The sequence below is a fragment of the Equus caballus genome, chromosome 16, assembly GCF_041296265.1.
Source record: "Equus caballus isolate H_3958 breed thoroughbred chromosome 16, TB-T2T, whole genome shotgun sequence".
In the NCBI taxonomy this organism is placed as follows: Eukaryota; Metazoa; Chordata; class Mammalia; order Perissodactyla; family Equidae; genus Equus; species Equus caballus.
The window spans coordinates 47,138,627-47,210,715 of record NC_091699.1 but is presented as its reverse complement, the minus strand read 5'-3'; the positions used below and the strand labels follow the sequence as shown (position 1 = coordinate 47,210,715).

The 72,089-nt window shown below is 40.0% G+C and overlaps 3 protein-coding genes and 1 pseudogene across 4 annotated transcripts in view; all 4 read left to right on the top strand.

Moving 5' to 3' along the window:
- LOC100060924 (IQ domain-containing protein F5) overlaps positions 1–790 on the top strand; it is a 2,254-nt gene extending 1,464 nt beyond the window's left edge. Inside the window, exon 3 of the mRNA XM_005600604.4 lies at positions 324–790. Coding sequence (XP_005600661.2) covers positions 324–776 — 453 coding nt within the window. The 3' untranslated portion in view covers positions 777–790. The remainder of the gene's footprint in view (positions 1–323) is intronic.
- A 12,225-nt stretch (positions 791–13,015) lies between these two features.
- LOC138917955 (IQ domain-containing protein F2 pseudogene) lies at positions 13,016–13,569 on the top strand (annotated as a pseudogene).
- A 17,308-nt stretch (positions 13,570–30,877) lies between these two features.
- Positions 30,878–39,035, top strand: IQCF3 (IQ motif containing F3). Of its 2 annotated transcripts, none has more exons than XM_005613689.4 (3): positions 30,878–31,806; positions 31,973–32,017; positions 32,762–33,214. In XM_005613689.4, exons 1-3 carry the CDS (start codon positions 31,789–31,791, stop codon positions 33,158–33,160), a joined length of 462 nt encoding a protein of 153 aa, XP_005613746.1. In that variant the 5' UTR covers positions 30,878–31,788; the 3' UTR covers positions 33,161–33,214. The 2 variants fall into 2 exon arrangements, with proteins under 2 accessions (XP_005613746.1, XP_023476128.2); XM_023620360.2 differs by lacking the exon at positions 32,762–33,214 and adding an exon at positions 38,569–39,035 and having other exon boundaries at positions 31,689–31,806.
- A 22,039-nt stretch (positions 39,036–61,074) lies between these two features.
- On the top strand, positions 61,075–64,424 carry IQCF2 (IQ motif containing F2). The gene is made up of 3 exons (XM_001494857.6): positions 61,075–61,357; positions 61,533–61,616; positions 62,389–64,424. Exons 1-3 carry the CDS (start codon positions 61,340–61,342, stop codon positions 62,767–62,769), a joined length of 483 nt encoding a protein of 160 aa, XP_001494907.2. The 5' UTR covers positions 61,075–61,339; the 3' UTR covers positions 62,770–64,424.
- Positions 64,425–72,089: the final 7,665 nt, after the last annotated feature.

The window sequence follows — 72,089 nt, the reverse complement described above, 5'->3', positions numbered from 1 at the left end:
GCAAGCCATGCTGTGGCAGGCGTCCCACATATAAAATAGAGGAAGATGAGCACGAATGTTAGCTCAGGGCCAGTCTTCCTCAGCAAAAAGAGGAGGATTGGCAGCAGTTAGCTCAGGGCTAATCTTCTTCTTCTTCAAAAAAGGGAGAGAGTGGGAGATTCAGGATTCTTACCTGTTCTTCTGACTCCAGCCGGTGCCCTACCCTGTGCTCCTGATGGCTGAAGAAGGGGCCATTGTTGATAATAGATCAGGATGCCTACTTGACACACCCTGGGGCTGAGGTGGGTGGGGAACGTTTCCTGAGCGTCCCTTCTTTTTCCTAGAAACCCCGCCCCCCAGAGATAAAGAAGCCTCCTGACAATGAGCCAATAGCCATAAAGATCCAGGCCTGGTGGCGGGGCACCCTGGTGCGCCGGACCCTGCTGCACGCGGTGCTCAGAGCTTTGATCATTCAGCGGTGGTGGAGGCAGACGATAGCGAAATTGCTGGAAAAGAGGCGGCGGGCGGCCCTACTGTGCCATGCGCTGCAAGCACAGGCAGCAGTCAAGTTGCAGTCCTGGGTCCGCATGTGGCGCATCCACCTTCGTTACTGCCGTTTGCTTCACGCTGCCCGCATCATCCAGATTTACTGGCGTTGCCATAGTTGCCATACTCGTGGCTTTTTCCATGGTAGCTATGAACTCACTGCAAGCCAGCTGGAACTCGAGCTTGAGATCCTTCTAGGGTCACAGATTTGTCGCATTACAGACTGCATCCCTTTCCCAATAAAGAACTGATCAGGTCTGCTCCAGCCCTGTGTCAGCATGATCTCAGACAAGTTCCATGAGGTCCTTGTCTCAGCGAAGGGTCGGGGAAAATGACAGATACTGAGCATCTCACAGGTCAGGTCTGAGGAAGCAGCAGGGGTAGTCTGGGGTCCGGTGTGGAGAAGCATTCTGAGATCCCCGTGTTGAATGAGCAGGGCCTGTGATTGATTAGCCATGTCTGCCCTGGGTAAGAGAGTTGGGGATGCCAACTCTCTCAGCTCTTGGGGTTGCAAGGCCGCCAAGTCAGCCAACTTCAGGGAGAAGCCTTCAAGCATGGTCAATGTAAATGGTGCCCCCTGTAGTTGGGCAACATGGAGGCCTGTGTCATAGATGCTCTTAATGCTTCAGTGACTTCCCATTTAATTAGAAGATTTGAAAAGCCCTCCCCAGGTCTACATAAGTCTGGGTGGTCTGGCCCTGGGCATCGCATCCTCCCAGTCCTCCTGACTGCTCTGCTGTTATCAGACATCCCCAGCACGCTCCCATCTCAGCACTTTGCACCTGCTGCCTCCTCGCCTTGGATTGTCTTCTTCCAGATGGAGCTCTCACTCCATTCAGGTTTGTCTCTGCTCCAGGCTCCCTTCTCAGGGAGGCCTTCTTTGACCGTCTCATTGAAATAGCTTTCCCTCCCCACTACTGCATGCTCTGGCTCCTGACTCTGCTGTTTTCAAAGTCTTCATCCCTGCCCGGTTATCTGCCCTCAATTTCTATTTTCTGCTCCCCTTACTGGAGGGTGAGCTCCAGGAGAGCAGGGACTCTGGGTTCAGTGCTGTGTTCCCAGGACCCAGAACAGTAGATTCTCTCTTTCTCTTTTTCAACACGTTATTGTGTACAGTTTTTATTTTCTGTGTATTATGATGTTTTGACATCTTAAAAACAAAATCCCTTTCTGGCTTGGGAGAGGCTGTCCTTTCCCATAAAGACTAAGCCAATTCTTAGTCTTAGTCCTGAATCAAAGGACGCAGCCTGGTGCATGCCGTGGATTTGAAGACTAACCGATCTGGAGCCACACCCCCTCTCTCGGGCCTGTACACCTCAGGAGGCAATACTCGGCTGCCCTAATCGTTCCAGGACCAGGTGCCTGGCATCTGGGGACCACCCCTCTAGCTTAGAGCTCACCGAAATTACTCAAACTAGCCAATCCTAAACTGTTCACCCTGCCCTGCCTTGCCTTTCCCACTCCAGTAACGGCCATGGCAAAAGCTCTTTTCTCACTCCTGTCTTCTGCCAACTGACCAAAACCTGATGCTTCCCCTGTGACCCTGCGTGACACGCGGTGACCTCCTCTCTAGGACCTATGAGTGTAATAAACTTTGTTTTCTTGTGTCTCTCCTATTCTCTTGTGGCCACACCTGACTGACCATCACATAAAAGAACACGAGACATATATATGGTAAGTGAAATTCACATAACCGTGTTTAGATTTACCACATACTGGTAAGCATTAACATAAGGGTATCAATTCAGTAGCATTTAGTACATTCACGGTGTTAAGCAACCACTATCATTTATATCAAGTTCTAAAACATTTTTATCATCCTAAAAGACAACTCCATTCCCATTACCCAATCACTCTCAGTAACCACTCCTCCAGCCATTGGCTACCACCAATCTGCATTCTGTCTCCATGAATTTGCCTAGTGTGGACTTTTCTTATCAATGGAATCATACAGTATTTTGTGTCTGGTTTCTTTCACTTCTCATGATGGTTTCAAGGGTCATTCACATCGCAGCATGCATCAGTACTTCGTTGCTTTTTATACCTGAATAATATATCCTTGTACGGAAATGCCACTTTTTGTTTATCAATTCATATGTTGATAGACATTTGGATTGTTGGTACCTTTTTGGCTATTGTGAATAATGCTGTTTTGAATATTCAGCTGTTACACCATTTTACATTCCCATCAGCAATGTACAAGGGTTCCAAGTTTTCTACATCCTTGCCAACACTTGTTATGTTTCATTTTTTAAAAATTCTAGCCTTCCTTGTGGATGTTAAGTGGTATCTCACTGTGGTTTGATCTGCATTTCCCTCAAGACAGATGATGTTGGGTATCTTTTATGTACTTGTTAGTCATTTGTACATCTGCTTTGGACAAAAGTCTATTCAAAATTTTTTGAGTTGTGGTTGTCTTCTTGTTGTTTCAATGGATATTTATGTAATGAATAAATACACGATTCCATCCCACCCTTGGATTTGTGGCTTCACTATGCTTCAAATCTTACTCCCTAGAATGACTGTCCCACTATCCCTGAATGAATCTCCCAGACAACCGACCCAGATCACTTATATCCAATAGACATGTTGTTCTCGGCCTCTTTGAATCATTATTTTTCCCTGACAATGCCTCTGTGCATGTGTGCCAGTGCGCATGTCTGTATGTTTGTGTGTATGTGTGTATCCTGGGCAGTAAAAGGAGGATCCATTTTTGTCTCTCCATTTCACCTGTGCAGACTGCTCCCTCTCTTTTTCGGTCTTTATCTCTGACTCTCTTTCTCTAATTTCTCATAATTTTGCCTTTCACTATATCTATAATTATCTCTTTATGCTCCTCAGTGTCTTTCTCCCTCAGACTCTGCTTCCCTCTATCTACACAACTTACAATGTCATGTCTCCCTGTATCTATTTCTCTGACTCACTGGGTTTTCTGGATCTGTAAATTGCTGGTAGAGATCATTAATATTTAGCCTGCCAATCCTCAGACATAGCTCTGCTCTTCTAAGCCCTGATTACCCCTTATCCCTAATAGCTCTATGATGATGAGATGGAGAAGCCCCATGGAAGGCACCAACGTCGTTGCTCTTGAGTAATGAAGACACTTACTTAACCCAGGCTCAACCTAGGATGTACAAGTACTTAGAGGAATATCAGAATCTTTATACATATGGACAAAGTAATTGGTTCAGGGGTGAGCACATGACACAAGCTAGGTGAATGAGACCCAGTTCCGGTGCTGTGTGGAAACTACTGGGAAGGCTAACTATAAGGATTATGAAACCAGATTTTCTGGGAAACACCAAATGGAAATACATTGCTGAGAATAGAGCCAAAACAATAAAGTAGAGCCAAAAGATGGAAAGAGAGAGACTAAGTTTTAAGAATTCCTTTGGGCCTCTGGATCCAGCCATGCCTTAAGCTACCACCAGATATACTATGGGAATTCATAGTTTTGAGAGCCAACACACCCCTGTTTTCACTAAGTCAGTTTGCTAAGATAGATAGCAAAAGAGTAGGAGACTTCAATAAATTAATGAGCACTTAAAAAAGATTGAATTTAATGTGATTTCCTGGGGGTATTCCCCATCGTTGTTAGTAGCTGGCAAAGCCAGATATTGTGAGTCCAAAAGCTGCTTATAACAGTTAAGCCTTCCCCATTCAGATTCCCCACTCCTTCAGGCAAAGCTTTGTACCTTAGGATTGCTCCTGGCCAGTTGTGAATTGTCATGGCTCACCAAAGTGGGTTTTTTTTCTCTCCAGAATGGAATTTCTGCCTCTTCCACCTCAGTCAGCACTGTCCCTTGTTGTGGGGATTCTTTTTATCCAGTTTTCAGTGTTCTCTCTCTCTCTTTTTATCCAGTTTTCTAGTTGTTCCAAGAGTAGTTGTAAATTTGTTGTGTCCAAGGGAGGAGATGAGTTCAGAGTCTGCCTGCACCACCATCTTGACACTGTCCCCCACGTTGTGTCATTTTAAATGCCCAGTTTTCAACAACAAAAAATCACATGATGTGCAAAGAAATAAGAAAGTACAGTCCATATTTAGGAATGAAAAAGCAAACAATAGAAATCATTCTTTCAGACGCCCAGATGGTGGACTTCCTAAACAAAAACTTTAAGTCAGATATTTTAATCATGTTCAAAGCAAAGGAAACCACATCTAAGGAAAAATTAAACTATGAGAACCAAATTCTCACCAAACAGAGAGTATCAATAAAGAGGTAGAAATTACTAAAAAGGAACAAATATAGGTTCTGGAGTTGAAAAATACAATAAGTACAATGAAATACTGCAATGAAAAAAAGAGACAAAAATATTTGAAGAAATAAAGACATAAAACTCCTCAAATTCTCTGAAAAAGATCTACACAAGAAGTTCAACAAACTCCAAGTAGAATAAACTCAAAGATATTCAAACATAGACATGTAATAAAACAGGCTAAAGACAAAGAGAGTTTCTTAAAAGCAGCAAGAGAGAAGCAACTTATTACATAAAAGAGATTCACAAAAAGATTATGAGCTCATTTCTTATGAGACACTATGAAGGCCAGATGGCAGTGGCATGACTCATTCAAAGTACTGAAAGAAAAACCTATCTGAGAGAGATGTCATCAAAATGGAAGAATAGGAATTTTCTATCATCTTTCCCCCAAAGAACACTGATTTTGACAATCATCTCTGGACAAGAGAGGTGGAAGCCCAGAAGTCAGCAGAGAAGTTCCCGCACACCACTGGAGCAAAAATAATCAGACTTGGTGCATTGAAGGGGATAAGAGGAATGGTTTAGCTTTCCCTGCATCACTCCCACCCCAAGGCAGCACAGCTCAGTGCTAACAGAGGCTTTCTCAACCCATGATTTCTCCTGTAGGAGAAAGTGAGAGCATATGAATGAGCATCTGGCTTTCCCAGCTGTGCAGGATGCTGCCAGAGAGGCCCATTTCATACTCACCCCATCCAGTGTACTGAGACATGAACTGCATGACTGGGGAGCCATGAGCAGCTGGGAAGATAGCAGCCAGGGCTTGGAATGGAGCATATCAAAGGGACATGGATCCTACTAACCACATCGTGAACTCCAATGGGAGGCCTGCACACAAGTCACTGGGGCCACCTCAGGTGTGGGTCCCCTGAACTGGCCAACAGGCACCCTCAGCATTCTGCATACCCATGCACACCCTAACCCCATGGTCGGTTCCTTATGTGTGCTCCTGATAGCAGTGAGAGTGAGCTTTTGAAGAAAGCTACTGGACCACATGGATAAAGCCAGCCTGAATATTCAGGCTGGAGAGAAATCACAAATTTGAGCATTCAGCTTCACCCCAGGGAAAAGGAAAGGGAAGCTGCCATCACCTGGCCTGGTTTTGCAGAATCAAGAGAAGGCATACAAGCTTAAGAATTCTTCCACAAGAGGAAGCCAGAATTTTGGGGCAGGTGTAACCATAGAAAAGGTTTGAAAGCCTCAGAATGCCTAGCAGGGATAAAAGAAGTTTCTACCCCAAAACCAGAGAATAAAGACTGGAGGAGGTGACTCCTTCTTCAAATGTGAAAATACAAATGCAAGACTTCAAGGAACATGAAAAATTAAAGAAATATGACACCACTAAAGAAACACAAAAATTTTCCATTAACTGACCCCAAATAAAGGGAGATCTGAGATTTACCCAATAAAGAATTCAAAATAGCTATTTTAGAGACATTCAGAGAGCTAAGAAGTACAATGAACAATTGTACATCAACAAGCTGGATAACCTAGATGAAATGTATAAAGTGCTAGAACCACAAAAGCCATCAAGACTAAATCATGAAAAAATAGAAATCTGAATAAATCTATAACTAGAGATGAGACTGAATCAGTAATCAAATTTCCCTCAAAAGAAAAGCCATGACCACATGGCTCTCCCGGTGAATTCTACCAAATGTTCAAAGAAAGTTAATACAAATCCTTTTCAAACTTCTCAAAAAACTTAAGGAAGATGGAACTCTTCCTAACTCATTCTATAAGGCCAGCATTACATTGATCTAAAGCCAGATAAGGACACTACAAGAAATCTACAGATCAATATCCCTTATGAACATTGATGCAAAAACCCTCAACAGAATACTAGCAAACAAATTCTACAGCACATTAAAAGGATCACACACCATGACCAAGTGGGATTTATGCCTGGAATGCAAGGATGGTTCAGCATACTCAAATCAATCAATGTAATACATCACACTGACAAAATGTATTAAAATCATATGATCATCTTAATAAATGCACAAAAAGCATTTGACAATACTCAACATCCTTTCATGATAAAAACTCCCAAGAAATAGGGTATGGAAAAAACGTATCTCAAGATAACAAAGGTCAGGTATGACAAGCTCACAGCTGACATCCTACTCAGTGGTGGAAAGTTGAAGCTTTTCCTCAAAAATCAGGAATAAGTCTCGGGTGCCTACTCTTACTACTTCTATTCAACATACTACTGGAGCAATGAGTACTGGAGCTATTCAACACAGCCAGAGCATGAGACACTTATACTTGCACACGCAAAAATCAAAGGCATCCAAATCAGAAAGGAAGAAATAAAATTCTCTCTGTAGGCATGACTTGATCTTATATATAGAAAACCCTCAAGACTCCACCAATAAACTATTAGAACTAATAAACAAATTCAGTAAAGTTGCAGGATACAAAATCAACATACAAAAGTCAGTTGCATTTCTATACGCTAACTACAACCTACCTGAAAAGGAAATTAAGAAAACAATCCCATTTACAATAGCATCAAAAGCAATAAAACACTTAGGAATAAATTTAACCAAGGAGGTAAAAGATCTATATACTGAAAACTACAAGGCTTGGATGAAAGAAATTGGAGAAGACAAATAAATGGAAAGATATTTTGTGTTTTTAGATCAGAAGAGTTAATATTATTAAAATGTTCATACTAACCAAAGTCATCTACAGACACAACGCAATCTCTGTCATAATTTTAATGGCATTTTTCACAGAAATAGAAAAAACAATCCAAAAATTCATCTCAAACCACAAAAGTTCCCAAATAGCTAAAGCAATCTTGACCAAGTAGAGAAAGCTGGAGGCATCACACTTTCTGTTTCACATTATATTACAAAGCTATAATAATCAAAATAGTATAACACTGGCATAAAAATAGACACATAGACTATGGAACAGAACAGAAAACCCAAAAATAAACCTTCACATATATGGTCAACTAATCTATGACAAGGGAATCAAGAATACACAATGGAGAAGGATAATCTCTTCAGTAAGTGGTGTTGGGAAAAGTGGATATCCACATTCAAAAGAATGAAACTGAATCTTTATCTTACACAATACACAGAAGTCAACTTAAAATGGATTATATACTTAAATGATGTAATACCTGAAACTGTAAAACTCCTAGGAGAAAACATATTTGCTCGACAGTGGTCTTGGCAATGATTTTTTGGATATGAACCAAAACTTGGTGACAAAAGCAAAAAATAAACAAGTGGGACTATAACAAGGTACGGATCCTCTGCACAGAAAAGGAAAAAGCTCAACAAAATTCAAAGGCAACCTATAGAATTGGAGAAAATAATTGTAAACCATACATCTGATAATGGATTAATATAGAAAATACATAAGGAAATCATACAACTCAACAGCAAAAAAAAGAGAAACACACACATACAAAAATAATCCAATTTAAGAATGGTCAGTGACAGACATTTTTCCAAAGAAGACATACAAATGGCCAGTAGGTAGATGAAAATGTACTCAACATCACTAATCCTCAGGGAAATGCAAATAAAGCCGCAATGAGTTATCATTTCATACATGTTAGAATGGCTATGATCAAAAAGACAAGAGATAAATGTTGGCAAGGTTGTGGAGAAAAGGGAAGACTTGTGTACTGCTAATTTCAATGTAAATTGGCACAGACTCTACGGAAAACAGTATGAAGGTTCCTCAACATATTCAGAATAGAACTACCATGTGATTCAGTGATCCAGCAATCTCACTTCTGGGTATATACCCAAAGGAAATAAAATCAATATCTTGAAATATCTGCATCCCCATGTTCATTGTAGCATTATTCACAATAGCCAAGATGTGAAAACAACTTAAGTGTCCACCATCAGATGAAGGTATAAATAAAATGTGAGATTACACATATATATCACACTTCCCAATTTCAAAACTTACTTCAAAGCTACAGTAATCAAAACAACGTGGTAGTGGCATAAAGACAGAAATATAGATCAATGAAACAGAGTTGAGAGTGCAGAAATAAATCCATGTGTCTATAGTCAATTGATTTTTGACAAGGGTGCCAAACTCATTCAATGGGGAGAAGATAAACTTTTCAACAAATAGTGCTGGAACAACTGGATATCTACATGCAAACAATTAATTTGAACCCTAACTCACAACATATAAAAAACTTCAAATACATCAAAGACCTAAATGTAAGAGCTAAGACTATTCAACTCTTAGAAGTGTAAATCTTCATGTCCTTAAATTAGGTAACAGTTTCTTACCTATGACACTTAAAACGCAAGCAACCAAAAGGGAAAAACAGATAAATCAGAATTCATCAAAATTAAAAATTTATGTTCTTTAAAGAACACTTCAAGGAAGTGAAAAGACAACCCACAGAATAGGTGAAAATATTTGCAAATCTTATATCTGATAAGGCACTTGCATCTAGAATACAAGAACTCTAGGTTATAAAGGACTGTTAACAACTCAGTAATAAAAGTACAAATGACCCAATTACAAGTAGGAAAAGGATCTGGAGACATTTTCCAAAAATGTACAAATGACCAATAGTCAGAAGAAAATATGCTCAACATCATTATTCATCAGAGAAATGAAAATAAAAACCACAGTGAGATATTTCTCCACACTCAGTAAGGTAACTGCAATTTTAAAAAGTTGGATAATAACAGATGTTGGCAAAGATGAGGAGAAATCAGAACCTACATACACAGCAGGTAGAAATGTAACATGGTGTACTCACTTTGGAAAACAGTGCATCTGTTCCTCAAATGGTGAAATAGAAAGTTGCCATATGGCAAAGCAATTCCACTCCTAGATATGTACCCAAGGAAAATGAAAACATATGTCCACCCAAAAACTTGTACACCAACATTTATGGCAGCATTATTCATAATAGTGAAAAAGTGGAAACAACCCAAATGTCCATCACTGGTTGGATGAATAAACAGAATGTGATATGTCCATACATTTATATTATTTGGCCATAAAAGGTATGAAGTACTGATTAAAATTACAACATGGTTGATCCTTGAAAGCCTTATGCCAAGTGAAGCAAGCCAGTCATAAAAGACTGCATTTATGTGAAAAGTCCAAATAGGCAAGTCTGCAGAGGCAGAAGAAGATTAGTGCTTCGGGCTGAGGGATAGAGGCAGGTAGGTGGTGAAAGCTAAAGGGTACATGATTTCTTTCTGAGGTGATAAAAATGTTCTAAAATTGTTCTAAAAGTGGTGATGGTTACACATATCTGTGAATATACTAAAATTCATTGAATTTTACACTTTAAATAGGTGAATTGTAAGTTAAGTGAATTATATCTCAATTTTTAAAAAGTAAAAGAACAACTCATAGAATGAAAGAAAATATTTGCAAGTCATATACCTGATGATAGTACAGTATCCAAAATATAAAAAGAACTCTCACAACTCAACAGTCAGAAAAACAACCTAGTTAATAAATGGGTAAAGAATTTGAATAAACATTTCTCCAAAGAAGATATACACATGGCCAATAAGCCCACAAAAAGTTGCTCAACATCATTAGTCATTACGGTAATGCAAATGGGAACGACGATGAGATACCACTTCCCATCCACTTTGATGGCTATAATTTTTTCAAAAAAGGAAAATAACAAGCGTTGGTAAGTATGTGGAAAAACGGCCCAGCTGCCATGGAAGGCTGTTTGGCAGTTCCTCAAAAAGTTAAAATTAGATTTACCATATGACCTAGCAATTCCACTCCCAGGTATATACCCAAGAGAATTGAAAACATATGCCATACAAAAACTTGTACATAATATTCATAGTAGTATTATTCATGAGTCAAAAGTGGAACTAACTCAAATGTCTATTAACTAATGAGTCGATTAAAAGGTGTAGTACATACATGCAGTGGAATATTATTCAGTCATAGAAAAGTATGAAGCATTGACACATGCTACAGGCGTGAAGGTATCTTGAAAACACTCTGCTGAGCAAAAGAAGCCAGACACGAAAAGTTACTTTTTGTGTTATTTCAATCATATGAAATATCCAAAATAGGCAAATCTATAAGATTTAAAGCCAATCAGTGGTGGCCAGAGATTAGGGAAGGGGAGGAGAATGGAGGTTGACTGCTAATGGGTATGGGGTTTATTTTGGGGGTGATGAAAATGTTCTAGAATCAGGTAGTGGTGAGAGTTGCACAACTTTGTGAATAATCTAAAAAAACCTACGGAATTGCACAGCTTTAAATGGTGAGTTTTATAGAATGTGAATTAATCTCAAAAAAAGAGGGCTTTACAAACAAAATTTTAAAAACTTTATAGAAAGACATAAAAGAATTCCTAAGCAAATGGAGGGATAGTCCATGTTCTTAGAATGGACTCAGTATCACAAAAGCTTTTCTCCCCAAGATTACAGCACTTTCAGTCAAAATCTCAGCAGGACTTTTCAGGAAACTCACACGGACACCATGAAATGCTTGATAGAAATTTCTGTCTTTAATAACAGCTTTGAAGAGCTTGTCACATTGTGAATATCTGAATTTGTAATTTTTAAATATTTGAGTATGAATCTACCAGGTCTTGGTGTCTTATTTATGGTGGATCTTTAATAGCTGTCTCAATTTATCAGTTTTACATATTTCCTTCAGTTAATTCTAGTAATTTACATATTATTAGGAGATCATTTCCTCTTAGTTTTCAAATTTGCTAACATACTATTCTCTTATATTTATTTAAATCTCCCTGTGATTATTTCCCCTTTCTCATTCCATTTTTGTTCTGTTTCCTGATCACTCAAATTCATGGGGTGTTCATCTGTAATAATGGTTTTTCAAAATACCACCCTTTAAGTTTATTTTCCACCACCCATTTTTGTTTCCATTAAAGTGTTTATCTTTATTCTACTGCTTTCAAGATTCATCTGGTCTTTCTTTTTCTGATTTCCTACAGTGTGCTGAGGGACTGAAACGTGAGTCAAGGGGAGACAGGAAACGCTAAGTCTGAGAAGACACCAGAGAGCTGTGTGGAGATATGCTGCCATGGTATCTCCTGCTCTCCTGTGTGACTCATCATGAGAAGGGGAGTGGACAGGCCTCACTGGAGGAGAGCCCTGGCATGGAATGGACTCAAGTGCCCTGTCTCTCCACTCTGAGCTCTGAGAGGTCTCTGACAGGAGGGACGTAGGCAGGCAGAACAAGGCCCCATGGAGCTTGTTTCTGAGGAAGACTCAACTGTGCGGCAGAGATCTTAATGCCTATGTCATAATGGAATTGTGAACTCACAGCTCTCCTCCTCATATTACTCATGCCAGACACCGGGAAACAGAGAAATCAGGGCTGGTGAACCATCTAGTGACACGCCATGGGGGTTCGATTTTGTGTAAGAGATATAGCCAGATCTACTGGGCAGGCTAGGGGTGGGTGGGAATCACTCTGGACTTCACAGGCCTTGGGAAAAGAGCAGATGCTGAGGCAGTGGGTATATTTCTGCAGAGCCATAGAGAGAAACAGCAGTCTAACTCATCCATTCATTTTCAATTTCATTCTGTTGACAAAAAGATGGCCACTTCATTGTAATTATAGTTAAAGATGTTAAAGAAACAACTGAATGGAAGATAAAGAAGCGGCAGAAAAGCCAACTAAGTAAAACCTCCGTGTAGTTAAGTGATGTCCAGAAAATTTATGTCTGTGTCATGAGGTGTGGAATTGTGCCTCTTATGGATCCAGAATATAAAATAATCAAGAGTCAGCTCATTATTGGCTCATTTTCCCTCCACTTACTTCTCAGCATGGGCTCTCTCGGCCTAGGTCTAACAGTGACCTAAAGACTAAGTGGAGAGAATGAAAGCCATCAAAAAATGCATGGGACTGGAAGGTGAGTATGTGAGGACTCTGAATTACAGTCAAATATTCAAAATATAGGAAGGCTAGGAATAGAATATGTGATGAGGGTGCTGAAAACCCACCACAGTATTGAAATACTACATAGTTGTGGCAGAGAAAAATCAGCCAATGGTGGTTTGGGACTAGGATTAGCAGAGAATGCCAAGCAAAAGCCTTATGAGGCCAAACTTCCCAGACCCAATAAGCACTGAAGAGGTAGAATGTCACTAACAAAGTCCCTCTCATCCTTATCCACCCTTCTAGTTACTAATGGTTTTCCCTTGATCTGTGCACCCGTGAGGTAGTCAAGAGGACAATCCTGTGACTCTGAGGGCAAGGTGATGTGTCCATAATGGCAGAGGAGGGCTCGCAGTCAGGTGTCCTGGCTCTTAGTCAGCATCCTGCTAACTCCCCTGAACTCTCTAAAGAAGAGCTGATTGTTAAGTGAATCCAGACCTCTTCCAGGAAGACCCTGGAAGTTAGTGGCAGGAAGTTCTCTGAGTGGTCTCTCTTATCTCTGCCTAGAAAGATTCAAAAAAAGAGCAGCAGCCACGAAGATCCAGGCCTGGTGGCGTGGCACTCTGGCACGCCGGACCTTGCTGCACGCCGCCCTCAGGAACTGGATCATTCAAATGCTGGTGGGGGCACACAGTGGTGAGGCTGCTGCAGAGGAAGCGGAGGGCTGCCCTGATTACCTACGCAGACAGAGAGAGGGCAGTGGTCAAGCTCCAGTCTTTGGTCCGTATGTGGCGCATCCACTGGCGATACTGCCAGGTGCTCAATGCCATCTACATCATCCAGTGCCACTGGAAATGCCAAAACTGCCAGACCTGTGCTCTCCTCCGGGGCCACTGCATAGTCACAGCTGATCACCTGCAGTTCCACATTGAGATCATCAACCCCTAAGAGATGGCAAGAAGGGGCACTGTGTCTCTTGTACCCAGTAAAGGTCTAACCTGGTCTGTCTCATGGTCTCCCCCAGCTAATGGAAATTTTGAGACTTAGGCCATGCTGCCTCCTCTTCTCCCTGGGAAAGAACTTCAGTGAGGTTTCCCTCATGCCTATGGACCGTGTTCTGGACTGACAATGACCATCTGCTACTTTGTTGTCAAAACAGAAATTGAGGTCCTAGTCTCTCTTGGTACAGGACAAAGCTAGAAGTCCCGGTTCCCGCCCCAGCCCCATTCCTTTCTTCTCATCCGAGGATCTGAGAGACAGCTGGGCTGCATCTTCCTGATGACTCTAGGCACATCTGCACATGAAAATGGACTCTGAGGCTCTTCTCTGTCAGCCTGGAGTCAGAGATTGGCTGGGTCTGGGATACCTCAGACAAGGTATCCTTGACAAGCACCTAGAGACAACGCCAGCATTTGGCTGACTCTTCTGAGAGCAGCGCAATGCAGCCCCAAGTGAAGGATAGGAGATTGGCTTTGTGATAGGTGGGACTGGGGATGCTGATAAGCAGGTTATGACTCCAGGGACTAGTAGAATGCAGGAGTTCCCGGCACTTCAACTCGTGTCTACACAATTCCCTCGCCAGAACTTCTCTCCCCGAAGGCTGTGCAACAAACAGACTTCCCTCTGATATTACCCCCATCCCTACCCTTGTCTCCATTCTTGGTGATTTTATCATTGGCTGAGATGATCCTCTCAATCTCCTTAATTCTTACCCTAATAAATCTTTTTTTGTTCTCCTCCTCAGCCATTCACTCCCATGGTCATACTAAAGCAGTGCTATTCAACAGAAGTTTCTGTGATGATGGAAATGTTCTGTATCTGTACTGTCCAATGTGGTAGCCACTAGCCACACATGGTTGTGGAGTGCTTGTAATGTGCCTAATGCAACTAAAGAATTGAATTTTATTTTTATTTAACTTAAGTTTAAACAGCCTCATGTGGCTGGTGGCTATTCCATTGGACAGTGTGGCTCTAGACCTCACACCTCACCATTACCAATAATTGTTTGTTGTTGTTAGTGCCATCAAGTTCTGACTCCTAGCAACCCTGTGTAAAGCAGAGCGAAAACCTGCCCTGTCTTTTTTGGGCCATCTTCTCATCTTCCGGTGCTATATCAGACAATGCTCTGCTGCTATTCATAAGGTTTTCATGGCCAGTTTTTCCAGAAGCGGGTGGCCAGGACCACCTTCCTACTCTGTCTTAGTCTGGAAGCTCCACTGACACCTGTCCACCATGGGTGACCCTGCTGGTGTTTGAAATATCAGTGGCATAGCTTTCAGCATCACAGCAACACGCAGCCACCACAGTACGACAACCAATAGATGGGTGTTATTGTTCCCTGACCTGGAAATGAATCCGGGCCGGGGCATTGAGAGCACTGCATCTTAACCACCAGACGACAAAATACATAAAGCAGAATTCTCCTGTGCCCCTTTGCAGTCAACCACTACCCCATCACCAGACCCTAGTAAACACTGATCTGTACTCTGTGCCTATTGTTTCACCTTTCCCAGAATGTCATATAAAAGGAATGATAGTTTGTAGCCTTTTGAGTCTGACTTCTTTCACTTAGCATAACGTGTTTGAAATTTCTCTGTGGTGTCATCAGTACCCACTTGTTTTTATTGCTGAGAACTATTTCATCTTAAGGATGTTACCAGAGGCTTTCACCAGTTGAAGGATCTTGGAGTTGTTTCCAATTTTTGATGATTACAGATGAATCTGCAGTGTATATTTGCGTAGTTTTTGTGTGAACCTAAGTTTTGCACTTTATTTGGTTAAGAACCTAGGAACAGGAGCTTCCAATTCCGGTACAAGATCATGTTGATTCACTTTTCCCTTCTCCTCCTCTTTAAAAACTAAATACGCTAAAACCAATTCAACAGACAATCACAAAAGGACTGTGAAATGTAGAAAGAAGAACGTGGATCAGCTAGGAACCTCAAGATCTTAACAGATACACCATGATGAATTCCCTGGGTTTTCTTTTTATCTATCGTATATCTCAGAATGAACACCAGACATGTCTGCAGCCCAGAACCACCAACATGCATAGGGAAAACATAAAAAAAACAAAGAAAATCCTACACTCTCTGGCCAAAGGAAGGGGAAGCCCAGCAGTGACTAAGCAGGGAGACCCATACCTAGTGGCAATGATAGACTGAACTGCTTGTAGCAGCAGCACCAGTACCCAGATGAACCAACCCATCCCACACCTGACACCTGCTGGTAGCAGCAGCCATTAACTGCCCACAGCAACTGTAACAGTGGAAGCCAGGCTTATCCACCCACTCTGCACTGCACATCTGCTGGCAGCAGTGGCCCACTTTGTCCTCAGCAGCAGTAACAGCAGCATCTAGGTGGGTCAACCCACTGCATTTTTCATCTACTGGCAGCGCAAGGCCAGATCCACCTACAACAGCAAGAGCAGAACTTGGGCAGATCAAATCATCTCTCACACCAAACTAGATGGGAGGAGGGAGAAAAGGGACCATCCCCCGCTTCTGTACCTCAGCTCTAGCAGGCCTAGTGTCTTTTGGCCTTCCAACCTACCACAGAGGGCAATCCAGATGCAGCAGCTCCTGGTTGTCCATCCAACCACAAAAGGAGATCCAGGAAATGAGTCTCCTGGCCCTCTAGCCAACAGCAAAATGCAGTCCAAGTAGGCCCTTTCCTCCTCTGATGGCACCAGCAGAGACAGAATGGGAAACCCACTGGCACCAGGTGGCCAGAGAATAGGTAAGGGTTCTTCTCTCCATTCCATAGGTCCAACATGCCTAACCCTCCATCTAATTATGACAGGAGACCCAGAGAAACACCTTGCAAATACGATCTTGCACGTGGCACCAGAAGAAATCCAGTGGAAGCCCAAGAGGAACCAAAAGAATGAAGCACACCATGATTGCACTGAAGGAACTCGGAAAAGTAAATTCTCATTAGAAATAGAGCCCACAAAAATAGGACAGAATCTACATGCTAAACCTCGACAGGATGCTTCCCTCTAAAATAGAACATTTAAATAGCATCGAGAGTTTCCTAACATAATATCCAAAAGGTCTAGCACACAACAGAAAATCACTCATCATACCAAGAATCAATAAAATCATAACTTGAATGAGAACAGACAATCAACTGATGCCGAAATGAACTAGATGTTGGAGGTATCTGACAAAAATTTTAATCCAACCTCCACAAAATTACTTCAACAGGTATTTACAAGTTCCCTCAAAGCAAACAAAAAAAGAGAAAACCTCACTAAAGAAATACAAGTTACAAAAAAGAACAAAATGGAAATTATAGGAGTGAAAAGCACAATGACTGAAATTTAAAAAAAGACTTGTTAGATGGGCTCTATTAGTAAAGTGGAAAGAACATAAGATAATATCAAAAAACTCAAGGGCAGATCAATAGAAATTGATATAATTTATATAGTGTTATCAACTAATGTTATAATAATAAAAAAATCAACTATAAAAAAGGGATATTACGTAATGATAAAAGGATCAATGTGCCAGGAAGATGTAGCAATCCTAATTGTGTATGCCCCAGACAACCGAGCTCCCAAATATATAAAATCCAAATTGATAGAGCTGAAAGGAAAATAGATAAATTCACAATTACAGCTGGGACTTCAACACCAGACCCTCAGCAACTGATGGAACAATTAGACAGAAAATTAGAGAATATGTAAAAGAATGAACAATAGCATCAAGCAAAAGGAGTTAATTGACATTAGGAACATCCCATCCAGGAGCAGAATACACATTCTTTTCAAGCATGGAAGGAACCACCATCAAGATAGACTTATCCTGCTTCATAAAACAAACGTCAACAAACTTAAAAGAATTGAAACAATACATAGTATGTTCTCTAACATAATGAAATAAAACTAAGATTCACTAATAGGAACATCTTCAGACACTTAGATATTAAACAACACACTTCTTTAAGAAAAAACATAGATCAAAGAAGTATCCAAAGAAAGTTTCAAATACATAGAACTGAATTAAAAATGAAAACATGACATATCAAAGTTTGTGGAATGCGTGTGAGAGGGAAATTTATAGCATTAAATGATAATATCAGGGAAAAAATGTTCTCAAAAAGTAGTCTAAATTCCTACTTCAAGAACCTAGAAGAAGGGTAAAATAAATCCAAAGAAAGAAGCCCAAGATAGAAGAGAAATAATAAAAATAAGAGCAAAAATCAATGAAATACAAAACAGAAAACAATAGAGAGAAAATAAATGAAGCCAAAAGCTGACTCTGAAAAAATCAATAAAATTGATAAATCTCAAGCAATACAGACAAAAATTAAGAGAGAGAAGATACAGGTGGATATCACTACAGATCTGGCAGCCATTAAAAGCATAATAAAGGAATACTGTGAGCAACTTTACTCTCATAAATTCAACAACTCAGAAGAAATTCATCAATTGCTTGAAAATCACACAATACCAACTCAATCAGATGCAACATATGACCTAAATAGTCCTATAACCATTAAAGAAATTGAATTTGTAGCTTAAAAGCTCCCTAAAAAGAAATCTCCAGGCCCAGATGACTTCACTGGAGAACTTTTACCACATATGTAAAGAAGAATTTTTACACCAATTTTACAGAATTTCTTGCAGAAAATAGAAAAGTAGAGACCACCCCCAACTTTCATCAGGCCAGTATTACCTTGATACCAAAATCAGACAAAGGGAACAAAAAAAATTGTAGATCAATATTTCTCAGGAAATTAGATGTAAAAACCCACAGAAAATATTAGCATGTCAAACCTAACAACGTACAAAAGGAATTATACACCATGACCAAGTAGAAATTTATTCAAGGTACACAAGGCTACTTAAACATTCCAAAATTAATCAATCAACCATATCAACAGGCTAAAGAAGAAAAATCAAATGACATAAATATAGTCAGGAACAGAAAAATCATTTGACAAAATCTAACACCCGTCACGATAAAAAGGAATCTCTCAGCAAGTTAGGAATAGAGGGGAACTACCTCCACTCGATAAAGAGAATCTACAAAATGCCTACATTTAACATGATACTTAATAATGAAAGACTGAATATTTCCCCCCCTCATATCAGGAACAAGACAAGGATGTCCACTCTCACCAATTCTCTTCGATTGTATTGGGATCCTAGCCAAGGCAACTAGGCAGGAAAAAGAAATTTAAAAAGGCATACAGATAGGAAAAGAAGAAATAAAACTTGTCTCTATTTGCAGATGACATGATTATCTACATGGAAAATTCAAACGTATGTCAAAAAAAATCAATCCAAAGAAAATGAAATACTTAGATATACACTTAACAAAAAATGTATAGGATATGTATGCTAAATATTACAAAATGCTGATAAAAAAATTTAAAAAGACCCAAGTCAATGGAGACACATATCATGTTCTTGAACTGTAGGACTCAACAGAGTAAAAACAACAATTCTCCCCAAATTGATATACAGTTTTAATGCAATTACTATCAAGATCCTAGAAAGGTGTTTTGTAGACATAGACTAGCTTATTCTAAAATTTATATGGAAAGGCACAAGCCCTAAATTAGCTAAAACAATCTTGAAAGGGAAGAATCAAATGGGAGGAATCACTCTCCCAGTATTGAGGCTTAGTGTACAGCTACAGTAGTCAGGACAGTGTGGTATCGGTATAGGCTTTTGATTAATACTGGCCCTGATATCAGTTCCCCTACATTAAGCCCAGCATATACAGGGTTAAAACCAAAAGCATGCATCCCCTTTCCCTGCTTCTTTAGTTACCCTTCTGTGTAAATCTCTGTTTCTTTAGCCTTTGTCTCCCTGGGCTTCACAACCAAATAGAAGCTACAAATTGTCAAAGCCCGGATGACCTCATGCTGGGATCACACTAAAGTTTTGGCTAATCTTGGGTCCTTGAAGTTTATTACAGGGAAACTGATGTCCAGAGAATATCAAGAAACTGAAGCTTCCCAGGCCCCAGCTCCTTGGCTTCCTGGCACCAGAAACCACCATCCACTATAGAGTCAGACACCCAGGAATATCCACCTGCAGATTCCCTTATCTCACCATCCCCCTTCCTGAAAGCAGCCTCACAAGCCCAAACACAGGCTGGTGGGAAAGTGCCAACCAGCAAAGCCATATGCTCCCTCTCCTTACAAGCAACCACATTCCTTACAACCTTTAAAACCTCTTACCCACTTCTTAACAGGGAGCCAGCAGTTTATCAGGTGTGAGCCTCCTGCTACTCCCTTTGCTTGTCAAAGAAAATAAAACCTGATGTTGCTTTTCACCAAGAGCTCTGTTCTTGTTACTTGGGTTCGCACCGAGCTCAGAGTCCAAACTTTCAGTTAACAGTATTGGTGGAGGGGTAGACATGTAAATCAATGGAATTGAACAGAGAACCCAGAAATAGACCTACACAAACATGGTCAACTGATTTTTAACAAAGGAGCAAAACCAATTAAATGGAAGAAGGATGACCTTTTCAGCAAATGATACTGTAGCAACTGGACATCCACAGGCAAAAAAAAAAAAAAAAAAAAGCTTTGACTTAAGTCTCACATTTTATGCAAAAATTAACTCAAAATGGATCATCATTGGGCCAACCCCAGTGACCTAGTGGTTAAGTTTGGAGTGTTCTGCTTCCATGGGCTGGTTTCAGTTCCCAGGCATGAACATAGACCGCTCTGTTAGGAACCATGCTGTGCTGGTGGACTGCATCCTAAAAACTAGAAGATTGGTACAGATGTTAGCTCAGGGTGAATCTTTCTCAGCAAGAAAAAAAAAGTAAAAATATAAACCTTTGGGAAAAAATGAGAGAAAGTCAAGACAAAAAGCTCTTAGACTTGACAGCAAAAGTACAATTCATAAAAGGAAAATTGATACATTAGACAATCAAATTTTAAAACTTTTGTTCTATGAAAGACCCTTTTAAGAGGATGAAGACAAGTTACATGATGGGAAGAAATATTTGCAAACCACGTATCCAATGAAGGACTTGTATCTAGAATACATTTTTGTCTTTTTATTCAGCTTTATTGAGGTGTAATTAAAAATAAAAATTGCTTACTTTTAAGATGTACAACGTGATGGTGTGGTATACATAGACATTTTGAAATGATTACCACGATCGAGTTAGCATATCCATCACCTCACATAGTTAATTTTCTTTTGTATGAGAACACTTAAAGACTACTCTCTTAGCAAATTTCAAATATACAGTGTGTAATTATTAATTATATTCACCGTGCTGTACTTTAGATCCCCAAGCTTATTCATTATATAACTGAAATTTTGTGCACTTTGACCAACATTTCCCCACTTTCCCTACCTCCCAGCCCCTTGTACCCATGGTTCAACTTTATTAAACTCCACATATAAGCGAGATCATACTGTATTCATCTTTCTCTGGTTTATTTTGCTTAGTATAATGTCCTGCTTGTTCATCAATGTTGTCACGAATATAAGGATTTCCTTCTCTTTTTATGGCTCAATAATATTCCATTGTATATATATATCCATTCATCCTTTGATAGAAACTTAGAGTATTTCCATATCTTGGCTGTTACGAATAATGCTGCAGTGAACATGGGAATGCAGATAACGCTTTGATATAGTGATTTTATTTCCTTTGGATATATATCCAGAAGTAGGATTGCTAGATCATATAGTAGTTCTATTTTGAATATGCTGAGGAACTTCCATACTGTCCAATATAATACTTGTACCAATTTACATTCTTACTAGCAGTTTACGAGGATTCCCTTATCTCCACATCCTTGTCAATACTTGTAAGCTCGGCTTTTTGATAACAGCCTTTCCAACAGGCGTGAGGTTATATCTCACTGTGGTTTTGATTTGAATTCTTATGATGATTAATGATGTTGAGTACCTTTTCATCTACCTGTTATCCATGTATGTCTTTGAAAAAATGTCTATTCGTGTCCTTTGCCCATTTTTTAATTGGCTTATTTGGTTTTTTTGCTATTGAGTTGTATGAGTTCCTTTTATATTTTGGTTATTAACCCATTATCAGATACAAAATTTGCAAATATTTTCTCCCATTCCGTAGGTGCCTTTTAATTTTGCTGATTGTTTCCTTTGCTATGTGGAAGCTTTTTAGTTTGATACAGTCCCACTTGTTTATTTTCACTTTTTTCCCTGTGCTTTTGGTGTCAAATCCAAAAAATCATTGCAAGACCAATGTCAAGCTGTTTATCCTCTATGTTTTTTTCTAGGAGTTTTACAGTTTCAGGTCTTACATTTAAGTCTTCAATCCATTTTTGAGTTGGTTTTCATATATGATATAAGGGTCCAATTTCATTCTTTTGCACATGGATATCCAGTTTTCCCACCACTTATTGAAGAGACCATCCTTTGTCCATTGTGTATTCTTGGCTCTCTTGTCTAATATTACTTGACCATGCATCCATGGGTTTATTACTGGGCTTTCAGTTCTGTCCCATTGGTCTATGTGTCTTAAGCTTTGTAATATAATTTGAAATCAGGAAGTGTGATGCCTCCAGCTTTGTTCTTTTTTCTCAAGATAACTTTAACTGTTCAGGGTCTTCTGTGGTTAGATACATATTTTAGGATTGTTTTTTCTTATTTCCGTGAAAAATGGTGTTGGAATTATGACAGAGATCACATTCAATCCATGGATCAAAGCATGGACATTTTAACAATATTAAATTTTCTGAACCATGAACATGGGATATCTTTCCATTTATTTGTATCTCCTTCAGTTTCTTTCATCAATGTTTTATAGTTTTCAGTGTATAGAACTTTCACCTCCTTGGTTACATTTAATCCTAAGTATTCTATTATGTTTGGTACTATTGTAAATGGGATTGTTTTCTTAATTTTTTTTCAGATAGGTTATTGTTTATGTGTAGAAACACAACTGATTTTTGTATGTTGATTCTGTAACTTTACTGAATTTGTTTATTAGTTCTAACAGTTTGTTGGTGGAGTCTTTAGGGTTTTCTATGTATAAGATCATGTAATGCAAACAGAGAGAATTTTACTTCTTCCTTTCTGATTTGGATGTCTTTTATTTCTTTTTCTTGCCTAATTACTCTGACTATGAATTCCAGTACTATGTTGAATAGAAGTGGTGAGAGTGGGCACCCTTGGCTTGTTCCTGATCTTAGAGGAACAGCCTTCAACATTTCACCATTGAGTATGATGTTAGCTATGGGTTGTTATATATGGCCTTTATTAGATTGAAATGGGTTCCCTCTATATCCAATTTGTTGGGAGTTGTATCATGAAAAGATATTGAATATTGTCAAAATTTTTTTGCATTTATTAATGTGATCATATGATTTTGATCCTTAATTATGTTAATACGGTGTTTTACGTTATGGATTTGAGTATGTTGAACCATCCTTGCATCCTAGGGATAAATCTAACTTGATCATGGTACATAATTCTTTTAATATGTTGTTGAATTCAGTTTGCTGATATTTTGTTGAGGATTTTTGCATCTATGTTTATAAGAGATATTAGCCTGTAATTTCCTTTTCTCGTAGTGTTCTTTTCTGACCTTGGTATCAGGGTAATTATGGCCTTATAAGTCGGTTTGGGAATGTTTTCTCTCTTCTATTTTTCATTAAAGTTTTAAGAATTGGCTTTAAATGATTGCTGGAATTCACTGTCCAGCATGTGGTCTTAGTGTTTCTTTACTGGGAGGTTTTTTGCTTACTGCTTTAATCTTCTTACTCATTAGTCTGTTCAGATTTTCTATTTCTTCATGATTCAGTTGGTAGGTTGTATATTTCTAGGAATTTATTCATTTATTCTAGGTTATCCAATTTGTTGGCATATAGCTCTTTGTAGTAGTCTCTTATGACCCTCCATATTTCTGTGGTATCAGTTGTAATACCCATTCTTTCATTTATAATTTTAATTATTTGAGTCTTCTCTCTTTTTTTCTTGACTAGTCTAGCTGAAGGTGTTTCAAAATTGTTTATCTTTTCAAAACAACCAACTCAGTTTTTTTTCCCCGTTATCATACTGTTCTCTATTTAATTTATTTCTGCTCTAATCTTTATTATTTCCTTCCTTTTGCTCACTTGGGTCTAGTTTGTTCTTCTTTTTCTAATTCCTTAAGGTGTAAAGTTAGGTTGTTTATTTGAGATCTTTTTTTTTCTATTGTTGCAAGTGGGGTTATAAATCCCCTAGCATTATTGTATTGTTGCCTATTTCTCCCATCACTTCTGTTAAGATTTACTTTAAATATTTAGGTGTTACAATGTTGGGTGCATATATATTTATAATTGTATACAGCATTACACTTCTAGAAGAAAGTTGAGCAAAGACCTCAAAGTTCTGAGGAAAATTATTTTCAATGTAGAAATAGATTTGAGAGTATAATAAAGTCATCTTTAGACATGCAAGTCTCTACAAATGTATATCTATGGATCTCTCCTTAGGAAACTATCATAGGATGTGCTCTATCAAAATGAGGGACTAAATCCAAGAAAGAGGGAGACATGGTGTGCAGGATCATGTTCCTTTCTCTTGCTGAAGACCTCAATGTAAAACATAAACCAGAATCTAATAGAAAAAACATGTGAACTGGGATGGGAAGGTACTAGTTTAAAAAATTTCAAAAGCACAATTATAAAGTGGGAAATGAATGGAAAGATATCTGTGAAATGAAAGATATCATGAAAAAGTTAACAGGCAGATGACAGTCTGGGAAAGGATATTTGTAACATTTCTATCCCACAAAGAGTTATCCAAGGAAGTTGGACAAGAGAATGATGGGAATCCAATAGAAAAATAGGCCAAGGACAAGAACAGGCAATTACACAGAGATCCCAAATGGCAAAGATGCAACAATAAATAAGAGCTAAAAAACATGGAACAGTACTAGGACCAAATGCCCTTCCAAAGATTTCACCTGTATGAATCCTCACAACAGCTCGATGAAGGAGGAATGATGTTTCTATCTCCATTTTACCCAGCAAGTAACAGACACAATGAGGCTGAAAGACTTGCCCAAGTTCACACAGCCAGAAGGGGTCTGTGTCAAGATTGGAGCCCAGGTACTCACCCCTAAGAATCACACTCAGGGGGCTGGCTCAGTGACATAGTGATTAAGTTCATGCACTCTGCGTCAGCAGTGCAGGGTTTGTGATTCGTATCCTGGGCACAGACCTACACACTGCTCATCAAGTCATGCTGCGGCAGCATCCCATATACAAAACAGAGGAAAATTGGATGTTAGTTCAGGGACAATGTTCCTCACCAAAAAAAAAAAAAAAAGAAAAAGAAAAAGAATCACACTCAGCAACATGGTGGAGTGAGCTGTTCCCTTTATCTCTACCCCTGTGAATTACAACTGAATGGTCACTCATTGATCAATGGAGGATATCCACACAGCACAACAGAATGCCTGAGAGACCTATGCAGCTATACATCTGAAGGTGGGTGGACTGTCCCCAGGGAGGTGGTGGAGATAGGTGAGCACTCCCTTGGCTCCCAGCAGCCCTGTGCACGCATGCAAACACTCTCCCAGCTGGCATGAGCACCCATAGTACCAATGTGGCCCTGAGGGTGGGAGTGCACCTCTGTGAAACTGAGAGAACAGGCAGCAGCATGTCTAAGCCCCTGTGTGATTCCTTTCCTATCCAGTGGGAGAGCCCACACTGCCACTGTGGTCCCAAGGAATGGCCCAGGCTTGGACCCTGTGAGGAAACACCACCCACTGGGCACAGCAGCCGGTGTGAACATAAGAAGAGGCAGCAGCGGATCTATGTGCCCAGGAGAATGATTTCCTGGCTAGGCAAGCACCCATAGTACCCTACAACTTCCATCAGATGGGATGGGATCAAAAGCACAGATCCTGCTTCCCTCCAGGAGTAGCATGTGGAATCTGTGACCTGATAGTGCCACAAATGCCATGGCAAAAAAACATCAAACACTATGCAAAACTACAGCAACGATTCAGAGCAGGAAGGAGAATGACAATTCTCTACAAACCAACCCTGAAGTCACAGAAATTTACAATCTAAATGAGATATAATTGAAAACAGCTGTCATAAACAAACTCAATGAGCTACAAGAAAATTCATAAAGACAGTTCAATGAGCTCAGGAATAAAATTAATGAACAGAAGGAATACTTCACCACAGAGATTGAAACTATAAAAAAAAAAAAGCAGAAATTCTGGATATGAAGAACAACATTAATGAAATAAAAAAATAATCTAGAATGCTTAAAAAATAGAGCTGACATTATGGAGGAAAGAATTAGTGATTTAGAAGACAGAAATATAGAAATGTTTCAGGTGAAGGAGGAGAGAGCACTAAGACTTTTTTTTAAAGAAGGAATTCTTCGAGAAATAGCCAACTCAATTAGGAAAAGCAACATAAGGATTACAGGTATTCCAAAGGGCAAAGTGAGGGAGAAAGGAGCAGAGAGTTTGTTCAAACAAATAATAGCTGAGAATTTGCCACACCTGGGGAAGGAATCTGACTTATAAATACATGAAGCCAATAGAACTCCTAATTGCATCAATGCTAAAAGGCATATAATAGTAAAACTAGCAAAAGTCAATGACAAAGAAACAATATTAAGGGCAGCAAGGCAGAAGAAAATAATCTACAAAGGAGCCCCTATCAGGCTTTCAGTGGATTTCTAAGCGGAAACACAACAGGCTAGGAGATAATGGAATGATATGATCAAAATATTGAAAGACAAAAACTTTCAGCCAAGAATACTCTATCCAGCAAAACTATCCTTCAGATATGATGGAGAAATAAAAGCTTTTCCAGATCAACAAAAACTGAGGGAGTTCTTCGCCATTAGACCTCTCATACAAGAAACAAAAAGACAAAGGTCTACAAAGCTTTGAGCAAGGAGATAAATAGACAAAATCAGAAAATTGCAGCTCCCTTTCAGAACAGGTAAGAAAATACTTAATTATAACTTAAAGAAAGGAAATCATCAAAAGTAACTATAAACACTTCAACTTAGTCACAAACTCACAATACTAAACAGAGTAATTTGTAATAACAATAACTCAGAAGAGGAAGAGGAAAGAGATGGAACGTGCTTAGGCTAAAGGAGATAAGAGGCTATCAGAAAATGGACTATCTCATCCATGAGATCTTTTATACAAACTTCAAGGTAACCACTAAACAAAAAACCAGAGCAGAGCCAGAATTTATTAAAAAAAAAAAAAAGAGAGAGAGAAAACCTCCACAGAAAACCACAAAAATGAGATGGCAATCAGAAATATGAAGGAAGAGAAACAGTGGAAACATAAAACAACTGGAAAACAAGAGATAAAATGGCAGTATTAGGCCCTCATATATCAATACTCACTCAATGTAAATGGAATGAATTCTCCAATCAAAACACAGAGTAGCTGAATGGGTTAAAAACCAAGACCCAACAATATGCTGCCTCCAGGAAATACATCTCAGCTCTAAAGGCAAACATAGGCTCACAGTGAAGGGATAGAAATGATGCTCCAAGCAAATGGCAAACAAAAGAAAGCAGGTGTTGTTGTACTTATATCAGAAAAAGCAGACTTCAAGATAAAAAAGACAATGAGAGACAAATATGGGCAGTATACAGTGATAAAAAGGACTTCCTACCAAGACGATATAACACTTATATATGCACCTAACACAGGAGCACCAATGTTTATAAAACAACTATTAACAGACCTCAAGGGAGAGATTAACAGCCACACAGTAATAGTAGGAGACCTCAACACCCCACTTACATCATTGGGAAGATCAACCAGACAGAAAGTCAACAAGGAAATACTGGATTTAAATGAAACACTTGATCAGGTGGACTTAATGGAAATATAGAAAGCATCCCATCCAAAATCAGCAGAATACACATGCTTCTCAAGTGCATGTGGAATGTTCTAAAAGATAGACAACATGTTGGGAAACAAAGCAAGCCTCAATAAATGTAAGAAGATTGAAATCATATCAAACATCTTTTCCAACAATAAGCCTATGAAACTAGAACTCAACTACAAGAAAAAAGCTGTGAAAGTCACAAATACGTGAGTACTAAACAACATGCTACTGAAAAACCATTGGATCAGTGAATAAATAAAAGGAGAAATTAAAAAATATCTGGAGACAAATGAAAATGAAAATATAACATACCAACTGTTACGGGATGCAGCAAAAGCAGTATAAGAGGGAAATTGACACCAATACAGGCCCACCTCAAAAAACAAGAAAAATTTCAAATAAGTAATCTTAAGCCACACCTAACAGAATTAGACAAAGAAGAGCAAACAAAGCCAAAGTCAGCAGAAAGAGGGAAATAGTAAAAATTAGAACAGAAATAAATGAAATAAAGACTAAAAAAACAGTAGAAAGGATCAATGAAACTAAGAGCTGGTTCTTTGAGAAGATAAACAAAATTGAAAAACCCTTAGCCAGACTCACCAAGAAAAAAAAGAGAGAAGTGTCAATTAATAAAATTAGAAATGAAAGAGGAAAAATTACCATGGACACTGCAGAAATACAAAGGACTATGAGAGAATACTATGAAAAACTATATGCATGCAAATTGGATAACCTGGAAGAAATGGATAAATTCTTATACAACCTCCCAAAACTAAATCAAGAAGAAATAGAGAATCTGAATAGACCAATCACAAATAAAGATATCTAAACAGTAATCAAAAATCTCCCAAAAAACAAAAGTCCAGGACCAGATGGCTTCTCTGGAGAATTCTACCAAACATTCAAAGAAAGAAGATTTAATACCCATGGTTCTAAAACTATCCCAAAAAGTGGAAGAAGAAAGAATGTTTCCTAACTCATTCTATGAGGCCAATGTTACCCTGATACCAACACCAGACAAGGACAACAGAAAGAAGGAAAATTACAGGCCAATATTGCTGATGAACATAGATGCAAAAATCCTCACAAAATACTGGCAAACTGAATACAGCATTACATCAAAAGGATCATACACCATGATCAAGTGGGATTTATACCAGGGACATGAGGCATTCAACATCTGCAAATCAATCAATGTGATGCATCACATTAACAGAATGAGGAATAAAGATCACAAGATCATCTCAATAGATGCAGAGAAAGCATTTGACAAGATCCAATATTCATTTATGATAAAAACTTTTAATAAAATGGGTATAGAAAGAAAGTACCTCAACATAGTAAAGGCCATATATGACAAACCCACAGCCAACATCATACTTAACGGTGAAAAATGAAAAGTCATCCCTCTGAGAACAGGAATAAGACAAGGGTGCCAGTATCAACATAGCACTGGAGATTTTGGCCAGAACAATTGGACAAGAAAAAGAAATAAAAAGGATCCAAATTGGAAGGAAGAAATGAAACACTCACTGTTTGCAGACTATATGATCCTATATATAGAAGGCCTAAAGCATCCATCAGAAAACTATTTGAAATAGTCAACAACTACATAAAAGTTGCAGGGTAAAATCAACTTAAAAAATCAGTTGCATTTCTATACACTAACAATGAACTAGCAGAAATAGAAGTCAAGAATGTAATCCCATTTACAATCACAACAAAAAGAATAAAATATCTAGGAATAAATTTAACCAAGGAGGTGAAAGACCTATACACTCAAAACTATAAGACCTTACTGAAAAGAAATTGAAGAAGATATAAAGAAATAGAATGATATTCCATGCTCATGGATTGGAAGAATAAACATAGTTAAAATGTCTGTACTGCCTAAAGCAATCTACAGATTAAATGCAATCTCAATCAGAATCCCAATGACATTCTTCACAGAAATAGAACAAAGAATCCCAAAATTCACATGGAACAAAAATGACCCCAAATAGCCAAAGCAATCCTGAGAAAAAAGCGCTGTTTGAGGGCATATAACCACTCTGTACATCCCACTGCTCCGGTGCCCTTCCTTCCTTGGGGAAGGAAGACCCCAGGCTATGGCTCTCACACTTTGGCTCAGAATTAACCCAAATTTTCATTTATAGATTGGTTATGGATTATTGGAATCAAGGCACATATATATGGTGACGGGTAAAAATTAGACTATTGGTGATGAGTATGATGCAGTTTATACAGAAACTGATGAATAACAATGTGCACCTGAAACTTCACAATGTTATAAGCCATTATGACTTCAATTTAAAAAAATCACACTCGGCTCAAGTCTATAGTCAGAAATGCAAATTAAAACAGCAAAGTGACACCACTTTACATCTTTCAGTTCAGGAAAAATTAGGAAGTGATTGACAGAGGTTAGACTGGTGCTGCCACTGTGGAGAGCAATCTTTCAGGATTTAGGGGCATAGAGGAGCCACCTGTCCTATGATTCAGCTAGCCACCCAGCATGTATCCCCTGGAGAACGCCTCCCGTGGCTGCACAGAGACACACAGGAGGATGCTTCTCACAGTACTGTCTGCTGTAGAGAATCACTGGAGGTGACTTAGAAATCAATTCATCGGTGGAGAAGAGAGGAGAAAAACAGATTCTGTTGGGTCATGAGTACATATGGAGCCATTATCTATTATCAAGTTTTGTATACATTTAAACATTTTCATAATGAAAAGCTTTTATGAAGTTGTGTGGAAAAAGCAAGGAAATCCGAGTGTGCTCCATGGCACGGCTATCAGCAGCACTTGCACAGTCATGATAATGGAAAGCCTGAATTATTGTCAGACCTAAATTGCAAATAACCCCATGGGAAGATGAAGGGAGAAAAAGCAGGGTCGTTTGGGATGACGAATAAATGAAAAGCAATAAGATGTCTTGGAGTATATGAGGAAGCCATTTGTTTTAAAACTCACTTGGCCTGACCTTATTTTTCCAGAAAGGCCTAACATAGCCTGTTGAGTATGCATTGTACATCTGCTTTAAACCTTCACAATGTCCCAAAGTGGGGAATGATGCCCTTAAAGAAAGGGGTTTTGCCTCCCCACGTATCAGCATTTCTTTATAGATAAGCATTTCTTCCCAGAAACCAAGGATTAATTACTGGCCTGCTGTGTTTATCTTGTGACCACTGACCTGCTGTGATAGCAAAGCATGTTGTGACTGTAGTGAAAGGGATATTCCTGTCATATTTGATGTATGTTCCTTGTTCCAAGACAGTATATAACCACTCTGTACACCCCACTTCTTAGAGTGTTTCCTGGGGAAGGAAGCTCCTGGGCTATAGTCCTCATAACTGGCTCATATAATAAACTCACCCAAATTTTGATTTATAGATTGATTATGGATTATTTGTGTCAACAGGGTTGAGGCAGAAAGCTAAACATTCATATTCCTTGGTAGGAAATTGATAGATAATGCCTTGAAATGAAGAGCCCACATCAGCGTGTCATGGAGATCTGCAGGGAGCCATACACAGCATTCATTAAGAGAAGTGAAGGTGGCTGGGAAATGGAGGTGAGGACAGCCAGAAGCTGGCTGGTTTGGGAAGCAAGCCTGAATAACTAGCTGATTCCTTAAAATATGGACACTGTCGCCACCAGAGGAGTCTACCACGGCAAGGACACTATCTGCTACATAATGACTTACGTTTGGAAAATTCCTCCAGCCCTAAGTTTCAGACACAGGATGGAAGGGCTTGTTTTGTTTTAAGGAACATATATTGTCTTGCTAAGCACCACCAAAACAGCTACAGAAGGACAGGGAGTTACAGCAGCTGAGGGGAGAGAGTAGAAACTGCCTGATGTACCCCCACCCTGACCCTTCCTTGGCCCCTTCTGCTTAACCTTCATACTCCCACTGATCCGCATTAGAAGAAGGACTTTCCCACCCACTGAAGAAGAGGCAAGAGGGCCCAGGCAGCAGCCTGAGCCCATGCTACTTCCTCTGTACCGTATGAGCTGCTCTTCTCAGTGGCTGATCACAGGATAGTCCTGTGGGTGGGCCAAACTGGAGATCACCCATGAGACAGGACATACTCACAGGGACTGTGGTTCCACTGAGGACTCTGGTCCATCCCTGGCAGGAGGGAAATGAGCAGATGTTTCCTCCTTCTGCACTTACTTTGAGCACGGAGAAGGGAACCTGGTCCCTGGGTCATAGTTGCCCTTGTGACATCACGGCTATCTCTTCCTCCACTGCCCTTCCTGCCTCTGCTAGGCCAATGGAGCTAGGACCAGGAGGGGTGTGAACACCTAAACCACTGCCCTGAAACCATGGGCAGTAATTGCAGTGTAAGACTTAGACACCTCCTCCCCAGGGGTGGGGTGTTGCCCCATGGAAGAGGGAAGCACCAGACAACTTCAAAGGACCCAGGGAAAGAATGCGGGGCTGGGGCTGTGGGGACTTTACACAGAGGCTGGTCCTCACTCATGGTTTCTCTCTACATTCTGATTGCAGAAGTCTGATCCAGATTATGATGCACTAGAGAAAGAAAGGCAAAAGGTAGGTGGTGCCCAGGAGCATGAGAGAACCACAAAGCATTGACCCTCTGACCCCATTGTCCTTCGAAATGGGGGATCTATCTCTAGTCCCTCAGGAGTCAGCTCAGTGTTGCTTTCCTCTCCCCATAAATTCCCTCCCTATTCTGGGTGATCTGTGTTAAGTAAGGAGAGAATAATAGAGAGGTGAGGAGTCAGGATGCAAACAGGCCACATGGAAGTTGGAGCACAGCAGAGTGGGAATTGGAAAGCTGGAGAAGGGGCAGCTGGACCTAGAAGAATATAGGGGCGATTGAGAAATAGTAGTGAAAGTCAAACAAGTGAGGTGAGGGGAAAACCCCAAGGGGCTATGGCACAACGTGAGGCATCAGAAGGCAGCATCACAGGCTTTTGGGCTGAGATGCAAGCCATAAATGCAGAGGTTCGTCCTCATCCTTCTCACACACATGCCACGTCTTCTGGATCAGGAAGTGTTTCCACTGGTCCCATGAGCCTGTGAAGACCACAGGGCAAGCACATCCCCATTTTATAGACAAGGGCACTGTAATTCAGAGGGTAGGGAAATGTGTCCATGGCCACAGACAGGACAGAAGTGGAGGCAAAACCCAACCAGGTCTCCTGGGTTCTCAGAACCATCAGGGGAAAGGCTGATTGTTAAGAGAGAAGATCAGAGCTCTTTTGTGGCAGACACCAGAGCTGTGGTTGATGGTGACAAATTCACTGAGAGTTTTCTGCTTTGCTTGGTTAGCTGCTTCTTGCAAAACAACGCCAGAGAGCAAGAGCCAATGCAGCTGGGAAGATCCAGGCCTGGTGGCGTGGCACCCTGGTGCGTAGAACGCTACTGGTAGCTGCCCTCAGGGCCTGGATGATTCAGATCTGGTGGAGAACGCTCACGTGGAGGTGTGTGCGTAAGCATCATCAGGCCCTGTTGAAGACCTATATAATCCAGGAGCAGGCGGCGGTCAAGCTCCAGTCCTGGGTTCGCATGTGGCAGTGCCATCAACGTTACTGCCAAATGTCCAACGCTGTCTGCATACTCCAGGCTCCAAATTGCTGCTTCGACTTCCAGACCAATGATGTTTTACAACCACAATACAAAGGCACTTCCAACCAGTTGGAGTTCCACATTGAAATCCTATCAGTCTAAAAGCACTACGGGGTGGAGAACTGGCTCCACTGCCCCAATAAATGTCTGACCAGGTCTTATGTGTCTCAGTAACTCATGGGGACCCCAAGGATTCAGGCCCTGCCCCTCCTCTTCCACTTGGGGAGAAACTTCAATACAGGTGCCTCCCCTGCACCGCTCCGTGCTATGGCCCCTGTTCTGGACTGACAGTGGCCATATGTCGCTGACTCTATCCAAATCAGAAACTGCTGCCTGAGGCTGTCCTCATATATGCAAAGCCAGGTGTCCCATTCCCCAGCCCCAGCACCATTCTTGTCTCCTGAACTTGCAATTGGGAGGGGCTGGGCTTTATATTCCTGAAGACTGTGGGCACCTCCTCTTATGAGAGTTGCCTCTGAGGCCAAGCTCTGTCAGCTTGCCATCAGGGGCCAGCTGGGGCTTCCACCCATTTGCTTCCTATTTGGCAAGCCCCAAACAGAAGTCAGGCACTTGTCTGGCTCTCCTGGGAGCAGTGCAGCCCAGAGAACGCACAGGAGGCTGGCCTTAGTGATGACTGGACACAAAGTTCTGCGAGCTCCATGCTAACTAGGATGCTATTTTCTTTAGGAAATAGCAGATATTATGATTTTAAGGAACCTCAGCCCTGCCTCCTCAGGAGCAGCTTCTCCAAGGTGCTGAACACAAATAGGGCTCCCATTGATATCACCTCCTCCTTATGAATGACACAATTTTTAGTGACTTCAACATTGACTGGTTGATGCCCCCAAGTGCCTTGTCTCTCACTTCCAGAGGTTTTGACTTCCATCCTATCTTAGTAACCCTCTCCTATGGTAGAACTATAGACCATTGCTTCTTGAGCTGTCTGTGGGGAATGACTTTTTTTTCCAGGGACCAGTCTATTATAGAGCAATTCTTTTGTAAAACAATAAAAATAAGTTATGAGAAAAATAAATGGAAAAAGCATACAGAATTTAAAGTTTGTTTTTAATTATTAGATTGAGCATACATAAAATTACTATTTCATTTTTCTGTTTTGAGGAAGATTAGCCTTGAGCTAACATCTGCTGCCAATCTTCCTCTTTTTGCTGAGGAAGACTGGCCCTGAGCTAACATCCGTGCCCATCTTCCTCTACTTTATATGTGGGACGCCTACCACAGAATGGCTTGCCAAGCGGTGTCATGTCCACACCTGGGATCCGGACCAGCGAACCCCAGGCCACCAAAGTGGAACGTGCACACTTAGCTGCTGTGCCACCGGGCCGGCACTACTATTTCAACTTGCTATAAAAGTTTCTAATTGCTCACTCTCAACCTCTGTACTTATCTCAGAGGCCAATGCACTTTGGGTGGCATTGCCCTAGTCCTTGTCATCACTCATAACTGACCATAGCAACAATATTAATTTCAATCATCCTAGTCTCTGACTTTGCCTTCTATCCTTTAGGGCAGAGGTCAGAAAACTATGGCCTGCGGTTGAGTAGTCATGACAGAGACTGTAGGGATATCAAGCCTAAGATACTATGGCCATTTACAGAAAACTTTGTCAACCCTTGTGTTAGAGTCACTGATTCTTATGCATCAATCCAATGTTTTTTCAGTCCTAATTAGGACCTCCCGAGGACTGACCTTACCAATGGTTTAATGTCCTTCATGCCATCATGTTGTCATCCCTTGTCCTCAGCTAAGATTCATTGTCTGTTGAGCATTCTCTTACAGTTTTACCCCCACTGGACCTCTCTCTCTCCACCTTTGGATGAACCCAATCCTTCACCTACTTCATCCTGCACCAGAAAAGCTGAGCTTCCCTGAAGAAAAATATCTACTTTGCATGGCTTTGGTTTATATTGAGGATCTGCTGGAAAAAACTTCTCAAAACACTTTTCTGTAAGTTTGCTTTTTGACCTGAAGATTTCACATTATTTCCTCTCTTTTCAAATGGGCAATTCTCCCTCTTTTCCTCTTGACCTCAAATGATGATGTCACCACACACTTAACCAAGGAAATGGCAGCAGACTGGACCCCCGTCTTCCTACCATCTCATCCTCCATCTCAGCATCATTTGCACCACATTTGTTGCCTTACTCAAGTTAAAATAAATTGTCTTTGCCCTATTTGAGGCCACCCCTTCCACTTTGCTCATCTTGTACTCTTCTTTTTCTTTTGCCCGCTATCACCTCTTGCCTTTATAATGACATCATCCTGTAATTTCATTTGTTTCTCTAAATCAGTTTCTATCTTTTCACCAAATCATTCCCATTGGCATACAAAGTGTCCCCCATCATTAAAAAGTCCATCCTTGACTACCTCCTATTCCAGTTCTTTGAATCTCCTCATAGCAAAACATGTTGTCACTGTCTCGCTTCCACTCCTCCCATTCTCTCCTAAACTCACTCCAGTTGGGCCTCCCTTCCCCCCAATTCCACAGAAACTATACTGGTCAAGGGTATTGATTGAGAGAGACTGTTTGAAAAAATGACCAAAATTTCTTCCTTTTTTGTATCCATGCTACTTTGCAATGTGACTTTGTAGCTCCATTGATCAAGTGATGAAGGCTACTTAACCTCTTCCTGCATCTAGACTTCCTGTGACTTTCTTTGGCCAATAGTATACAGTGGAAGTGATATTGTGCCAGTTGCAAAGCTAGACTTCAAAAGATCTTGCACAGCCATCTACCATGTGAAGAAGGAGACTATTGCTGTAGAGTGAGAGACTACATGGAGCAGAGATGTGCCATCTCTGATGAGACCATCTTACACAACCAGCCCCCAGCTCACCTGCTAGCTAACCACGTATATTTGAGTGGGCCTAGCTAAGAACAGAAGAATCACCCAGATAAGCCTAGCCCAAATTGTCACTCCACAAAACTGTGAGCTCAATAAATGGTTGTTTTTTTAAGCCTGTATGTGTTGGGTGGTTTGTTAAACAACAAACGCTAATACCATATAAAATCACCAACTAACTTGCATAGTCCAATGGTCAATTCTCTGTCCTCTGCCCTATCATTTGTCATCTTCTCTGCATCAAACTACAGAGTTAACCACTCTCTCCTATTTGAACACTCTCCTTTTGGCTTCAGGAACACCACACTCTCCTGTTTTTCCTCTTTCTTCACTGGCTGCTCTTAATCTTATCAATGGCTTCTCCATTGATCAGCCTCTAATCTATGAGGTGCTCAATCCCAAAACTTCTTTTAGTCTCTTTCTATGTTTACTCTCAGATAGTATCATCCAGTCACATGGTTTTAAATACCTGCTGCATCTTGATGCCACTCAACTCTATATCTCCATCCCTGATGCCTCCTCTGAATTTCATACCTCAAAGTACAACTTCCCACTTGATATCTTACTTGGATGCCCAGTAGGTTTTTCAAACATCATGTGACAAAAACTGGACTTCTCATTCCCCAAGCCTCATGCTTCTGTCCAAAACTTGCTTTTCCTTGTGCCTTGACCATTCACCCAATCTGTTTGCTTCAAATTTTTCTCAGAATCCTCCCTTTTACTTAGCTCTACACATTCCCTCCCACATCAATCCAACAGCAAACAATGTTGGCTTCATCTCTGCAATACAGCAATATCTGCAATATAGCATATAGTGAGGATTGGAGAAACTGGATGTCTCACAGATTGCTGGTAGGAATGTAAAATGGAGTAGTTGCTATGGAAAACAGTTTGGTGATCTCTCAAAAAATTAAATATAGAATTACCACATGACTCAGCAATTCTAGTCCTAGGTATATACCCAAGAGAGTTGAAAGCATATGTTCAAACTAAAACTTGTACAAAGATTTCATAGTAGAATAATAGCCAAAAATGTGGAAATAACCCAGATAGGTGAATGGCTGAACAAATTGCGGTACATCCATACCATGGACTACTTCAGCAGTAAAAAGGAATGAATTAATGAGACATGCAACAATTTGTGTGGATCTCAAGGAAGAGTAAAGACTCAAAAGCAACGGACCTATCTAGATCCTAGCTATGGGAAATTTAGGGGGTTGAAGACCTGAGGGGATTCAAATCATCTATTTCCAAGTCATGGGCATTCAATGCTGTGTAAGAGAGAGCAAGTCCTCTCAAAGTTGCAGGCAAGGAAGATGAATTTCCATAGTTAATTCAGGATGTGAGTTCTACATCTAGGGTCTCTGGGCAAGCCAGGAGATTGAGTATGTGGTAGATTTGGCACAGAGTTGTACAGAGAACAACCTACCCATACCTTTCCCCTCTAAACTCTGATTACAGAAGCATGGCCAGTTGGATGAAATCAAAAAGAAAGATGTTGATGAAGCCAAATTGATGAAAAAGAAAGTGAAGGAGAAAAAAATAGAGAAAGAGGAGCCTCCACCTCCACCAAAGATAGGTTTATGGAGGCCCTCAAAGTTGAGAGAGATCCCAACCTGCAACGTCTGTGACCCAAGTCACGCAGGAGTGATGGGTCGTCTACTCTGTGGCCCATAGCATGGGATGATCATGGAATTTGTCATCCAAGACAGGATACATTTGTGAGTGAAAGACAGTGCAATGAATTATTACTTGGGAACAATAATCATAAACCGAGAATGTCCCAGGGCAATCAGAATGAATGGCTGCCCTATCCAGAACTGGAATGAATGGGGATTGACTCATCTCTGGCTCTCCTTTTCTCCTAGTTCCTTCTTCGTCTGAGAAAGGTGGGTGACTGAGACATGGAGACTTGGTTGTAGGGAGAAATCTGACTAGTAGGAGTCAGAATATGCAAAGTTGGGGAGAGGTGTGGTGAGGGTTGTGTTTGGTGAACGCATTGCCAAGTATATAGGGAAACCCAAGTCTAGAATTGTGTGGGAGTGTGTGTGCACAATGCATGCATGAATGTGTGCTAACTGAAGTTTAAGAGGAAAGAACCAAAAGAAGGGAAAGTGAGAAATAAATGAGAAAGATTCTGAACTGTGTGGAGCAGAGAAACTTCCAATACCAGAATCTACAGAGGGAGACAGTAGGTTGTGGATTGGAGCTGGAGTCAGGCATGAAAGGCAAGCAAAGGATGCCACTTCTCCAGCCTGTAGGAGGGGTTTGAAGGGAAAGGATATGCATCCCAGGTAGGTGGTCAGGCCCAGGTGGAACATGACAACCCTTTGACCCACAGATCATGGTGTTCTTGTTCTAGACTGGTCAACCAGGTCCATGTAACCTGGCGATAGCTAAGACAGGTGAGCCCCATGTTTCAGATGAGGACCCCGAGACTCAGAAAGCAACATGAACCAAGTCCATTAAGCAGAGAGTGGCAGAGACAGGATGCTTATCTGGTCTTCTGATCCACTCAATGCCCCTGCCCAGTGCTCCTGAACTTCTGAAAAGGGGCCATTGTTGATAATGGATCAGGACTCGTTGCTGACACACCCTGGGTCGGAGACGGGTGGGGAAAATTTCCTGTGTGTCCCTTCTTTTTCTTAGAAACCCCGTCCCCCAGAGATGAAGAAGCCTCCTGACAATGAGCCAATAGCCATAAAGATCCAGGCCTGGTGGCGGGGCGCCCTGGTGCGCCGGACCCTGCTGCACGCGGTGCTCAGAGCTTCGATCATTCAGCGGTGGTGGAGGCAGACGATAGCGAAATTGCTGGAAAAGAGGCGGCGGGCGGCCCTACTGTGCCATGCGCTGCAAGCACAGGCAGCAGTCAAGTTGCAGTCCTGGGTCCGCATGTGGCGCATCCACCTTCGTTACTGCCGTTTGCTTCACGCTGCCCGCATCATCCAGATTTACTGGCGTTGCCATAGTTGCCATACTCGTGGCTTTTTCCATGGTAGCTATGAACTCACTGCAAGCCAGCTGGAACTCGAGCTTGAGATCTTTCTAGGGTCACAGATTTGTCGCATTACAGACTGCATCCCCTTCCCAATAAAGAACTGATCAGGTCTGCTCCAGCCCTGTGTCAGCATGATCTCAGACAAGTTCCATGAGGTCCTTGTCTCAGCGAAGGGTCGGGGAAAATGACAGATACTGAGCATCTCACAGGTCAGGTCTGAGGAAGCAGCAGGGGTAGTCTGGGGTCCGGTGTGGAGAAGCATTCTGAGATCCCCGTGTTGAATGAGCAGGGCCTGTGATTGATTAGCCATGTCTGCCCTGGGTAAGAGAGTTGGGGATGCCAACTCTCTCAGCTCTTGGGGTTGCAAGGCCGCCAAGTCAGCCAACTTCAGGGAGAAGCCTTCAAGCATGGTCAATGTAAATGGTGCCCCCTGTAGTTGGGCAACATGGAGGCCTGTGTCATAGATGCTCTTAATGCTTCAGTGACTTCCCATTTAATTAGAAGATTTGAAAAGCCCTCCCCAGGTCTACATAAGTCTGGGTGGTCTGGCCCTGGGCATCGCATCCTCCCAGTCCTCCTGACTGCTCTGCTGTTATCAGACATCCCCAGCACGCTCCCATCTCAGCACTTTGCACCTGCTGCCTCCTCGCCTTGGATTGTCTTCTTCCAGATGGAGCTCTCACTCCATTCAGGTTTGTCTCTGCTCCAGGCTCCCTTCTCAGGGAGGCCTTCTTTGACCGTCTCATTGAAATAGCTTTCCCTCCCCACTACTGCATGCTCTGGCTCCTGACTCTGCTGTTTTCAAAGTCTTCATCCCTGCCCGGTTATCTGCCCTCAATTTCTATTTTCTGCTCCCCTTACTGGAGGGTGAGCTCCAGGAGAGCAGGGACTCTGGGTTCAGTGCTGTGTTCCCAGGACCCAGAACAGTAGATTCTCTCTTTCTCTTTTTCAACACGTTATTGTGTACAGTTTTTATTTTCTGTGTATTATGATGTTTTGACATCTTAAAAACAAAATCCCTTTCTGGCTTGGGAGAGGCTGTCCTTTCCCATAAAGACTAAGCCAATTCTTAGTCTTAGTCCTGAATCAAAGGACGCAGCCTGGTGCATGCCGTGGATTTGAAGACTAACCGATCTGGAGCCACACCCCCTCTCTCGGGCCTGTACACCTCAGGAGGCAATACTCGGCTGCCCTAATCGTTCCAGGACCAGGTGCCTGGCATCTGGGGACCACCCCTCTAGCTTAGAGCTCACCGAAATTACTCAAACTAGCCAATCCTAAACTGTTCACCCTGCCCTGCCTTGCCTTTCCCACTCCAGTAACGGCCATGGCAAAAGCTCTTTTCTCACTCCTGTCTTCTGCCAACTGACCAAAACCTGATGCTTCCCCTGTGACCCTGCGTGACACGCGGTGACCTCCTCTCTAGGACCTATGAGTGTAATAAACTTTGTTTTCTTGTGTCTCTCCTATTCTCTTGTGGCCACACCTGACTGACCATCACATAAAAGAACACGAGACATATATATGGTAAGTGAAATTCACATAACCGTGTTTAGATTTACCACATACTGGTAAGCATTAACATAAGGGTATCAATTCAGTAGCATTTAGTACATTCACGGTGTTAAGCAACCACTATCATTTATATCAAGTTCTAAAACATTTTTATCATCCTAAAAGACAACTCCATTCCCATTACCCAATCACTCTCAGTAACCACTCCTCCAGCCATTGGCTACCACCAATCTGCATTCTGTCTCCATGAATTTGCCTAGTGTGGACTTTTCTTATCAATGGAATCATACAGTATTTTGTGTCTGGTTTCTTTCACTTCTCATGATGGTTTTCAAGGGTCATTCACATCGCAGCATGCATCAGTACTTCGTTGCTTTTTATACCTGAATAATATATCCTTGTACGGAAATGCCACTTTTTGTTTATCCACTCATATGTTGATAGACATTTGGATTGTTGGCACCTTTTGGCTGTTGTGAATAATGATGCTATGAATATTTAGCGGTTACACCGTTTTACATTCTCACCAACAAGGTACAAGTGTTCAAACTTTTATATATCCTTGCCAACATTTGTTATTTACTATTTTTAAAAATTCTAGCCAACTTAGTAGGTGGGAAGGGGTATCTCAATTGCAGTTTTATGTGCATTTCCCTGAAGACAAATAATGTGGGCATCTTTATGTACTTGTTAGTCATTTGTATATCTCTTTGGAGAAAAGTCTACATAAGTTTTCAAAAATTTTAAAATTGAGTTGTCATCTTTTTATTGTTTCAACAAATAGTTATGTAGTGAATATACACAATTCTATCCAGGCCTTGGATTTCTGATTTCACTGTGGTTCAAATCCTACTCCTTAGAAACAGCTGTCCCACTATCCCTGAGTGAATCTCTCATACAACCATCCCAGATCCCTCATACCCAATAGATATGTTGTTCTCAGCCTCTTTGAATTATTATTTCTCTCTGGCAATGCTTCCATGTGCGTGTGTGTATGTGCATGTACTGGGTAGTGGAAGGAAGCTCTATTTTTGTCTCTCCATTTCGTCTTTGTGGACTGCTATCCATGGCTTTTGGTCTTTATCTCTGTCTCTCTGTCACTGTTTCTGTCTATCTCTCATAATTTTGCCTTTCACCATGTCTATAACTATCTCTTTATGTTCCTCAGTGTCTTTCTCCCTCAGTCTCTGCTCCCCTCTATCTATACATCTTATAATGTCATGTCTCCTTCTATCTCTTTCTCTGATTCACTGGGTTATGGGAGCTTTAAATTGCTGGCAGAGATCATTAAAATTTAACCTGCCAATCCTCAGACACAGCTCTGCTCTTCTAAACCCTGATTACCCCTTATCCCTAATAGCTCCACAAAGATGGGCTGGAGAAGCCCCACAGAAGGCCCACGTGAATGCTCCTGGGTAACGGAGGCACTTAATTAACCCAAGCTCAGCCTAGGGTGTGCAACTGCTTAGAGGAATATCAGAATCTTTATACATATGGCCAAAGTGATTGGTTCAGGGATGAGCACAAGATACAAGCCAGGTCAGTGAGACTCAGTTCTGGCACTGTGTTGGAACTACTGGGATTTCTAACCATAAGGATTATGAAAACAGAGCTGCTGGGGGACATGACACGGAAATAGCTTTCAGAGAATGGAAACAACACAGGAGAAAATAGAGCCAAAAGAGAGAAAGAGAGAGACTAAGTCTTAAGGATTCTTTTGGGCCTCTGGATCCAGCCATACCTGAAGCTACCACTAGCTATACAATGGGAATTCCTAGTTTTAAAAGCCAATAAACCCCCATTTTCACTTAAGTCAGTTTGCTAAGGCAGATAGCAAAAAAGTAGGAGACTTCAACAAAGTAATAAACACTTTAAAGAGATTGAATTTAACGTGAGCTGCTTTTCAGGAAGTGATTTTCAAAAATGGGTTTTGAATTGGAAACTTGACAGAAAGGGTGCCTATGGAATTCTTGACAATAAATATGGATGTGTCTCTCATTTAATGCACCCAGGAGACCAGAACATTCTTGTAATCCTGTGTAGTGTGGTGAAAAGGGAAAATCCTGTGGATTAATGAGTAAATCAGCTAATTGCCTAGATTCAGAATGGCCTGAGTGTGAACCTAATCATGGATTGGTCATCTATGAGCCAAATGTGGAGTTTTATAATTTGCCTAGTTCAACAAGTCAGCAGGAAGGAGCCATGGGCAATCATCAGCCATTCATGAAACCACTGCATTAGGAATAGGTGAACTGGTCAGGTCTTCTCTTGCCCTCTACTCCACTTATACAAAGCATATGTGTGGCAGCCTTCACTTCAAAGATAACCTCTGAGCTCTGCCTCCTAAGGAAAGTGGGCAACTTTCCCATGGAGAGATTCTATTGTGCATGTTGGAAGTAAGAGAGAAATAGTTAGAGCAAAGCTTTTCAAGCTTTAGCATACATCACAATCATGTGGAGGGCTCATTAAAGCAGATTACTGGGCCCCATCCAGCATTTCTGCTTCAGTACATCAGGGTCCCAAGAATGTGTATTTCTAGCAAGTGTCCAGGTGATGCTGTGGCAACTGTTCTTGGGCACCCTACTGAGTTAGAAAAACCTACATTTCTTTCCCTCCTGAGGAGGGAAAAGCCCAGTTTCTCCTTCTTATGAATTTTTCTCTCAGGTATCTCCTTTACTACTCCTAGAAAACACTTCATTTCTGACACTTCTAGAAAACTCCATTTTCAGTCCTTTTTCCTTCTCAGGAGAATGGAGGATGGGGCTGAAAATTCCAAGCTTCTAATATGGCTTTGTCTTTCTGGTGACCAGTCCTCATCCAAGATCCATCCAGGAGTCCACAGAGAGTCACTTCATTATAACAAAAGAGACTCCAGAAAATTACAAGGATTTCAGGAGCCCTTTGTCAGGATCCAGGATCAAAGACCAAATATTAGAACAAAAGATGCTTTTAGTGCTTTAATCATGTAGGAACTTACAAGAGTAGGGTATTGGAATTGGCCACCCCAAGATATGTCTCTTCGACATGAGGATTATTTTGGGCTGATTACTTCTAAAAACTGCAGACATGAGAGAAACTCTGAAAAGTAGAAGTTACCCTTTGTAAGAGACATTTACATTTGTAAGGGAAATCTCCATCCGTAAAGGTGTCTCCCTCTCTGTGCCAGGAAGAATGGGAGATGACCTCATCTCTAGAAACTCTTATCAGTGCAGAAGGCAAGGACTCAAATCTGCATAATACCCTTACTCTTGCTTACTCTACTTGTCTGGTAATCTCCCATAACTGACTTCTCCCACCCCTAACATCCTCCTTTGTCTTTAGCTCAGGATGGTATTTAAGATGAGAACCTCCACCATTTTGGAGAGTTACTCAGTTTTCCTGAGTCTCTCCCATGTATACATGTTGTAAAGCTTGGTTTAATTTTCTCCTGTTATTCTATCTCACGTGAATTTAATTGATAGCCTGGCCAGAAGGACCTAGAGTGGGTAGAGGAAATGTCTTCCTCCCCTACACAAGGGTTTCAGGAGCTCTGTGCCAGGAACTGGGGGCAGAGAACAATATATATTTTTTGTTATCTCACAAGTCTGGATTATCTTGGTGGTTAAGAAACAAGTAAAATAATAAACATGAAGGGGACATGTCAAAAGTACACATTGAAGTGACATCAGCAACATCGCAGAGTGAGCTCACCCAGGACTCTCTCCACTCCAAATTACAACCAAAAAGAGCAACTGCTTTCCAACCAAAAAAAAAAATCCTAATAACAGAAATCATCAGAGACCCACAGCGGGCAAATGACGGAGGGTGGAGAGGCTGGAGCTGCCCTCGGAGGAGCTGGAATGGGGTAAGAGAGAACTTTTCTCCCTCCCCTAGAGAGTGGGATCACTGCTGCGAGTGAGGGAAGGAGCGGGGGAGGGGCCACGCATCTGCGGGATCGTCCAGGACTCCCACCGCCCAGGCAACAGAAACCCTTTAATGGGGGAAAGCTTTCATGTGGGGGGACCCCATCAAGCCAGGGCCCCGGGAAACCAGAGAGTGAGAGCTGATTGGAATCCAGGTCTGCATGCAAGAGAAAGTGCTCCTCCTCCCCCAACCGCACTGTTTGATGGCAGCTGAAGGTGGAGGGCTCAGAACACACGGCTCTCGACCCCCATCTAGCGGTGACAGTCTGTAACTGCAACTGAATAACAGCATCATGCGCAAAAACCGCTCCTCTACCATCCAGCAATTTATAAAAGCTCCAGTCCAAAAGGAAAACAATGAAAACACAGAACTATGTCCTGAGGACTTGGAAATAGGTATATTAACTGAAAATGAGTTCAGAATAGCTATCATCAAAAAACTCAATGAGGTAAAGGGAAATATAGAAAAACAAGTCAACGAGTTCTGGAGTTACTTCACAAAAGAGATTGAAACTATAAAGAAGAATCAATCAGAAATACTAGAGATGAAAAATACAGTGGATCAGATAAAACAGAATACGGATTCCCTGAATGCCCGTGTAGACACCACAGAGGAGCAAATTAGCATAATCAAACATAGACAGGTTGAATGGCTCCAGACAGAGGAAGAAAGAGAACTAAGAATTTAAAAAACTGAAGAAAATCTCCGAGAAATAGCTGACTCAATGAGAAATGCAACTTAAAAATAATCGGAATTCCTGAGGGCATGGAAAAGGAAAATGGAGCAGAAAGTGTGCTCAACGAAATAATAGAAGAGAACTTCCCAAATCTAGGGATTGAGAGAGAAATGTGTGTGGAGGAAGCTCTCAGGTATCCTAGATTTGTCAATGTAAAAAGACCTACTGCAAGGCATATTGTAGTAAAAATGGCAAAAATGAATGACAAAGAAAGAATAGTCAGGGCAGCAAGGCAAAAGAAAATAACCTACAAAGGAACCCCTATCAGACTTCCAGCAGATTTCTCTACAGAAACCTTACAAGCTAGGAGAGATTGGAATGATATATTCAAAACTTTGAAGGATAAAAATCTTCAGCCAAGAATACTCTATCCAGCAAAAATATCCTTCAGATGTGAGGGAGAAATTAAATCTTTTCCAGACAAACAAAAGCTAAGGCACTTCGTAGCCACAAGATGTCCACTACAAGAAATCCTCAAGAAGGATCTCATACCTGAAAAAAGAAAAAAAGGGAGAAAGGGGTCACAAAACACAGAGTAGGGAGACAAATAGATAGAATCAGAATAGGATAGCAAATATTCAACTGTAGCATTAGGATAAAGGGAAGGAAATCACCAAAGCAAAGACAATCTTATCGTTCTAACCACAAACTTACAACACAAGTTGTAATAAGAGATGAAAATAATAATTTAGGAGGGGAGGAGTAAAGGGACTGAATCAGTCTAGGCTAAGGAAGTAAGAGACCACCAGAAAACACGCAATGTTATACACGAGATTCTGAATACAAACTTCAGGGTAGCCACTAAACTAAAAAACAGAACATAGACACAAAACATAAATAAGGGAAAATCTAAGAAACCCAGCATAAGAAATTGTAGAAGTCAATGGGTAGGCTAAAACACACAGGATGAGAAACAAAGGAAATACAGGAAAACTGGAAAACGAGTGACAGAATGACAGCATTAAGCCCTCAGGCATCAATACTCACCCTCAATGTAAACGGATTGAACTCTCCAATAAAAAGACAGAGAGTGGCAAAATGGATTAAAGAACAAGATCCAACAATTTGTTGCCTCCAGGAAACACACCTCAGCTCCAAGAACAACCACAGGCTCAGAGTGAAGGGGTGGAAGACAATATTCCAAGCTAATAGCAAACAAAAGAAAGCAGGTGTCTCAATACTTATATCAGACAAAACAGACTTCAAGATAAGGAAGGTAAAGAGAGACATAAAGGGTCAATATATAATGATCAAAGACATTTCATCAAGAAGAAATAACGCTTATAAATATCTATGCACCCAACACAGGAGCACCAAAGTTCATAGTGAAACTATTAACAAACCTAAAAGAAGATATCAAAAATAACACAATAATAATAGGGGACCTCAACACCCCACTCACATCAGTGGACAGATCATCCAGACAGAAAATCAACAAAGAAACAGTGGAGCTAAATGAAAAGCTAAAACAGTTGGACTTAATAGACATATCTAGAACACTCCATCCAAAAACAGCAGAATACACATTCTTCTCAAGTGCACATGGAGCATTCTCAAGGATAGACCATATGTTGGGAAACAAGGCAAGCCTCTAAAAATTTTTTTAAAATGAAATAATAATAACAAGCATCTTCTCCAATCATAATTCTATAAAGCTAGAAATTAATTACAAGAAAAAAGCTGAGAAAGGCACAAGGATGTGGAGACTAAACAATATGCTATTGAACAAGCAATGGATCATTGAAGAAATTAAAGAAGAAATCAAAAAGTACCTGGAGACAAATGAAAATGATACCATACCATACCAACTCATATGGGATACAGAAAAAGCTGTATTAAGAGGAAAATTCATCGCAATACAGGCACATCTTAACAAAGAAGAAAAATCCCAAATAAGCAATCTTAAATTACACCTAACTGAATTAGAGAAAGAAGAACAAACAAAACCCAAAGTCAGCAGAAGGAGAGAAATAATAAAAATCAGAGCAGAAATAAATGCTATTGAAACGACAAGGCAGTAGAGAGGATCAATGAAACAAAGAGCTGGTTCCTTGAGAAGATAAATAAAATTGAAAATCCCCTAGCCAGACTTACAAAGAAAAAAAGAGAGAAAGCTCAAATAAACAAAGTCAGAAATGAAAGAGAAGTAACAACAGACTTTGCAGAAATACAATGGATTATAAGAGAATACTACGAAAAAGTATATGCCAGCAAAATGGATAACCTAGAGGAAATGGATAAATTCTTGGACTCCTACAATCTCCCAAAGCTTAGTCAAGAAGAAGCAGACAATTTGAACAGACCAATCACAAGGAAAGAGATTGAAACAGCAATCAAAAGCATCCCAAAGAATAAAACCCCAGGACCAGATGGCTTTCCTGGGGAATTCTACCAAACTTTCAGAAAGGATTTAATACCTATCCTCTTCAAGCTATTCCAAAAAATTAGGGAGGATGGAACACTACCTAACACATTCTATGAGGCCAACATCATACTGATACCAAAGTATGACAAGGACAGCATGAAAAAGGAGAATTGCAGGCCAATATCACTGATGAACATCGATGCAAAAATTCTCAACAAAATATTGGCAACCCAAATTAAGCAATTAATCAAAAGGGTCATACATCATGATCAAGTGGGATTCATACCAGGGACACAGGGATGGTTCAACATCTGCAAATCAATCAACATGATACACCACATCAACAAACTGAGGAATAAAAACAACACGATCATCTCAATAGATGCAGAGAAAGCATTTGACAAGATCCAACAGCCATTTATGATAAAAACTCTGAACAAAATGAGGATAGAAGGGAACTACCTCAACATAATAAAGGCCATATATGACAAACCCACAGCCAACATCATACTCAATGGGCAAAAACTGAGCGCCATCCCCCTGAAAACAGATGAGACAAGGATGCCCTCTATCACCACTCTTATTTAACATAGTATGGAGGTTTTGGCCAGAGTAATTAGGCAAGAAAAAGGAATAAAAGAATCCAAATAGGGAGGGAAGAAGTGACACTCTTGCTGCTTGGAGACATGATCTTATATATAGAAAACCCCAAAGAATCTATTGGAAAACTTTTAGAAGTAATCAACAACTACAGCAAAATTGTAGGGTATAAAATCAATTTACATAAATCAGTAGCATTTCTATACTCTAATAATGAACTAACAGAAAAAGAACTCAAGAACACAATACCATTCACAATTGCAGTGAAAAGAATAAAATACTTTGGGGTGAATTTAACTAAGGAAGTGAAAGACCTATACAATGAAAATTACAAGGCTTTTCTGAAAGAAATGGATGACAACATAAAGAGATGGAAAGACATTCCATGTACATGGATTGGAAGAATAAACATAGTTAAAATGTCCATACTACCTAAAGCAATCTACAGATTCAACGCCATCCCAATCAGAATCCCAATGACATTCTTTACAGAAATTGAACAAAGAATCCTAAAATTCATATGGGGCAATAAAAGACCCCGAATTGCTAAAGCAATCCTGAGAAAAGAGAACAAAACTGGAGGCATCACAATCCCTGACTTCAAAACATACTACAAAGCTACAGTAATCAAAACAGCATGGTACTGGTACAAAAACAGACACACAGATCAACGGAACAGAATTGAAAGCCCAGAAATGAAAACACCCATCTATGGACAGCTAATCTTTGACAAAGGAGCTGAGGGCATACAATGGAGAAAAGAAAGTCTTTTCAACAAATCGTGCTGGGAAAACTGGAAAGCCACATGTAAAAGAATGAAAATTGACCATTATTTTCCACCATTCACAAAAATAAACTCAAAATGGATCAAAGACCTAAAGGTGAGACCTGAAACCATAAGGCTTCTAGAAGAAAATGTAGGCAGTACACTCTTTGACATCAGTATTAAGAGGATCTTTTCAGACACCATGTCTTCTCAGAGAAGGGAAACATTAGAAAGAATAAACAAATGGGACTTCATCAGACTAAAGAGCTTCTTCAAGGCAAGGAAAACAGGATTGAAACAAAAAAACAACCCACTGACTGGGAAAAAATATTTGCAAGTCATACATCTGACAAAGGCCTAATATCCATAATATATAAAGAACTCACACAACTCAACAACAAAAATCAAACAACTCAATCAGAAAATGGGCAGGAGATATGAACAGACATTTCTCCAAAGAAGATATATGGATGGCCAATAGGCACATGAAAAGATGTTTATCATCGCTGATCATCAGGGAAATGCAAATCAAAACTACACTAAGATATCACCTGACATCCATTAGAATGGCAAAAATAACCAAAACAAAAAGTAACAAATGTTGGAGAGGTTGTGGAGAAAAAGGAACCCTCATACACTGCTGGTGGGAATGCAAACTGGTGCAGATACTATGGAAAACAGTATGGAGATTTCTCAAAAAATTAAAAATAGAACTACCATACGATCCAGCTATCCCACTACTGGGTATCTATCCAAAGAGCTTGAAGTCAGCAATTCCAAAAGTCCCATGCACCCCAATGTTCATTGCAGCATTATTTACAATAGCCAAGATGTGGAAGCAAACTAAGTGCCCATGAACAGATGATTGGATAAAGAAGATGTGGTATACATATATACAATGGAATACTACTCAGCCATAAAAAAAGAACAAAATCGTCCCATTTGCAACAACATGGATGGACCTTGAGGGAATTATGTTAAGTGAAATAAGCCAGATAGAGAAGGACAATCTCTGTATGACTCTACTCATATGAGGAATTTAAAAATGTAGACAAGAGAACAGATTAGTGACTACCAGGGGAAAAGGGGTGTGGGGGGTGGGCACAAAGGGTAAAGGGGTGCACCTACAACATGACTGACAGACAATAACGTACAGCTGAAATTTCACAAGATTGTAACCTATCATTAACTCAATAACAAATAAATTAAAAATAAATTTTAAAAAAGTACACACTGATGCAGGTCAAGGCTGCCCTGGGGAGAGAAGCCCAAGGCGTCCTGGCCTACCTAATGATCTATATTATCCTCTGGGAACTATAGGAAGTCCTGACCTGATTCAACCTGATTCATATCCAAAGTTATACAACCACCTGCTAACCAGACCCCACCTGTACTGATACCATTTTAACAACTTTTTTACATGACCTTTCCTTTGTCTTTTAAAGAAATAACTAACATACCTATGCCTTGTAAATTTAGCCCTACCCTCAACCCATTACGACTCTTCACTGCCCATGGGTCCTGTCCCCATGCCTGCAGCAATTCACTGCCCATGAACCCTGGCCCCATGCTATTCTCTGAATAAAAGAACACTACTACTAGACTTTGAGAGTCCAAGAAATCTTTCTTTTGACTCCAGCTCTCCAAGCCTGCGTCACACAGGAGCTAGACTGAAGGGCTCCCAGTGGCCAAATCTAAGGAAAATTGAGCACAAAAATTATGATAATAGCAGATTATAACCTATTTAATTAAATAGGAACCCATCAGTCCATACTGATATAAATTAATAAATGAAACATTTATGTGGAGAAGAGAAATCTCTTCCTTACAGTAGAAAGATAACTAACAAATGTAGAAAAATGATGATATTAGAAAGTCACTTGGAAACCATCATAGTAATAAGTAACTCAGGCAATAAACATTAAGAAATGCTAATGTGGTGGGTGAAATGGGTAGAAGGATGGAATTTTTCATGGTCTCAAAGCATCTCCTTATAAACTTATTTATTAATGATAAAGAGAAAAAATACTTTACAGTAATGTGGAAGACAACACATTGATCAATTGGCTAAAGTTAATATCACCACAAATGGGACAAACAGACAGTATGTGCCACCTAATAATTTGTAATGAAAAGAACACAGCCTCTGTTATTTTCCAGCCAAAAATATATAAGTAGAGCCTAATCATGAAAAAAAATCAGACAAACCCAAACTGAGAGACACTATGAAAAATGGCCTGTAAACTTCAAAAATATCAAGATCATAAAAATAAATTGAAAACTAGGCATTGTTCAAGATTGGAAGACTCTAAATAGACATGATAACTGCATGTAGTACATGATCCTAGATTGAATTCTTTACTGTAAAGGATGTTGATACCGGCCCTGATATCAATTTCCCTACATTAAACCCAGCATATATGAGGTTAAAACCAAAACACTCATTCCCTGCTTACTCCCTAGTTTCCTGGCTCCAGAATCCACTATCCTCCATGAAAATAGACACCACCAAGGACAAGCACCTGGATTTGTTATCTCCTCCCCACAAGGAGATACAGGCTGGTGGGAAAGCTGCTGACCAGCAAGGTCACGGGCTCCCTCCTCTCTGCAAGTAGTCTCAAAGCCAAAGACAGGCTGATGGGGAAGATCTGACCAGCAAGCCCATATGTTCCCCCTCCCCTACCTAAAACCCCACATAAAAAGCCTTCCTTTAAGCTTTTAGGGGAGTTTGGGATTTCAGCATTAACTGCCCTCTCTCCTTGCTCAGTGCTGTGCAATAATAAAATTCCTACTTTCTTCCACTACACCTAGTGTCAGCAATTGGCTTGCTAGTGAAACATTTGATTTGATTTGATTTGCTCACCTAGTGCAACAGGTGAGCAAACTCACTTCAGGTTCGATATCAATGTTACTTGCACGGTGGGTGAAATCCAAATCTGGGGGGAAGGTTATGCAAGAGTCTTTTCAGTATACCTCTAAGTTTTAAATTATTTCCAAATAAACTATTTTTGAAAGTTGGAAGATTAGGGTGAGGATCTACAGACCCTAGAATGGTAGTTGACTCAGTGTAGGTGTTATTCTGTGAAGGGTTGGAAGAATTTCTTATAAAAGACCTTTACAAGTAAGGTAATGTCAGCAAAAATGGTAGAGTAAGAACCTTCAAAACTTCACCGCTCCGTAAAAGCAACAAAAAAGGTGTTAAATATTATCAAAATCAACTTTTTTTCCAAACTCTGGAAATTAACCAAAGACTTACTGCAACTCAAGAAGCATTTATTCAAGAAAATAACTGGTAAATATTATCGAAATCAACTTTTTTCAGAACTCTGGAAAGTAACCAAAAGCTTACAGCAAATCAAGAAACATTTATTCAAGAAAAACAGCTAAATCTCAAGAACAGCAATCTTGGGGGCATTTTAATTTGTTCTAGTTCTATCTCCCATTCGCCAGCTCGGTGGTAGCCTTGAAAACTAACAATCCACATTCCTAAAGTAGATTAGCAATCACTGAAAGGGAAATGGGAGAGAGAGCTCTTCCAAAGTTTCATTCCTCAAAAATTGTCATTATCTGACCTGGAAGACCTGACTTAGAAGACTGATTCAGACATTTCCCAGTAATAAAGGCCTTCTCTCCAGGGAGGAGCAAGGGTTGGAAGGGGAGAGTTGAAAACAATTACAGGCAAGGGTTTTACTTGCAGCTGCCTGAGGCGATGGATTATTGTTGGAGCAAACGATAGACTAATCAAAAAGCTGAAGAGGAAAAAATGGCTAATGACATGTCCATAGGGACCTTGGAAAGGTCCGACATATTCTTGGGAACCCAGAAGGCTATGTATAGTATTTTCCTAAGCATGATCAGGAAAGCTCTGAGAAGGCCCTAGGCTCTCACCTCTGGCTGACCTTGAGGCTCTGTGAATCCAGGAAATGAAACCTAAGGCAGTTTGTAAACTACCTGGCTGAGTATTGAAGGCAACTCCTAACACACACACACACACACACACACACAGACCCTTGGCAAAGATTTATTGTTTCTGTGAATTTAAGGGCATTTCTGGCAAATTATTATCTGACTCTAAGTTAACCTCAGTTGTCACACACACACAAATACAGAATTTATAGATTTAATTCAGAAAATCACTAAACAAACAATAACTACAAAAAGCATAACAATAACAAAACCCAGGGAGAGAGGAGAATCTGATTTCTAGAGTTGCCACATTGTATTATTTTATTTTATTTTTGAGGAAGATTAGCCCTGAGTTAACATCCACCACCAATTCTCCTCTTTTTACTGAGGAAGATAGCCCTGAGATAATATTCATGCCCATCTTCCTCTACTTTATATGTGGGATGGCTGTCTCAGCAAAGCTTGATAAGCAGTGCATAGATTCATGCCTGGGATCCAAACCGGCAAACTCTGGGCTGCCAAAGTGGAGCACGGGAACTTAACCACTATGCCACCAGCTGGCCCCCACATTGTATAATTTTAAATGTCAATTTCAACAAAAAACTCACAAGACATATAAAAGCAAATAAACAAGAAAGTAGAAATCATTCTTTAAGAATCCCAGATGGTGGACTTACTAGACAAAAAGTTTAAGTCAGCTATTTTTAAATGCATTCAAAGAAGCAAAGGAAACCATGTCTAAGGAAAAATTAAAGTATGAGAACCAAATTCTCACCAAATAGAGAATATCAATAAAGAGGTAGAAATTACTAAAAGGAAACAAATATAGGGTCTGGAGTTGAAAAAGACAATAACTACAATGAAAAACTGCAATAAAAAAAGAAAGAGACAGGGGCTGGCCCCGTGGCCGAGTGGATAAGTTCGCGTGCTCCACTGCAGGCGGCCCAGTGTTTCGTTGGTTCAAATCCTGGGTGCGGACATGGCACTGCTCATCAAACCACGCTGAGGCAGCGTCCCACATACCACAACTAGAAGAACCCACAATGAGAAATATACAACTATGTACTGGGGGGCTTTAGGGAGAAAAAGGAAAAAATAAAAAATCTTTAAAAAATAAAAAAAAAGAAAGAGACAAATAATATTTGAAGAAATAAGGACATAAAACTCTGGAAATTTGCTGAAAAAGATCTACAAAAGAAGCTCAAAAAACTCCAAGTAGAATAAACTCAAAGATATTCAAACATAGACACATAATAAAACAATCTAAAGACAAAGAGAGATTATTAAAAGCAGCAAGAGAGAAACAACTCATTACATAAAAGAGATTCACAAAAAGATTATAAGCTCATTTCTTATGAGACACTATGAAGGCCAGATGGCAGTGGCATGACACATTCAAAGTGCAGAAAGAAAAACCTGGCAGAGAGAGATGTCATCAAAATGGAAGAATAGGAATTTTCTATCATCTTTCCCCCAACGAACACTGATTTTGACAATCATCTCTGGACAAGAGAGGAGGAAGCCCAGGAGTCAGCAGAGAAGTTCCCGCACACCACTGGAGCAAAAATAATCAGACTGGATGCAGTGAAGGGGATAAGAGGAATGGTTTAGCTTTACCTGCATCACTCCCACCCCAAGGCAGCACAGCTCAGTGCTAACAGAGGCCTTCTAAACCCATGATTTCTCCTGTAGGAGAAAGTGAGAGCATATGAATGAGCATCTGGCTTTCCCAGCTGTGCAGGATGCTTCCAGAGAGACCCATTTCATACTCGCCCCATCCAAGTGTACTGAGACATGAACTGCATGACTGGGGAGCCATGAGCAGCTGGGAAGATAGCAGCCAGGGCTTGGAATGGAGCATATCAAAGGGACATGGATCCTACTAACCACATCATAAACTCCAATGGGAGGCCTGCACACAAGTCACTGGGGACACCTCAGGTGTGAATCTCCTCATCTGGCCAACAGGCACCCTCAGCACTCTGCATACCCATGCACACCCTAACCCCATGGTCAGTTCCTTATGTGTGCTCCTGATAGCAGTGAGAGTTAGCTTTTGCAGATGGCTACTGACCACATGCAGAAAGCCAGCCCAAATATTCAGGCCTGAGAGAAATCACAAACTTGAGCATTCAACATCACCCTAGGGAAAGGAAAAGGGAGGCTGTCAGCACTGGGCCTGGCTTTGCAGAATCAGGAGAAGGCATACAAGCTTAAGAATTCTTCCACAAGAGGAAGCAAGAAGTGTGGAGCAGCCATAACCATAGAAAAGGTCTGAATGCCTCAGAATCCATCCTGGGCATGGACATGGCACTGCTCATTAAACCACGCTGAGGTAGCATCCCACATGCCACAACCAGAAGGACCCACAATGAAGAATATACAACTATGTACCGGGGGGCTTTGGGGAGAAAAAGGAAAAAAAATAAAATAAAATCTTTAGAGACATTCAGAGAGTGAAGAAGTACAACAAACAATTGTACATCAACAAGCTGGATAACCTAGATGAAATGGATAAATTGCTGGAAATACAAAACCCATCAAGAATGAATCATGAAGAAATAGAAAATCTGAATAGACCTATAACTAGAAAGGAGACTGAATCGTAATCAAATTTCCCTCAAAAGAAAAGCCAAGACCACATGGCTTCACTGGCAAACTCTTAACATTTGTATTGTAATATTTAAAGAAAAGTTAATACAAATCCTTTTCAAACTTCTCAAAAAACTTAAAGAGGATGGAACACTTTCTAACTCATTCTATGAAGCCAGCATTACGTTGATACCAAATCCAGACAAGGACACTACAAGAAAAGAGATCTACAGACCAATATCCCTTATAAACATTGATGAAAAACTCTCAAGAAAATACCAGCAAACAGAATTCTACAGCACATTAAAAGGATCATACACCATAACAAGGTAGGATTTATGCCTGGAATGCAAGGATGGTTCAACATACTCAAATCAATCAATGCAATACATCACATTGACAAAATGAAGGATAAAAATCACATGATCATCTTAATAAATGTACAAAAAGCATTTGACAATACTCAACATACTTTCATGATAAAAAGTCTCAACAAATTGGGTATGGAAGAAATGTACATCACCATAATAAAGGCCATGTATGACAAGCTCACGGCTAACATTCTATTCAACAGTGAAAAGCTGAAGCTTTTCCTTTAAAATCAGGAATAAGACAAAAGTACCGACTCTCACCACTTCTATTCAACATAGTACTAGAGCAATGAGTACTGGAGCTATTCAACATAGCCAAAGCAACCACACACACACACACACACAAATAAAAAATGTCCAAATCAGAAAGGAAGAAATAAAATTCTCTCTGACTGCATGACATGATCTTATATATAGAAAACCATAGATTCCAAAAATAAACTCTTGGAATTAATAAACAATTCAGTAAAGTTGCGGAATACAAAATCAGTTGCATTTCTATACACTAACTATAACCTAACAGAAAAAGAAATTAAGAAAACAATCCCATTTACAATAGCATCAAAAACAATAAAATACTTAGGAATAAATTTGACCAAGGTGGTGAAATATCTGTATGCTGAAAACTGTAAGACGATGAAAGAAATTGAAGAAGACACAAAGAAATGGAAAGATATCTCAAGTTTATGGATTAGAAGAGTAAATATTGTTAAAATGCTCACACTAACCAAAATGATCTACAGACACAATGCAATCTCAGTCATAACTACAATAGCATTTTGCACAGAAATAGAAAAAATGATACAAAAATGCATCTCACACCACTGAAGGCCTCAAATAGCTAAGGCAATCTTGACCAAGTAGAACAAAGCTGGGGCATCACACTTCCTGATTTCAAATTATATTACAAAGCTATAATAATCCAAACAGTATGGTACTGGCATAAAAATAGACACATAAACCAATAGAATCGAATGGAGAATCCAAAAATAAGCCCTCATATATATGACCAACTAATCTATGACAAGGGACCCAAGAATACGCAATAGGGAAAGGATTGTCTCTTCAGCAAATGGTGTTGGGAAAACTGGATATCCACATGCAAAAGAATGAAATGAACACATCTTACAGCATACACAAAAATCAACTAAAGATGGACTAAAGAACCAAAACAAAGATCTTAAACTGTAAAACCTCTAGAAGAAAACATAGGGGAAACTTGCTTGACATTGGCCTTGGCAATGATTTTTTGGATATGACACCAAAAGCACAGGCAACAAAAAAATAAACAAGTGGGACTATAATAAAGTACAAATCTTCTGCACAGCAAAGGAAACAAAATCAACAAAATGCAGAGGTAACCTGCAGAAGTGGAGAAAATATCTGCAAACCATACATCTGATAAGGGGTTAATATCTCAAATACATAAAGAACTCATACAACTCAACAGCCAAACACACACACAGATAATCTCATTTAAAAATGGTCCCAAATAAACATTTTTCCAAAGAAGACATACAAATGACCAAGAGGTAGATGAAAAGGTACTCAACATCACTAACAATCAGGGAAATGCCAATCAAAACCACGAGTTACCACTTCACACCTGTTAGAATGGTTATGACCAAAAAGACAAAACGTAAGTGTTGGCAAGGGTATGGAGAATAGGGAACACTTGTATGCTGTTGATGGCAATGTAAATTGGCACAGCCACTATGGAAAATAGTATGAAAGTTCCTCAGCATATTCAAAATAGAACTACCATGTTATCCAGCAATCACACTTCTGGGTGTATATCCAAAGGAAATAAAATCACTATCTTGTAGACATACCTGCATTCCCTTGTACATTGTAGCATTATTCACAATAACCAAGATAGGAAACAGCCTAAGTGTCCACCATCAGATGAAGGTATAAATAAAATGTGAGATTACATGTACATATGACATTTCCAAATTTCAAAACTTACTACAAATTTTGCAGTAATCAAAACAGTGCAGTAGTGACACAAAGACAGACATATAGATCAATGAAATAGAATTGAGAGTGCAGAAATAAACCTATGTATCTATAGTCACTTGATTTTGACAAGGATGCCAAGGTCATTCAATGAGGAAAAGATAAACTTTTCAACAAATGGTGCTGGAACAACTGGATATCTACATGCAAAGAATTAATTTGAACCCATAACTCACAACATATAAAAACCTTAAAATAGATCAAAGACCTAAATGTAAGAGCTAGGACTATTCAACTCTTAGAAGTGTAAATCTTCATGTCCGAATTAGGCAACAGTTTCTTACCTATGACACTTAAAACACAAGCAACCAAAGGGGAAAAACAGATAAATCAGAATTCATCAAAATTAAAAATTTCTGTGCTTTAAAGTACATTTCAAGGAAGTGAGGGCCGGCCCGGTGGCGCAGCGGTTAAGTTCGCATGTTCCACTTCTCAGCAGCCTGGGGTTTGCCAGATCCTGGGTGCGGACATGGCACCACTTGGCATGCCATGCTATGGTAGGCGTCCCACGTATAAAGTAGAGGAAGATGGGCACGATGTTGGCTCAGGGCCAGTCTTCCTCAGCAAAAAAGAAGAGGACTGGCAGTAGTTAGCTCAGGGCTAATCTTCCTCAAAAAAAATAAATAAAATATTTTTCAAAAAAAAGGAAGTGAAAAGACAACCCACAGAATGGGAGAAAATATTTGCAAATTGTATATCTGATAAGGCACTTGTATCTAGAATACAAGAACTCTAGGATATAAAGGATTCAGCAGCTCAGTGATAAAAAGACAAATGACCTAACTAAAAATAGGAAAAGGATCTGGATAGATATTTCTCCAAAGATATACAAATGACCCATAACCACATGAAAATATGCTCAACATCATTATTCATCAGGGAAATGAAATTAAAAACCACAGTGAGATACTTCTCCACATTCAAAAGTAACTATAATTTTAAAAAGTCAGGTAATAACAGGTGTTGGCAAGGATGAGGAAAAATCAGAACCTACATACACAGCAGGTGGAAATTTAAAATGGCCATTTGGAAAAACAGTGCATCTGTTCCTCAAATGCTTAAACATAAGGTTGCCATATGACAAAGCAATTCTACTCCTAGATATGTACCCAAGAAAAATGAAAACATATGTCCACCCAAAAACTTGCACACCAGAGATGATGGCAGCACAAGCCAAAAACTGGAAACAACTCAAACGTCCATCATTGGGTGGATGAATAAACAGAACATGATACGCCCATACATTGGAATATTATTAGGCCGTAAAAAGGTGTAAAATACTGATTAATACTACAACATGGTTGTTCCTTGAAAGCATTATGCTAAGTGAATGAGGCCAGTCATAAGAGACTGCATATTATATGATTTCATTTATGTGAAAAGTCCAAATAAGCAAATCTATAGAGACAGAAGTAGATTAGTGATTGCTTAGTGCTAGGGGAGGAAGGAGTTGGGTAGTGATAGCTAAAGTCCACAAGATTTCTTTTTGAGGTGATAAAAATATTCTAAAATTGACTATGGTGATGGTTTCACATATCTGTGAATATACTAAAATTCATTGAATTTTATACTTTAAATAGATGAGTCATAGGGTAAGTGAGTTGTACCTCAATAAAGCTCTTATTTTTAAAATGGAAAAACAACCCACAAAATGGGAGAAAATATTTGCAAATCATATACTGATGACAGTATAGTATCCAGAATATATAAAGAACTCTTACAGCACAACAGCAGGAAAAAAAAAAAAAAAAACCCAACTAATAAATGGGAAAAGAATTTGAATAGGCATTTCTCCAAAGAAGATATACGTATGGCCAATAAGCCCATGAAAAATTCCTCAACATCATTAGCCATTATGGTAATGCAAATGGAAACCACAATAAGATATCACTTCGCACCCACTTTGATGGCTATAATTTTTTCCAAAAAAAGGAAAATAACAAGTGTTGGTGAGTAGGTGATGAAATGACACAGCTGCCATGGAAAGCTGTTTGGCAGTTCCCCAAATAATTAAAAATAGGTTTACCATATGACCCAGCAATTCCACTCCTAGATAACTATGCAAGAGAATTGAAAACATATGCCATACAAAAACATGTGCATCAATATTCATAGCAGTATTATTCTTAACAGTCAAAAAGTAGAAAATGCTCAATTGCCCATTACTAATGAATGGATTAAAAAATACAGTACATACATGCAGTGGAATATTATTCAGCCATAGAAAGGTATGAAGTACTGACACATGCTACAGCATGAATGCATCTTGAAAACACTCTGCTAAGCAAAAGAAGCCAGCTATAAAAAGTTACTCATTGTGTATTTCAATCATATGAAATATCCAAAATAGGCAAATCTGTAAAGATGTAAAGTAGATCAGTGGTGGCCAGAGATTAGGGGAGGGGAGAGTGGAGATTGACTGCTAACGGGTAGGAGGTTTATTTTTGGGATGACGAACATGTTCTGGAATCAGGGAGTCGTGAGAGGTGCACAACTCTGTCAATATACTAAAAACTACTGAACTGTACGGCTTCAGATGGTGAGTTTTATAAAATGTGAATTATATCTCAAGAAAAAGAGACCTTGAAAACAAAATTTTTTAAACTTTATACAAAGATATAAAAGAATTCAAAAGCAAAGAGAGGGAAAGTCCATGTTCTTAGAATGGACTCAGTATCACAAAAGCTTTTCTCCCCAAGATTACAGCACTTTCAGTCAAAATCTCAGCAGGACTTTTAAGGAAACTCACACGGACACCATGAAATGCTTGATAGAAATTTCTGTCTTTAATAATAGCTTTGAATAGTTTGTCACATTGTGAAGGTCTGAATTTGTAATTTTTAAATATTTGGATGTGAATCTACCAGGTCTTGGTGTCTTATTTATGGTGGATCTTTAATAGCTTTCTCAATTTATCAGTTTTACATATTTCCTTCAGTTAATTCTAGTAATTTACATATTGTTAGATCATTTCCTCTTAGTTTTCAAATTTGCTAACATCCTATTCTCTTATATTTATTTAAGTCTCCCTGTGATTATTTCCCCTTTCTCCTTCCATTTTTGTTCTGTTTCCTGATCACCCAAATTCATGGGGTGTTCATCTGTAACGATGGTTTTTCAAAATACCACCTTTTAAGTTTATTTTCCACCACCCATTTTTGTTTCCTAATTAAAGTGTTTATCTTTATTCTACTGCTTTCAAGATTCATCTGGTCTTTCTCTTTCTGATTTCCTACAGTGTGCTGAGGGACTGAAATGTGAGTCAAGGGGAGACAGGAAACGCTAAGTCTGAGAAGACACCAGAGAGCTGTGTGGAGATATGCTGCCATGGTATCTCCTGCTCTCCTGTGTGACTCATCATGAGAAGGGGTGTGGACAGGCCTCACTGGAGGAGAGCCCTGGCATGGAATGGACTCAAGTGCCCTGTCTCTCCACTCTGAGCTCTGAGACGTCTCTGACAGGAGGGACGTAGGCAGGCAGAACAAGGCCCCATGGAGCTTGTTTCTGAGGAAGACTCAACTGTGCGGCAGAGATCTTAATGCCTATGTCATAATGGAATTGTGAACTCACAGCTCTCCTCCTCATATTACTCATGCCAGACACCGGGAAACAGAGAAATCAGGGCTGGTGAACCATCTAGTGACACGCCATGGGGGTTCGATTTTGTGTAAGAGATATAGCCAGATCTACTGGGCAGGCTAGGGGTGGGTGGGAATCACTCTGGACTTCCCAGGCCTTGGGAAAAGAGCAGATGCTGAGGCAGTGGGTATATTTCTGCAGAGCCATAGAGAGAAACAGCAGTCTAACTCATCCATTCGTTTTCAATTTCACTCTGTTGACAGAAAGATGGCCACTTCATTGTAATTATAGTTAAAGATGTTGAAGAAACAACTGAATGGAAGATAAGGAAGAAGCAGAAAAGCGAGGTAGGTAAAACCTCCATGTAGTTCAGTGATATCCAGGAAATTTATGTCTGTGTCATGAGGTGTGGAGTTGTGCCTCCTATGGATCCAGAATATAAAATAATCAAGAGTCAGCTCATTATTGGCTCATTTTCCCTCCACTTACTTCTCAGCATGGGCTCTCTCGGCCTAGGTCTAACAGTGACCTAAAGACTAAGTGGAGAGAATGAAAGCCATCAAGAAATGCATGGGACTGGAAGGTGAGTATGTGAGGACTCTGAATTACAGAGTCAAATATTCAAAATATAGGAAGGCTAGGAGTAGAATATGTGATGAGGGTGCTGAAAACCCACCACAGTACTGAAATAGTACATAGTTGTGGCAGAGAAAAATCAGCTAATGGTGGTTTGGGACTAGGATTAGCAGAGAATGCCAAGCAAAAGCCTTATGAGGCCAAACTTCCCAGACCCAATAAGCACTGAAGAGGTAGAATGTCACTAACAAAGTCCCTCTCATCCCTAATACCCCCTTCTAGTTACTAATGGTTTTCCCTTGATCCGCGCACCCATGAGGTAGTCAAGAGGATGATGCTGTGACTCTGAGGGCAAGGTGATGTGTCCATAATGGCAGAGGAGGGCTCGCAGTCAGGTGTCCTGGCTCTTAGTCAGCATCCTGCTAACTCCCCTGAACTCTCTAAAGAAGAGCTGATTGTTAAGTGAATCCAGACCTCTTCCAGGAAGACCCTGGAAGTTAGTGGCAGGAAGTTCTCTGAGTGGTCTCTCTTATCTCTGCCTAGAAAGATTCAAAAAAAAGAGCAGCAGCCACGAAGATCCAGGCCTGGTGGCGTGGCACTCTGGCACGCCGGACCTTGCTGCATGCCGCCCTCAGGTCCTGGATCATTCAACGCTGGTGGAGGCACACAGTGGTGAGGCTGCTGCAGAGGAAGCGGAGGGCTGCCCTGATTACCTACGCAGACAGAGAGAGGGCAGTGGTCAAGCTCCAGTCTTTGGTCCGTATGTGGCGCATCCACTGGCGATACTGCCAGGTGCTCAATGCCATCTACATCATCCAGTGCCACTGGAAATGCCAAAACTGCCAGACCTGTGCTCTCCTCCGGGGCCACTGCATAGTCACAGCTGATCACCTGCAGTTCCACATTGAGATCATCAACCCCTAAGAGATGACAAGAAGGGGCACTGTGTCTCCTGTACTCAGTAAAGGTCAAACAGATCTGATATGTCTATCATGGTCTCCCCCAGCTAATGGAAATTTTGAGACTTAGGCCACGCTGCCTCCTCTTCTCCCTGGGAAAGAACTTCAGTAAGGTTTCCCTCTGTGCCTATGGATGCTGTTCTAGACTAACAATGATCACATACCACTTACTCAGTTATCGAAACAGAAACTGAGGTCCTAGCCATCCCTGGTATATGACAAAGCCAGAAGTCCCGGTTCCCACCCCAGCCCCATTCCTTTCTTCTCACCCAGGGATCTGAGAGACAGCTGGGCTGCATCTTCCTGATGACTCTAGACACATCTACACATGAAAATGGACTCTGAGGCTCTTCTCTGTCATCCTAGAATCAGAGATTGACTGGGGTCTGGGATACCTCAGACAAAGTATCCTTGGCAAGCACCTAGAGACAGTGTCAGCATTTGGCTGACTCTTCTGAGAGCAGTGCAATGCGACGCCAAGTGAAGGTCATGAAGCTGGCCTTAGTGATGAGTGGGACTGGGCATACTGATGAGAAGGTGGTGACCCTGGGGTCTAGTAGAAGTAAGAGTTCATAGCACTTCAACTCGTGTCTCCACAATTCCCTCACCAGTACTCCTATCCCTGAAGGCTGTGCAACAAACAGGCCTCCCTCTGATGTTACCCCCATCCCTACCCTTGTCTCCATTCTTGGTGATTTTATCATTGGCCAAGATGATCCCATCAATCTGCTTAATTCTTACTTTAATAAACCTTTTTTGTTCCCCCTCCTCAGCCACACACTCCATGGTCATACTAAAGCCGTGCTGTTCAATAGAAATTTCTGTGATGATGGAAATGTTCTGTATCTGTGCTGTCCAATGTGGTAGCCACTAGCCCCACATAGTTGTGGAGCACTTGCAATGTGCCTAGCAGACTAAAGAATTGAATTTTATTTTTATTTAATTTAATTTAATCTCAGTTTAAATAGTCTCATGTGGCTAGTGGCTATTCCATTGGACAGTGTGGCTCTATACCTCACACCTCACCATTACCAATAATTGTTTGTTGTTGTTAGTGCCGTCAAGTCGATTCTGACTCCTAGCAATGCTGTGTACTGCAGAGCAAAAACCTGCCTTGTCTTTTCTTTCCCATTTTCTCATCTCCCGGTGCTATATCAGACAATGCTCCTCTGCTATTCATAGAGTTTTCATGGTCAAGTTTTCCAGAAGCGGGCAGCCAGGTCCTCCTTCCTACTCTGTGTTAGCCTAGAAATTCCACTAAAACCTGTCCACCAGGGGTGACCCTGCTGATGTTTGAAATACTGGTGGCATAGCTTTCAGTATCACAGCAACATGCAGCCACCACAGTATGACAACCTATAGGTGGCTAGTGTGGTCCCCTGAAACATGCAGCCACCACAGTATGACAACTGACAGAACACAACCTGGTGTGGTTCCTTGACCAGGAAATGAAGCCAGACTGGGGCATTGACAGCACCAAATCTTAACCACCAGACCTAGCTACAAATAATTTTACTATTCCCCAAATTTCTTTTTCTAGTGTTCCATTCTCTGATTATTTTCTCCTTCCAGTTCACCTTTAAAATACTCCCAATAAAATATTTCTTCAGATGTGATAAAGTCTCTAAATACTTTTTTTTGCAACCATCACCTTTGACATGTCCTTGCATCTTTCTTGGCCCAGTTCATATTCTAGGGTGAATTATTGTAATTTCTCCTCTGCACAACTTGACTTCTCTCGGCCTTCTCCCCACCTCTACAAACATGTGTAGGATGAACTCAACCATCTACCTTCTCTGTGCCTGCAGAAGAGTGAGCATGGCTGGAGTAAAGCAAACAACTATGAAATATGGGCTCTGTTTATATTCATGACTACAGATCTCCACTGACAAATTTCCCAATAAATTTCTCTGGTGTGTTTGTGTTTCTATTTTCTGAGTTGAATAATTCATACCACCTCCTCTCCAAATGTGCAGTTCCATTTCTTCTCCCCTTCAACTCAACAATGATGATGCATGTCACCACACACTTAACCGAAGAAATGGGAGCAGACTGGACCCCAGCCTTCCTACTACCTCATTTTCCATCCCAGCTGCATTAGGACCACATTGCTACCTTCCCTCCAGTTGAAATAAATGAAAGATTTTTGATCCCATCAAAGGCCAACCACTTAACTACTCTGCTGCCCTCTCAAGGTATTTGATCCTGCATTCATAACCCCACTATCCAAATCATCAATGTCTACCTCCTCCATCTTTAAAAAATATGTTCTTGAAGAGTGATGTCAGCATGATAGAGGAGTGAACTCTCCCCTTAGACTCTCCCCACTAAGATACAATGAAAAGGATATTCATAAACCAACAGAAGATATTTAAACAACACAGTAGACATCTGAGAGACCCACACAGCCATACGTCTGAAGGTGGAGGTGATGGACCCCCCAGGAGGAAGTGGAAAGCGGTAAGGAGATGATCTCTCCCACACCAGCAGTGACCTAGAGTGCGGGATGGCATGCGGCTCTGAGAAGAGAGGGGCGAGGGGTAGCTGCCCGCAGAAATGGCTTCACTCTCTGAAGTGCCTCCCAGCCATGGGTAAGTTCTACACAGAGGAAGCTAAGCTATTGTGAGGTGTCCTCATCAAGCCAGCACCCCAGGAGGGAAGATAGCAAGGGCAGAACAAGAATGCCCCCAGGATTGCACACACGAAAGAAGTGCCCCTCCCCCACAACTGTCTGGCACACCAGCTCAACTGGTCAGCAAAAGGAAGGGACCCCCACCAGAGTGCCTGCACATACATTAGTAAAGCAACAGCTGCAAGCAGGCAATCACAGATGGGCTCTGTCAGCATAGATTCCAAAGGACATGCACAGACACCAGAGATTGTGGGGGACTTAGAATACACAGCTTCTGATCCCAGCCGTGGGGTGGCAGGTGGAATCTGTGACCAGACACTACCAATATGTGAAGCCACAAATCCACCCCATTGAATAATATGAGAAGGTACGTTAATACTTCAGGAGGAAAATGACAAGCACTCAGAAATCAATACTTAAGGCACAGAAATTTACAATATAAATGACAGAGAATTCAAAATAGCTATGATAAAAAAATTCAATAAATTACAAGAAAATTCAGAAAGTTCAATGAAATCTGGAATAAAATTAATGAAAAGAGGGAATTCTTCACAAAAGAGATTGAAACTATAAAAAAAAAATCCTATCAGCAATGTTGGAGATGAAAAACACAATGAATGAGATAAAGAAAAATCTGGAGTCCTTGAATAACAGGGCTGATATTATGGAGGACAGAATTAGCAATTTAAGACAGAAATATAGAAACTCTTCAGATGGAGGAGGAGAGAGAACTAAAACTAAAAAGTAATGAAGAAATTCTCTGAGAAATATCTGACTCAGTTAGGAAATACAACATAAGGATCATAGGTATTCCAGAGGGAGACAAGAAGGAGAAAGGAGTGGAGAGCTTGTTCAAAGAAACAATAGCTGAGAAATTCCCAAACCTGGGGAAGAAGCTGGAATTACAAGTAAAAGAAGCTAACAGAACTCCTAAGTACATCAGGGTAAAAAGACCTTCTCCAAGGCATATATTAGTAAATCTGAAGAAAATAACCTACAAAGGAATCTCTATCAGGCTTTCGGTGGGTTTCTCAGCAGAAACCTTATAGGTTAGGAGACAGTGGAACGATATATTCAAAATTTTGAAAGACAAAAACTTTCAGCCAAGAATACTCTATTCAGTGAAAATATCTTTCAGATATGATGGAGAAATTAAAACCTTCCCAGACAAACAAAAGCTGAGGGAGTTCATCATCACAAGACACCCCCAACAAGAAATGATCAAAAAGACCCTCATACCTGAAAAAAAGAAAGGGTTTACAAAGCCTTGAGCAAGGAGATAAATAGGCAGACAACATCATAAAATTGCAGCTCTCTAACAGAACAGGTTAGCAAACACTTAATTATAACATTAAAGATAAAGGAGGGAAAACATCAAACATAATTATAATCTCATCATTTTAACTCACAACACAAAATGGAAGAAGTTGTGACAACAATAACTTAGAAGGGGAAGAGGAAAGGGATGGAATCTGCTTCGACCAGTTCTATCATAAAATGGACTATCTCATCTATGAGACTTTTCTTATACAAACCTCACAGCAGCCACTAAACAAATAATCAGAACAAAGACACAGATGATAAATAAAGAGAAAACTGAGAAAATCATCATAGAGAACTACCAAAGTGAATTGGAAGTCTGAAATACGCAGATGAGAAACAAGTGAAATACAGAGCAATCGGAAAACAAGTGATAAAATGGCAGCATTAAGCCCTCATATATCTATAATCACTCTAAATGTAAATGGATTAAATTCTCCAATCAAGAGAGTGGCTGGATGGATTAAAAAGACAAGACCCAACAATATGCTGCCTCCAGGAAACACATCTCAGCTCTAAAGACAAACACAGATTGAAGGGATGGGAGATGATACTCCAAGCTAATGGTAAACAAAAGAAAGCAGAAGTTTCCATACTTATATCAGACAAAGTAGACTTCAAGATAAAAAAGGCAAGGAAAGACAAAGAGGGACAGTATATAATGATAAAAGGGATAGTCCACTAAGAAGACATCACACACACACACACACTCACGTATATATACCCAACACAGGAGCACCAAAGTACATAAAGCAACTATTAACAAACCTAAAAGCAGATATTAACAGCAATGCAATAATAGTAGGGGACCTTAACACCCCACATACATCAATGGGAAGATCATCCAGACAGAAAGTCAACAAGGAAATAATGGAATTAAGTGAAAAACTGGACCTGATGGACTTAATAGATATATAGAGAACACTCCCTCCAAAAACAGAATACACATTCTTATCAAGTGCACATGGAACATTCTCAAATACAGACCATCTGTTGGGAAACAAGGCAAGTTTTAATAAACTTAATACTGAAATCACATCAAGCATCTTGTCTGACCATAATGGTATGAAATTAGAAATCAACTACAAGAAAAAATTTTGGAAAGGGACAAATATATGGAGACTAAACAACACGCTACTGAACAACCAATGGATCATTGAAGAAATTAAAGGAAAAATCAAAAAATATCTGGAGACAAATTAAAATGAAAATACACCATACCAACTCATACAGGATGCAGCAAAAGCAGTCCTAAAAGGAGAATTCATAGTAATACAGGCCCACCTTAACAAACAAGAAAAACCTCAAATAAGCAACCTTAAACAACACTTAACAGAATTAGAAAAAGAAAAACAAACAAAGCCCAAAGTCAGCAAAAGAACAGAAATACTAAAAGTTAGAGCAGAAATAAATGAAAACAAAACAAACCAAAAAAAAAAAAACAGTAAAAGTACCAACGAAACTAAGAGCAGGTTCTTTGAGAAGATAAACAAAATTGACAAACCCTTAGCCAGAATCACTAAGAAAAAAAGACAGAAAGCTCAAATAAATAAAATTAGAAGTGAAAGAGGAGAAATTACAACGGATGGCACAGAAATAAAAAGGATTGTAAGAGAACAATACAAAAAACTATATGCTAACTAACTGGACAGTCTAGAAGAAATGGATAAATTATTGAACTCATACAATCTCCCAAAACTGAATCAAGAAGAAATAGAGAATCTGAATAGACCAATCACAAGAGATCAAAACAGTAATCAAAAATCTCCCCAAAAAATAAAAGTCCAGGACCAGATGGCTTCTCTGGAGATCTACCAAACATTCAAAGAAGCTTTAATACTTCTCCTGTGCAAACTACTCCAAAAAGTTGAAGAAGACAGAATACTTCCTAACTCATTCAACATCACCCTGATCCCAAAGCCAGACAAGGACAACACAAAGAAGGAAAATTACAGGCCAGTATTGCTGATGAACCTAGACGCAAAAATCCTCAAAAATATATCCACAAACTGAATACAGCAATACATGAAAAGGACCAGACACCACGATCAACTGGGATTTATACCAGGATCGCAGGGATGGCTCAACATCCACAAATCAACCAAGTTGATACATCACATTAACAAAATGAGGAATAAAAAACACGTGATCATCTCAATAGATGTAGAGAAAGCATTTGACAAAATCTAACAGCCATTTATGATAAAAACTCTGAACAAAATGGGGATAGAAGGAAATTACCTCAACATAATAAAGGCCATGTATGACAAACTCACAGCCAACATCATGCTCAATGGGCAAAAACTGAGCGCCATCCCCCTGAAAACAGATGAGACAAGGATGCCCTTTATCACCACTCTTATTTAACATAGTGCGGAGGTTTTGGCCAGAGTAATTAGGCAAGAAAAAGGAATAAAAGGAATCCAAATAGGGAGGGAAGAAGTGAAACTCTCGCTGTTTGCAGACATGATCTTATATATGGAAAACCCCAAAGAATCTATTGGAAAACTTTTAAAAATAATCAACAACTACAGCAAAGTTGCAGGGTATAAAATCAACTTACATAAATCAGTAGCATTTCTATACTCTTATAACAAACTAACAGAAAAAGAACTCAAGAACACAATACCATTCACAATAACAGCAAAAAGAATAAAATACCTTGGGGTGAATTTAACTAAGGAAGTGAAAGACCTATACAACGAAAACTACAAGGCTCTCCTGAAAGAACTGGTTGATGACATAAAGAGATGGAAAGACATTCCATGTACATGGATTGGAAGACTGAACATAGTTAAAATGCCCATACTACCTAAAGAAATCTACAGATTCAACACAATCCCAATCAGAATCCCAGTGACATTCTTTACAGAAATTGAACAAAGAATCCTAAAATTCATATGGGGCAATAAAAGACCCCAAATTGCTAAAGCAATCCTGAGAAAAAGGAACAAAGCCGGAGGCATAACAATCCCTGACTTCAAAACATACTACAAAGCTACAGTAATCAAAACAACATGGTACTGGTACAAAAACAGGTACACAGATCAACAGAACAGAATTGAAAGCCCAGAAATTAAACCACCCATCTATGGACAGCTAATCTTTGACAAAGGAGCTGAGGGCATACAATGGAGAAAAGAAAGTCTTTTCAACAAATGGTGCTGGAAAAACTGGAAAGCCACATGTAAAAGAATGAAAATTGACCCTTATTTTTCGCCATTCACAGAAATAAACTCAAAATGGATCAAAGACCTAAAGGTGAGACCTGAAACCATAAGGCTTCTAGAAGAAAATGTAGGCAGTACACTCTTTGACATCAGCATTAAAAGGATCTTTTCGGACACTGTATCTTCTCAGAGAAGGAAAATAATAGAAAGAATAAACAAATGAGACTTCATCAGACTAAAGAGCTTCTTCAAGGCAAAGGAAAACAGGATTGAAACAAAAAAAAAAACACTAAATGGGAAAAAATATTTGCAAGTCATACATCCAACAAAGGCCTAATATCCATAATATATCCATAATATATCACACAACTCAACAACAAAAAATCAAACAACTCAATCAGAAAATGGGCAGGAGATATGAACAGACACTTCACCAAAGAAGATAAATGGATGGCCAATAGACACATGAAAAGATGTTCATCATCGCTGATCATCAGGGAAATGCAAATCAAAACTACACTAAGATATCACCTTACATCCATTAGAATGGCAAAAATAACCAAAACAAAAAGTAACAAATGTTGGAGAGGTTGTGGAGAAAAAGGAACCCTCATACACTGCTGGTGGAAATGCAAATGGGTGCAGCCACTATGAAAAACAGTATGGAGATTTCTCAAAAAAAAAAATAGAAATACCATATGACCCAGCCATCCCACTACTGGGTATCCTTCCAAAGAGCTTGAAGTCAGCAATTCCAAAAGTCCCATGCACCCCTATGTTCATTGCAGTATTATTTACAGTAGCCAAGACATGGAAGCAACCTAAGTGCCCATCAACTAATGATTGGATAAAGAAGATATGGCATACATATGTACAACGGGATACTACTCAGCCATAAAAAAGAATAAAATCTTCCCATTCACAACAACATGGATGGACCTTGAGGGAATTTTGTTAAGTGAAATAAGCCAGATAGAGAAGGACAATCTCTGTATGACTCCACTTATGTGAGGAATTTAAACATGTAGACAAAGAGAACAGATTACTGGCTACCAGGGGAAAGGGGGTGTGGGGGGTAGGCACAAAGGGGGAATGGGTGCATCTACGACATGACGGACAGACAATAATGTACAACTAAAATTTCACCAGATTGTAAACTACCATAAATTCAATAAAAATTTTAAAATAAAAATGGGTATAGAAGGAAAGTACCTCAACTTAATAAAGGCCATATATAACAAACCCACAGCCAGCATCATACTCAATGGGGAAAAACTGAAAGCCATCCCTCTGAGAACAGGAACAAGACAAGGGTGCCCACTCTCACCACTCTTATTCAACATGGTACTGGAGGTTTTGGTCAGAGCAACTAGGCAAGAAAAAGAAATAAAGGGGATCCGAATTGGCAATGAAGAAGTGAAACTCTTGCTCTTTGCAGACAACATGATTTTATATATAGAAAACCCTAAAGAATCCATTGGAAAACTATTAGAAATAATCAATGACAGAAAAGTTGCAGGATACAAAATCAACTTAGAAAAACCAGTTGCATTTGTATACTCTAATAACGAACTAACAGAAAGAGAACTCAAGATTACAATTGCAACAAAAGAATAAAATACCTAGGAATAAATTTAACCAAGGAGGTGAAAGACCTATACACTCAAAACTATAAGATATTATTGAAAGAAACCAATGACAACACAAAGCAGTGGAAAGATATTCCATGCACATGGATTGGAAGATTAAATATAGTTAAAATGTGCATATTACCTAAAGCAATTTACCGAGTCAATGCAATCCCAATCAGAATTTCAATGACATTCTTCACGGAAATAGAAAAAAGAATCCTAAAATCCATATGGGACAACAAAAGACCTGAATAGATAAGGCAATCTTGAGAAAAAAGAACAAAGCTGGAGGCATCACAGTCCCTGACTTCAAAATATACTACAAAGATATAGTAATCAAAACAGCATGGTGCTGATACAAAAACAGACACACAGATCAGTGGAACAGAATTGAAAACCTGGAAATAAAACCACACATCTACAGACAGCTAATCATAGACAAAGGAGCTAAGAACGTACAACAGAGGAAGGAAAGTCTCTTCAATAAACGGTCTTGGGAAAACTGGACAGCCACATGCAAAAGAATGAAAGT

What these genes read in the sequence shown, in the direction of transcription:
- IQCF2 (XM_001494857.6), top strand. An exon ending in GGAAGAAGCAGAAAAGCGAG is followed by an intron (nt 61,617 to 62,388) that starts GTAGGTAAAACC and finishes ATCTCTGCCTAG; the next exon opens with AAAGATTCAAAAAAAAGAGC.
- IQCF3 (XM_023620360.2), top strand. An exon ending in TAGAGAAAGAAAGGCAAAAG is followed by an intron (nt 32,018 to 38,568) that starts GTAGGTGGTGCC and finishes TCTTTTTCTTAG; the next exon opens with AAACCCCGTCCCCCAGAGAT.